The sequence below is a fragment of the Myripristis murdjan genome, chromosome 21, assembly GCF_902150065.1.
Source record: "Myripristis murdjan chromosome 21, fMyrMur1.1, whole genome shotgun sequence".
NCBI lineage: Eukaryota > Metazoa > Chordata > Actinopteri > Holocentriformes > Holocentridae > Myripristis > Myripristis murdjan.
In genome coordinates, this window is record NC_044000.1 from 18,180,173 (window position 1) to 18,237,067 (window position 56,895).

Genomic DNA, 56,895 nt, shown 5'->3' on the forward strand with positions numbered 1-56,895 from the left:
ATGTATTCATTTATTTTAATCTCACACAATTCCAGCACCTATTTGTCATGAATGGCCTTATGAAAACACAAATAATATTTAATGACATTAACATGAACTTACATAATCATTCATTCTTGCTCCAGGTGATTGACTGTGATTGACACCAACATGTTGTAACTGCTTACCTATGTTGTTTGACAATGCACAATTAATGAAATCTAAATTTACTTAATGATATTTTACAATGCATGCAACGCTCTTTTTATTCGATATAGGCTCTTATCGACTAGGTATAATTCCCTCTTATGTGTGTGAGCGCATTGTAGTAATCACTAATCTGCTTCCATTTATGTTTCTATTACATTTATGACATGTTTTGTAATTACTGGCACTGATCCCCGTCCATACATGAGCCCTTGTCTTCCTCCTCATAGGCCTACTCACTGAATAACCTGGCCACGCTTTTGCCTGCGAGCTGCCCTGTGCTGTAGTCTACCTGCTAGACACCCACCGTGCCTGTCAGTCACCGCGGGATCCTCCAATCGCGGGGCACAAGAGCCCGTGACTCCTCCCCAGTGTATAATTGAAGTTTCTTTAGTTTCTCCGGCGGAGTCCACACGCAGTGTAGCCCAGTCCGATCTGTGGAGGGATTAAATGCACAACCGTCGGACCATGTTTTCCAGGAGCCTAAACGTGTGTGTGACCCTGTGTCTATGGATTATAGCGCTAACAGCCCCGGGAAGTGTGTCTGCGAGGAAGCAGGACGACTCTTTCTTCACTGCCAGTATTTACCGAGCAAGATGCGCTTCGAGATGCCTCAGCCTGCACATCACTCGCATCTCTGCTTTTTTCAAGCACTCCCAGGTAGGAACATGTGGCCACCGTCCCGCAAACTTCTGCCTGTCTGCTCCTTTTGGATCCCAGCACAGCTGAGAAATCAACCTGCCGCTGTATTATTTAATCAATGAATATGTGCTCTGTTCAGGCGGTTCTTCTTATCATAATCAGTGTTTCCCTGGTGCCCACAGTGAACAGACAGCAGCAGGTCACTAATGGTGCTGAAATACTTTCTCACTTCTCTCTCCTCTCTGGTATTATTATTGACAGGGAGATTAGACCTTTCCCAGTGGAGAGTGTCACCAAGATAAAAAATGTTTTGCAGCAGATGTCCACACACATACACGATATATGATGGTTTGAGTTTCTTTCTATAAGTTCCCACACATTTTTACTGGCATGCCCTGAGTCAGCCTCCTTTATATGCAACAACAACAAAAGATTAACACATTGCAGTATTACTGAGACAGAGATGATGAGGGCATTTTATAGACTCCACCAGTGAGGATAATTTCAATTCATTTCTGCTGAGTGCCTGAAGATGGATTATTCTTTTCTGTGGGCATAAATATGATGGACTTCACCTCTCTTATGATGTTGTTTTGAAGTGAACCTTTCAGCTGCCCATTTGTTTTTGTGGCTGGCTTTACTCGGCTCACATTAAGTGGAGCCACTGCCTTTCAAATGCATGGCAAAACATTCTTCAGCAGTATTCCCACAGAGCGTGTTGTGATGCAGTCCATGTTTGAAGTTATTTGTTGAGGAATTAGCTTTGTCCTTTGGGTGATTTGGCATGTGGTGTCAGAAGTTGTTTTTCACCCTCCACTGGACACACTGTTCTCTCCCAGGACTCCAGAGAAAGGACTGGTCACTGATCCTTCTACCCTCTGCTCCTTTTCATCAGCTATCTATCTGCTGCCTGTCTCTTTACTCACTTCATTTGCATTTGCAAGGCTTTTCTTTCTCTGCAGTCACTAGGTGCATTAATGAATCCCTAATTGTCAGGATACATTGTAAAGTGATGTAAAACTGTAATTGCCTATAATGAATAAACAGTGCATTGTCTCCTACTTTGACATCTATTAACTTCACATTTGAGAGTGTTAATTAATTTAGTGCAGTGGTTCTCTATTCTGGTTCACAGGACCCAGACTCCTGCTGTTTTTTTTATTCTAGGCATCTAATAAGGACTTGATTTACACCTGGGCACATCCAGTTAAATAAAATTAACTACCTGATAGAATGGAAACCCAGCAGTACTCTGCATCTTGGGGATCAGAGTTTAGAGCCACTGATCTAGTTTTTCTTTTCTTTCTTTTTTCCTTTTTTTAGTACAACTTGGCAAGTCTTCTGGTATATTTCTCCAGGATTAGTTTCAAGAAAAATTCCAAGAGTATCTCCACTGCATTGGATTGCAAAATTGGGGCATGTAATCAGCCACCAGCTCACTGAGAAGTCAAAGGAGACGGAGAAGTAATTGATGAAGTCCCACCTCTAATGAGCAGCTAATAGTCTACTCTGGATAATTGACTGCAGAGCCACAATGTCTGACGCTGACCTCAGGTGTATTCGTTGAGGAGAAAATGAGAGGGAGGCATGTGTTTAAAGAGAGGGACGCTTTTTGGGGGGTTGCTTGAAGCAAGCTTGTGGGTCTAAGAATAGAAGGCAATTGTTGATACTCTGCAAGGACTGTCTTATGCACTGTGCTCTCAACAGGCCTTTCATGTGGAAATGCGGGGGTCTGGTCAGCTGCAAAAACACATGGCTCTCCTCCCCCCCTGCCCCCTGGCCCTGCCACCAAATGCCAGCATCACACCTCATAGACATGGAGAGCGCACACACTGAGCTACCGGGGCTGCTCCAGTGGGGTCACCTTCCTGCTAAATGCTGGGGCCCAATTGTGCTAAATGTGATAAGCTCTAATGTACTGTTGCCACAACACTGGAGCATGCTCAGTCAGCACAACCTACAGGTGGATCTGCTTCATCGGCCAGATCTTATTACAGCAACGGGCCAGCAGGCAGCTCAGTGCTCCACTCAAATGGTTGAGACGGCAGACCTCTTAATTCGACTCGGAAAGCATTCATCCTTAAGGGGTCATTTAATACTCGATAAGGAAACCAAGACATACAGCAGTTTCCATTTTAATAGAAATGAAAAGTCTCGGCTGTATGTCAAAGCGGGGACTTTGGCCTACTGTAGGCGATTTTCATTTAATATTTCCCTGTGTATATTTAATATCAAGTAATCTATACGGACTGTTACTTATTTGGATTGTGCTTCCAGAGCCAATTTGTCCTCCTAACACATTTTGCAGCTGGAATTTAAAAATCTGTTTTTCATATTGGCTTTTAATTTGATCACTCTCTGAATACTGGAATGATATTGAGAGAAGTTTAGCACTTGCAGCTGCTATGAACACCCACGTCTGTCCTTTTTATGTGGCTGCATCAGAGGACAAATCAGAGACTTTGTTTTAATTGTCGCAATTATGAATTAGTGTGAAATGGAAACAGACCATGGAGTTACAGAGTTGGAAAACCCACGGGTAGTCTATTGCTTGTCAGATTTATGGCAGCTTTAGATTTATTAATGTAATACTATTTCCAAATACAGATGTATTTATTGTCATTTTACTCCACTTTTGGGGAACTTGTCACCACAGTACAATAGACAGAGGGGAACACCCAGTCATAAATATTAGCCTTGGACACTTTAAAATATTAAGAGTGAACTGGGGGCTCTGTTCACTAATGCATTCTGAAAGCATCGGCCTTGTAGTGGATTATTTATGTGGGGACATGTGAAGCCAAAAACAAGGTGTGTCCATGAGGTCTTGTTATTACATTCTAGGTCATAAAATTTGACCATTTTAAATTCAGTCATTCATTTCTAATGTGCAGTGCAGTGAAGTGTAAGTGTGGTACTTGTGAGATTTGTGTTTTCAGCAAAGGGAAGAAAAAACATTGGAAAGTAGTTTTTCCGTGTCCCCTTGTTTTTGCCTTTGATATTGAATAACATGCGGTGGAATCAAACCGCAGCCAGTGCTCGTCTCATGTGTGGAGTTTTTCATTAGTGAAGACAGCGGATGAATAGGGGTCTATGTAGCTTGGCCTCACCTCCCTGTAAATGCTTTTTAACCATGACAGTCCTGTCTGTAAATCTCAGTGCTCTCAGTGCTGCTACACCCTGAACTACCTCCTCTGACAAATAGCCCTCATTCCTAACTGGAGACAACTTTACACCGTCGTTGTTTGAAATTGATAAAACACCCTTTCATGTTAACGTTGGATCTGAGCTGAGCACATTAGCTCACTTTCATTGCCCCTATCAAATAATTCATATCAAGTGAATAATTTATGAGCAGAATGATCACAGACCTCACACCCACTCTAGTCAGGGCCTAAATCTTGCGGGCCTTTATTTTAGTGCTAGATATTTGCCCTTGAGGATTAGTTATTTTGGTGTTGGCTGAGTACCCCTGAACTGCTGAAGGACACACAGGGACACCGCTTTGTGCTCTGAAGTCCTGTCTCTCAGCTTGGCCAGAAATGTACAAGGAGTCATAGGCCAACTCTATTTTCTCTACAGAAATGCTCAGAGTAGTCGTGTGCTAGGTATTTATTGGCACGACTGCATTCAGAAGCAGCTCATCAGAGCAAACCAAGGTTGGTGTATTCCCAATCAGTGGCCTTTAGGAATCAAAAGATTTCCTTTTTCAAAAGGAGGAATGCCGTCCTCAAAGGTAAAAGGGTTTGTCCATGCTCCTCTCAGATGTCTAGACAATACAACATGCCTCTGGCCACCTGCTCTAACTTCTCAGCTGACACAAGCCATAATATATCTCTGGGATGAATCTCCTGTTTGCGTGGCTCCACCAGTGTCACTCAAAAAGTGGTGAGCTTGTCTTAGTCACACGCAGTCAAAGTGTGCTGTCTGGGTCCTTCTCTGCAAAGGCAACCCAGGTTACAGAGGAGGATATCTGGAAAGCATTCATTCACTGGAGTCCTTGACAGTCCTCAGGACTGCATAATGTTCCGCCTGCTGAAGAATGTCCTGGTGAGTCAAAGGGATGAAGTCCTGACCTATAATTATTCCCCATTGGTCCCTGACATGGTGGGGTCAGGCCTGGACAGCTGGGGCAACATCCTACCGAGCATCTCTGCTGCAGGGATGCTGTCACACAGCAAAATTAGCTCCTCTGTGGATCTGAGCCTGTCGCAGCTGATGGATGGGTGAGGAAAGGTGTCAAAAACAAGACTGGTGATTTAGGACATGGGCTAGAGTTGTGACAATCTGTATAAATTATCCTGAAGGACTGGCTGCCAATGGAAATGTCAAGGCTTTATTTACTGGGTGTCACCAGTGTGGGGTGTGGCTTACTTTTGATTTATAATTTTTCATATGTAAGCGCACTTAACAGGCATTTTAATCATGTGATACAGTACAGCATTACCTTCAAAATAGCATTGATTATGTACTAGTGGGGGCAGTCATTCATGTTGTGATCAATATGCGTCAAATAGAGAACGTGCTCTTTTTTTCACACCCTCATAAAGGTATAAAACCTGCTGATGCACGCAACACTCAACTGTGCACCACAACTTCAGCCAAGTAACCACCCATAAATGGTTTCCTATAATAACAAACAGTTTTTACTTGTGTCAAGAGTAGTCAGACCTTATGTATTTTGCGTCATCATCTGCATCTTTTTGTGGGAGCCATTCTTCTGTATTAGACGTGATCATGCAATCATGAATTCCTTTGAAGCTGTCTGACCGTTATCCTTGACACCGAAAGCATAGCACTTACTGGTACTGGATGTCAAATTAAACTCTTTAATGATAAGTTCTCTCCTGAGGTCTCATGGGAAATTTCTTCTGGATTACATTGTTGGAAAAGGCTTTGAACTTGACATTGAATTTAAGCAGACTGCAGACTCCTAAAGTTTGGCCGTATTCTACCTACCTCATTGCTCCAATATGCTGCACCAAGAACATCTGAGGTTAAAGCTCAGATCCAGGGCTAACCCGGACTAGAATTACCGTTCAGTTCTTCTTGTACACGTTTGTTACTGGAATTTTCAACTCGGTGCCTCAGCTGAGAATCATTCATCTTTCTCTGCTCTTGGATTTTGCAGTTATTCACTGTTTCCTTGAAGAACGTCAACCCGAGACATGAAACAAGCACCTGACGTTGCTGCTTTGAAAGAAAAAGCACAATCTAGCATTTTGTTGCGTTTTATGTTGATCATGCGGTCAAATTGTCTGGAGCACTAGCCTTGCACTTGCCATCCAAGCTCCGTTTTGTTTTCAAAGAATGACAGAATAATTCTTTGCTCCATTAAAATTCAGGAAATGGCCACTTGCACGAGCCATTTACTCCCCTGGTCCTTCGCCCAATGACTCTTCATGTTTACACACAGACGTATTATAAATACGCAGCACAATTAGGACCAAATGTTTGCCTCGCTTGAACGCAGAAGGTGGCACTTCGACAGCAATTAGAGGAAATTGGTGGTATCTGCTGTCTACATAGGAGTGCTGACATAGGTTCCTGCTTCAGTGACCTCGGGGAAGTCTGTCGACAGATCAAACAGGTCCTCAGAAAAGCTGAGGTCACCATGCTCTGCTGAAACTGACCAGAGGTCTTCCCTGGCCCTGACGCTGTGACCCCACTTTCCTGCTTATGTTACACACCCTCTGCATACAAAACTGACTCAACGTCGCTCAGTGAAATTCATGAGGTGTCAGTGCTAAGATTATTTTTCATCATAATAGGCTAAGACTATCAGAAAGTGGTAGTTAGATGCATTGTGTTGGGAGAGATTGGATTTCACAATACATTCAATGGGAAAAATTGATTATTGTAAATGTAGTTTCAACAAAATGTCAAATAATGACTCACAATTTGTGACTCATGGCCCTTTTTTTCTTTTCTCCTACAGAATAATGGATCCTTGGTGTGGTGCCAGAATCACAAGCAGTGCTCCAAGGTAATGTAACTCCTTTTTTTTTTTTTTTTTCACGAACAAGACCCATGACACATGCATGTCTCATTACCAGAGGATAATACTGCACAAAGTAGACTAGTCACGACAGGACTAGTTTTATCACGCCTTTAAGTATCACCTCACTTGGAGAGCCGGGTGCATAGCCCATCAATAGACAGGCCCTCTTGATTTTCAGGTAGTTCCTCCTAGATTGTTTTCTGCTTCATCTGTGTGCGCCTCGCAAATGCCATACAGTTAGATAAGATATAAATAAGTTTACTGCCTGCTGATTTATAAAAACAAAGCGTGATTATTTCCAGTCCTGTCATTTGGAATTCTCAGTAGGATGCATTACGGAGCGCTTCCCGCAGGGCTTGTTTGTATTTCGTGCCCTGTCCCAAAGAAGGTTGATACAAAGCTGGTGTTGACAGCTCCTATGAAAAGATGGCGCTGACATATTCTATCAACTTCTTCTGGAGCTGTTGACAAGGCCCTCAGAGTTGTGCTGTGCCGACTGTAGACAGAGAACGCTATGGAGCTCAAACAGGAAGGATGACACCCTAGCTGATCTTCCAAGTCCTGGTCCAGAGCAAAAATCTGAACAATTCTCTGTGTAGCTGTCAGAGTCTCTCATCTTCTCATACGCAGACACACAAACTGGCCTGTGACGACTCAAAATAGGACAAGAAGTAAACAATAGTTATGTGTATGTTTACGGTTTTCCCTTTCATGACACCATGTCTCTGTTTGCTTTTCCTCTCTCCCGTGTTTTCCTTCACAGTATAAAAACTTGTCTGAATAATATACAGGAAGTGTGTTATTGCCACGGTGATGACAAATTGGCTCTAATTCCTGTCTGTATTTACTATAAGTTTTTTTTTTTTTTTTTTTTTTTCCAGTTGGCATGGTGTGCAGTTATAAAAACAAATAGTCTTGCGTGGATGTTTGTGTTTCTCACACTGTTTAATTGAGAGATGTAGCATCAATCATGCTCCTTGAAGTGTCTGAGGACTGTGGTTTACTCACAAGGAGTGCATGCTGAACATTTGGGCCAATCACGGAATTGCAAATGATGATTAATTAGAAATTCTGAAAAATTTGGAGTGGCTGTATTTTTTTTTTTTATGCTGATTTAACACGGCCTCGGATTTGTTCTACAGATTAATCACAATCAAAGTCTAGTGTTCACGGCCTCATGAAATTACTCTTTCTGTACTCTTTCTGTTTCTTTTTGATATTCAAGTAATTTCTGTAGCGGCTGTAATTAGAGGAACATGCCAGCGATACAGCAGAGCCATTGTGCTCCATTCTTCCTATTAAATTTTTGGAATAAATAGGTAATTTACTTTATCTTACCTTATGCATATTTTACAATGTGGTTTTCCCTGTCATGTCAGTGGATTTGTCTTAATCTGTATGTAAATTGTATGCCTGACCATTCCATTCCATTTTTAATGTGATTTGATTACTCATGGCTAAGGCATATGAAACAGCATGGGATAATTTATAAGAACCTCTTGGCAAAAGCACAATAAAGCTTCACAATGTTGCTTGTTAAATATGTAACAAAAGTGGAATTGTTTTTTTCTCAGTGGAAGAAGGTGACATTTTTTGAATTTCTTCGCCCATCTGTGGCCAGTTTGAATCTGGGTTTAAGGTCGATGTATAGGTATCTCCTTTGTTTGGAGCATAATGCAGTGCAACTTGTTTCGCTCCTTTCCACTGTGATGGCCAACATTGGTTCTTGGCACTAGTCGTTCCCCAGTCATTCATCAGAGTTTTATGTTTGAAAAGGCTTTTGCTGGCTGCAAGTCCAAGCACAGCATACTGTTTTCATAATCAACCGGCTAACATTGCTGAAACTCTGCGAATGTCAGATTTTTTTTAATAGACTTCTTGTTCTCTCTCCTCTAACAAGCATGTCAGTTTGCACTTCTTATCCTACTCGGAGGCTATGATTTAAATGAGGCTGGATTTGATGTAAACTCTTAAAAAGTAATAATGCGTTAATATTGCAGTGCTATGCTATTTTGCTGTTCCATATAGTTTCAAGAGGTCTCCCATGAATTTTATTGTAGCCAAGCTAATAACTTCTCATTCAGGATCTACACATGCTTTTAGGTCATGGCATGGCACTGAGGTTTAATCTGGGGCTGGATGTCAATGTTTCGGCAGCAAACATTATCACACTTCACATTCACATCATTGACTTGAGTGTGCACTTAGGGGCTGTGTGTTTGTCAAAACACTGCGCTATTGTGGCAGCTCTAACAATCGTACCAAATGGGCCCATGCTGTACAGTGGCTCCCAGTGAATGGCTCTACAGCCTCTGATTAGCCTCTTCACTTCATGAACAGCACACAGTCAAACAGAGAGACAAAGGCAGTGGCTCCTACAGAGTGTTGTCGGGTACACCCTGTGTGTGTCCTACCACTGTCCACCCAAGGCTCTGTTAAAGAGCCATAGAGAAGTCCCTGCCTGTGACGATAATATGGGGCTGCTTAATAATTTAGACAAAGATGCTGTGACCCCGTCAATCTGTCTGCATTTTGAGGAAATCAAAGCCTCCTGTTTCCATTTGAGATGAGGAAGTTATCGTGGCCATCTCGCATGCAGTGTCCAGAGTCGGCCCCGCTCTCAGTTTCCCCATTGTCATGGTAATTAACCTGCTTGCCCTCTCTCCAGAGCGGAGCGAGGTGGCGTTTGGAGAGAGTCATTATCATGCCATAGCATAGGACCAGCAGCCCAGCCACCCAGCAGACAAACTCCATTCAGCAGAGAGACGCCAGGAGAATAGGCAGCAGGCATTTCTATGAGCTATTGTCATTTTGCCTGTCTACTGTTAGAGCTTCCCACTTGAGGAGTTTGGATGTGTTCCCTGAAAGTTTAAAAACTACAGGGCGTTCTCTCTTTCTGCTGGTGCAAAGAAAATAGAGTTTGTGCCTGTGCATCAGAGAGCACGCCGAAGCAGCCAAGAGGCTTTAAACATTCAGAGCATGGCTGATATTAACAGGGTTGCCTTCCTCAAGGGTGTGATCCAGGCTCCAAATCAAATGCTAGGATTGACTTAAGGCAGCGTAAATGCCGGTCTGCAACAAAAGCAGCACACTTCCTTACTCAAACTGCTCTCAGAGATGGAGGAGAAGAAAGGACCTATGCATTATGCCTTGTTAAGTTGGCCTGTGGAGAGCAACTGTCACATGCCCATGATTCAGAATTGCTGAATGAGAAAGCTTAATTTATTTCTTATTGGCAGATAGAAGACCAAATATCCTCTTTAGTATGCAGCTTACCTTTCCTCCAATTAGACCAGTCTCTCAATGAATTCGAGAATGATGATCAACAAGCTGAAGAAAATCAAACCCACCAATCTCTGCTATAATATCTCTTAATGGTGGTTGACATGGTCTTATATTTCTGTGTTCCTGCCACATCCCTGTTCTTGGTTTATCAGGAGCTTCCCAGAGGACAACCTTTAGAAAGCAACATTGTCTGGTTGCTATTTGACGGCAATGAGTCGTGCACGTCTTTCACACATATCCCAGGTGCTTCTTTTGAGTCTTCCTTTTTTTCCCCCCCGTACCAATCACACCCTGAGTTACACATACCAGAATGAGATTAAGGAGTGTTTACTCTTTTGGAATACATGCGTCTTGGTCTTTACATGTAGGAAGCTTTAGGGAGGTTTGCCTGAATAACAATCATTGGAATGCTACTATGTCTCTCATTCAAAAGTGTCTTTCAAAGCCCGCTGTCAACCCCCCTCCCAACCCCCTCATTTTCTCACGCCAAAATAAAATGGTCAAACTTCCCCGACAGTAGTGTTTTTCTGGGTCAGTCAGTCCAATAAAATTAAATTGGTAGCGCTGGCGCAGTCTTGAATATGCATTCATCCTTATTCAAAAGACAGATAGCAACATATGCGAAGGGGGGAAAAAAATCACTCTCCTCATTGGCTATAAGCTGGAAGAGTTTACTAGGGCCTTTGTGTGGTCCTCTTTGTCTTTGACGGTGGGTAGTATATTTAGAGGCACGTTGAAAAGATCTGATAAAGTAGGTGCTGGTTGGAAGGTTTATGGCGGGGCATGGCTGGGATTGTTGTGCGCTTGGTCAGACTTCAAAGCGCCTTTTGGTCATGTTGAGGCCAGACGTTCGTCTCAACACCCTGCTCTTTCCTGACGGACGGCAGGCCACACCACCAGCTCCAATACCTCAAAGCACGCCGGAGTGGAAATCACTGTCAAGTCGGCACTGTCTGGTTTTGCTGTCAGTTTAACTGCTAAAGCAGACCGTACACAGCCAGTCCTATTTCAACATATATTCAGATTTCATTTGTTCCTGGTTTACTGGCGAAGTTACCACCCCAAGTTAGCTGTGCTCAGGTTCAAAAGATCAGCTAAAGATACACCGGCACAGTTCCTCTGAAGCTTGTGTTTATCTAGTTTGAGGCGATGCGTGTGTGTATATGTGTGTGTTTGTGTGTTGTTTGTGTGAATGTGTGTGGGTGGTGGAGGAGTGTGAATCGGGGCTGGTCAGTCCCAGCAGGAAGGACCTGATCTGGACATGGTTGTTAAGTTTCATTGGCTAAAGGAGGGGTCGCTTCATTGGCTGCTATCTGTGGAGCTCATTATTCACATGGTGGGTGGCACGGAGTGAAAACCCCCACAGCAAGACCAAAAGACCCAGGAGACGGGCCTGAAAAGCATAAGCGGTGGCAGTTCATATCTATAGCTGCTGTCCGTCCAACGTGCGATGTGGGCTATGGGCTGTGTTAAATCAGGCACGCATCAAGAAAAATGCGAGATATATAATCAGGTTCATCTATCACAGCTCTGATAGACAAGCATCATCAGCTGGTGTTTTTATTGATCCTACAACAGCACAGGCCCGTTTTGAATAGTGGCCATTTATTTTCCAAGACAATCAAGCTTTCACAGATAGCCTGATTTCACACCCTCTGCCTGTCAGATGGGATTTGCTTCTCATGAAGGATTATTGTAATCAAAGCTGCTGTAAAATCCCTTTTTTAATAATGACCAGTCACACAGACAATCTGCTCTCATCCAAGTGTTTATTCCCGTTCTCAGGATATACAGGCCGAATTGCTCAACTCCTAGCTTTAGTTCTCTCTTCATATTGTTGTCCTCTCCTAACCTGACGAGGCGTTCCTGCTCTTGCTTTGATAAACCACTGGTTCAAGCTGATCTGTGGCATTTATTGTGGTCTATGTTATTGTTTTATCACCGAACTGATCTTGCCAACAGCCTCATTGGACAAGGGAAGATTAGAATGTAAGAGTCCTAAAGCTGATGTCCTTAGCAGATGACAGCTTATCAATTTATTCCAGTTACACTCAAAGCTGCTGCATCTTGCAATTAAATCCCAAAGATTGTCTGTGACAGTGTTAGAGGGATGGATAACCAGAATGTGTGTCAATGATCGACAGCCCTCCTAACATTTGACCTGGAGGTCAGTATTTCAGCACAGTAATTTACAGTCAGGATTTTCTAAGACTGCACATATATGGAGAGAAAACTCTAGTCATTTGGTGTTTAGATCTGTTTTGATCCTTAATATCCACGCAAGTGTTAATCCAAAGCTCTGAGCCCTCACTTTGCCCTATGGCCCCGTTGTGAAGCCTATCTTTGTGCTACAGTAGAACCGAAACGCATACAGTGGTCATAAATCATCACTTTTTCAAAGTTGAAGTACATGTTATAATTGGGTTGTTTGTCTTTTCTCAAGCTAGAGATGTTACAATTCAAAGAGGGTCAGCAGACCACTGGTGTAACTGCTGGTGGGAACTGGAGAGGGTGAGTGGGATTAGTGGATTTGAAGTGTTCCTCAAACTCAAATAAACAAGAGCAGATAGTGGTGGAATGTGACTCTCTGCAGCATAGGATTAGGACAGCTTTCCTCCCCTCAAAGGCTTGTCATGTTCTACACGTTGTTGGCCTACATTGTGGCAGAAACCCCAGGTTTCAAATCGACCCCATTTTGCTTGAGACGAGGAGGGATTGAGACGGCTTGAGTGGCCACAGCAGGAACATGTCAGCCGAGCCTAAACCCCCTTAGCTTGTTTACTACCTCCTCAATCCTCAAAGGATGACATTGTCAAAACAGAAATGCATTTATCGTCTTCTTGTGTGGGAAAAAAAAAATATGAGCTTTAAATCATGTTGTATAGGAAGTTTAAATAAATGGCTTTGGCGCTGGGAAAGCATGTTATCATATGATCCCATTTTCAGCTCTGCTTTCACGCGTCTGTCATTATGACATTATGGCAGTTAATGTCATCGCTGATGGCGAGGCCATGTGGGAGTGAATACAGTAAATCAGAGATGTTGAGCAGAATGACACGGCTTTTAAGGGACAGCGGAGAGGGGCTTGGCTTTCCCAGGCCACGTCACAGAGAAAGGCCCACTGGCCCCCTTATCTCAAATCTGACCCCACATGATGGATACATCCTGTTGAGTCTAATTGTCATGAAATGTAAACTGAGCCCAGAAGAAGGTGATAACTGAGGCTCTTGTTACAGCCACTGTAATTTTGACTCTTGTTGCTTCATAACATAACCAGAGGAGATGGCAGGGGACCTGTAAGAGTAGGAGCCCTCAAAGAGGAGGGGGCAGCAGTGTGTAGGTGTCTGGGTGAAACTTCAGAGTCATTAAGTATTAAGTGAACTGCTATTGCATTCCACAGCAGACAAAGCTCAATTCTGGCAAAGCTGTGTGGGTTTTTTGCTCATAAATAAGGCAGGCACCTCTGATTGTGGGGTATATGTATAATTCATGGACTGCCCCTCCTGCTCCTCCCCTTTTCCTTCTCTCTTTCTGCCGAGCTATTCCTCTTCAGCTCTTTGTTGTCTGCGCCCTCAACTGCATTTAAATTAATAATTAAAGTGATACTCAAAGAATGTCTGTGACACCACCTGCTAGGTTACTCACCATCTCCTAGCCCAATTTGAAAAGCAAAATAGAAAGTCTTCAGCTGTCTACATTTCATTTCTGCCCATTAGAACTGTAATAGTACACTGTTTTAGTTGGTTGTAAACAAGAATTATGACAGTGGAAACATTCACAGCATACTCCCCCTCAAGGTTGTAAAGTATGCAGAGATTTGGAAAATATCATTATTTGTGTAAGAGAAATTGGAAGAAGTCAGTGTCAATCTCAGTTTGAATTAATTATTATAATTGTACCTTTTATTACCCTATTACTTATGTTATGCCCTATACTGACTGCAGTCATGAAGCAGACTTTCTGTTTTGACAGCTTGAACTTGACAGCAAACCGCAGAAACTGTCCTTATAAAAGATGTTGTTGATGGGTTGCTCAAATGGTATAAATAGAGCAAGTGTCTGTATCCTGTAGTAACTCGATTTCCAATTTTTACATTTTTTGACAGTAATTGCCAGCTGACATGGTCAAAATCACATGGAAAATTTGGGATTTTTTTCTTAGCCGTTACAGGATGCTGATGTTGAATTGCAATAGCAGACAGCTTGTCCCTCCTCAGGCAGGCTATGGCAGTAATAAACACAGATATACTGTATTTGTCTGTGTGTGTGCGTCTGTGTCTGTGTGTGTGTGTGTGTGTGTGTGTGTGTGTGTGTGTGTCTGTGAGAGAGAGAGAGAGAGAGAGAGAGAGAGAGAGAGAGAGAGAGAGAGAGGTTGGCATGTTGTGTTTCGTGCTATGAACCCATTCAACAGAGGATTTTCTGAGTCAGATGGCGATTAAATCGAGGGAGAGAAGGAGGGAAGAGGGCAGACGGTACCAGTTGCTACAGTCATGGATTATCTGCCACATGGGTGTCATGTACATCCAGTTAATCAGCACAGAGAGCAAACAAAGCCCAGAGACACTAACATGCTGTATCTGTCGTCTTCCTATCCCTTGGTGTAGTACATCCTCCTCTGACACAGTGAACCGTGTCAGTTTCCCAATATTTTGCAGACTCATATCAAAATATAAAAAAAAAAAACCCACAGTAACCACTTTAGTAGAAATTTGTTCATCTTCTGCTGCTCAGAGCAAGACCATGCCTAATACTTAGCAATACTTTCCAAAAATAAGTGTGCGTGTCTGTGTTTGCGCCCTGAATATAGAGTTGCAGACTCACATCACAAGTCAGCGCGCTGTTAATACGTCTTTTTGATCTACCTGATCCACCCCACTGTCCTCAACACACACCTGTGCTGGTTTACGGCAGGGCAGGAAGACAAAACATGATACACCGTGAACTTTAAACACCATAAGGTCGCATAAGGTTGATGAAATATTGACTCTACTTTACGGCAGCTCAGGAAGGAGTATCTTCTTGCTGATTTATTTGGTCCATTTTTATAGGACTGTGAAACTTAATGGCAAGTCAGAGACATATTGGAAAGCATTAATAGCATATGATTTTATACTTATTCAGATCACAGCTCCAGCAGTTGATGAAATATGTTTCAACTTTGGACATACTAAATTCAGCCTGTAATGATAGTCCCAGCGGGTATCAGTGGAGAAGCAACTATGAAGCAGAATATCCTCTTCTTTTTTTTGTAATTTCAGGCATGTCACGCAATTCCCTTTTTTTCTGTAAGATTTTAAGGACATGGTTGAAATAAAAGGCTTGACTTGAATATGGATTCGGATGGAAATCAAGCTGACTTTGAATTCTTTAATGCAGTTTGAAGTAGAGCCTGTGCTGTGAATGAGAATGAAGGAGAATGTGGGGGAAGACAGGAAAACCATCAAGACTAATGGTCCTCATAGTGGCTTTCCTTTGAGAACCGGGCTAGAGAAAGAGAAGGGGTGAGAGTGAAACGGAGGGAAAGTGAGGGTGAGACAGCATGAAAGTCCTAGAAAAAAGAAATGAGCGGAGAGAAGCAATAAGAAATGAGAAGAGACTGGGGAGTAGAGTGAGGAGACGACTGGGAAATAAAAGTGAAATAGAGTGAGAGAAGTGAGTGAATACACGGGGCAGATGGGAGTAAATGTGTGTCGCTGCGAAGGAGAGAGTAAGGCCTGGAGTCTAGCCCCTGGATGGGTCGATAGATATGAGCAGCAAGCTGAGAGCTACCGGAGTAATTGAGTTTGGTCATCGGGAGCGTGAAAAGCGCCAGGGCAGCAGAAAATAGTCATAACTCAATGAGATAGGAGGTGAGATTTACTGTGTGTGATCAACAACAGAGATTCCTCCATATCTGACTCTCCCAGAGTAGCAGGGTGCCCTCTTCTCCCTCCTAGGGGCAACAAAGGCATCTTGTAAATATCTACTGGCACCGTTGAACTTTTGGGGCCGGGATCAATAGGTTCACCACCCAGGATCATCAATTATATTCTGGAATGATGATAGAGAGAAAACTTTCCACGGGGCTCCCAGGTGACATTTGAGCAAAAGCTGTGGGTACAGCAAAAGCACAGATAGCCACAAGTAGTAACAGCCCATAATTTTGTGTTTTACAAATTTGAGCATCTGCAAAATAACAATATCAGTCATAGCTGTCACGCTAAAGTCACTCAGTGTACAGTCATCTGCCCATGACTGTACAAATATGCCTAAGCGATATGGGAAAATGTCATCTGTGTTAGTATGAATTATGCTCCATCTTTTATTATGTCTACATTGTGTATTGTCAAGCCTGGAGCAGTCTTGACTGGTAGCAGTTCATGCTTCATTAACTGAAACAAAACACTTCTGTGACATTTTATACATACACTTCTCTCATAGTTTATGTTGTTCCAGTGAGTCCCTTGGGGGAGTGAGAGTTTTTTACGATGGATGGAGATAACCATGCCTCAACTACAGAGGAAAAGAGAGAGTTGGGCGATGCACAGCCATCCCTTCCCGCTTCCTCTTGCTCCCTTGCCTCTCCTCCCCCACTTTGCCCCCCACCCACCTCCCCTCTGCTTCGTCCTAGCCGTGACAAAGTGAAGACGGGCTGTGGCATTGGCTGCCATTCAGCCTGACTCTCTCATCGGCCCCACAGAATGCCTTTCAGGGTCCCCCAGAGTAACAACTGCTGCGTTTTATTACAGCGTGAAATGTGGAGTGAAAGACCCCTACGGATGGTGCTTCTTAACCATGCAGAATGTGTCACTATTGGGGAGGACGATAAGAAGACAAAGGGCCGATCAGCGCTACAAATGCTTTTGTTGAACGACTGCTAACTAACAGCTCAAGTCCATAGAAACAGCCCATGCTCTTGTTTACATCTGAGAGCAAAACCATTTGACATCTTTTTGTTGAAATTTGTACAGAAATATGTTAACAACTCATAGGATAATGACATGCGTTGCTCTTACTAGTCAAACAGATGGTAGTTCTATTGCCAGCCTGAAAGATTCGCTTGAAGGACAACCATAGGCTGGCACCCAAGCTAAGCAGACACACTATGTCCAGCCCAATTATGTTCCATACTTGAGTTCCACATTGTTTTTTTTCCGAAGAGATCTCCTTGTCGAAACCCTGCTTTTGACAGAAGACTCCCAGCAGGTGATGTTTTTTTGGATTCAGCACCAAACTGTGTAAATAAGAATCGGGCCTGTGATTGATGAGAGCACCTTTGTAATTATATACAACCGTCGTATTTGCTTTGGCGAGACATCTGTCGTCGGACCTCCTTTTCCCTACTTAAATGTCAGGTTGTGGGTGTGGCTGGGGAGCAACGTTGACAGATTGTTAGCTATCAGCACACCTGCAAAGAGCTCGCACTGCCAATGATCATCTTTTTTTTTTTTTTTTTTTTTTTTTTTTTTTTTTGTGGTTTTTGAAATAATTACCTTTTATGGCCATTCCAGTCATTCAGCAAAAAGAACTATCCCACTCTGAACTCTTTAAGTTATCCCATTCGTTCTTCCTGTTCTTGTTAGCAGTCTGGCCATTTTTGTTATATGAAAACCTCTGCCCCTAAGAGTTAATAAAACAGACGGAGTGTGTCAGACATCACTAAAAACACAGCCAACATTCTAATCTGTGTTGCAATCTCCCCAGTACGCAGTGTGCTGTCTTAATTCATGCTGCTTGGCACGCAAACTTGAGCATCTCGGGGTAACTGTGATTCTATTTTCACTTTCCATATAGCTGTGATTGTGGTGAACCAGAAAAAGACCCATCCTTAAAGAAAAGCCATTGGAATGCATTCATCCCATGCACACAAGATCTTTCAATGAGGAAAATGAGCTTGATCCCCAGGCTTATGTGTGTATGTTCAGTGATTTGTAGAAGGGATTTGGGGGCTTTAGCATGTGCGTCTGCTGGAAGAATTTCCTTTAGACACTCTGGTGCAGCACAAGTCATTGCCTCAACACCTCATTGTTCCAGCCCGGTGCTTGTGAGAAGTTGGGTGCTGACGCTGTTGCTACTGCCCATTTACTGCCACAGGCGATACCTCAGCGGACTCAATTGAGACCAGAAGTAATGATATCATGAGGTTACAATATTATTAATAGCAGAGGACAATAAACTCCAAAGACCCTGTGGACTGTGAGACACTCTTTGGACTTTGCATTTTTGCTCGTATATCATCCCAGACCTCTTTAAAAGTGTTACAGTGGTTTTACCTGATCCACGCTGTAGAATCCGCACTCGTTTCTTTTGGATCTGTCGAATGTCATAACTCAGTGCTTTTCCTCCGAGGTGTCCAATGTTCACTCTGGCACCTCACTTTATATCTCTGGAGAGATGTATGTTCCTATGAAGTAATTAAGAAAATACCTCTCCTTCGGCAACAACATCACCCTTTCTGTACTGAAGAGCCGGCTGATTAACACTTAGGCATCCAGATAGTGCTCCTTCAGGAGCCGAAAGGAAGCAGAGCGCTGACAGGGAAACCGAGCAGAGTGTAATTGAGAGCTGGCAGGCGAGTGCATGGTACTGATTGCAGCATGCTCTTCCAGAAGCCAGGTTTATGTTTCATCATGTGCCCGTCCACCACACTCCATAAAATGCAAATAAACTTTTCACTGGCGATGGCATAATAACGACAGAGCTAGCTAATGAGCAAATTAAAGATTCATAAATAACGCTTTGGCTCCCAGGCTGCAATGTGAAATTTCTTACATCAACATTGCATTTAACACACTCTCTAGCCATCCTTACTCAACTGCTGAGATGTGGGTGCATTATGTACTAACAGTAGTGTGCCTTACATAACATTGCATTTCGCTGTGATATTCTACTCTCGGGAGATTGAGTCACTTTGTGGCCAGAAGTTTAGCTGAGAAACACTCCTGCTCTTATTGCTGCTCTGATGGCAGCTCTCCATATCTACTCTATCATAGATGCCCCCCCTCCCACTGACCAACATATTAGACTTTCCCAGATGAAAAATGTGGGGGAGTCTGTTGAAAGTTTACTGCTGTGCATTGCCTCCGCACTGTACTGTAGCTGGTGCAGGAGGCTGAATTGAATGGAGCTGAATGAGTGACTTTGGCAGGTCTCTGGTTGGTGTGGTTTGGGCCGCTCCCAGTGCAACACAGAAGCAGCCTAGTGGTGGTTTGACTGCGGGGGCTCACTCCTCTCCTTTCACACTGGCTCTCTTGGCGGCCAGCAGTGGGAGCACATAAGCCCATAGCTTCTCTTAGTCCCATCTAAACACATGCCCTTCACCGCGGTGACATCTGCCTGATTCCATTGGACATGCATGAACATTGGTGTTTTATTACATTCAGCTTTATTGAGTTTGATTTGTTGAGGGTGAGTTTTTTGTATTTACAGCAAGAAGACTTTGAGTAGATTGGTAAATTTTCATTTTCAATTTTATCATCCATTAGGTTGGGCAAAATGACTTTGAGGTGCACGAACTCCGAGGCTTTGCTTTCATCCTGTGCCTGTGCCAAACATGCAGTAAATAAGTTCCACGTGTTTGAAAAGGGAATCCCAAGAACATTAAACTGGGTGTATCATCTATTAAGCTCTCTCTCTGCTCAACGTGGTACAGCTGAAGGGGGTTTGGTGCCAGTGCCAGACTGTATAAGGTCCAGCTATGAGCTGAAAGAGGAGGAGGGGGAGACGCTGCAGCAGATTGGGTGCAGTGGGTATAGGGGGTATGTAGTGCTGAGGCACTGAGGGAGGAATCTGTCAGGGCAGCACCAGACAAATCCCAGCATCAGTAGATTTGTAGAGACAGGGCAATGGTGTGCTGGTTTCTGTACACAAGCGACAAACCCTTTAGCCCATGTCTACTTTTGTTGAGGACTGTTTATGTTCTTTGAAGGTATATGGGGCATCTGCAAGAAAGAGGTGTGAATGGTTATTGTAGTGAATGTACAGGGGAAATGGCTGAGTGAGGTGCCTGTCAGGCAGGCAGTGTTAGAGCACAGAGAGCACCATCTCCAGAGCGGCGGCTCTTTGATGTGGCTGCTTCTTTGAACAACTGACACCCTTCTCCTTTTCACAGTGCCTGGAGCCCTGCAAGGAATCCTGGGACCTGAAGGAAAATCAGTGCCAGGATTTATGCGAGGTATGTCACCACCACAAATACCATGGTTGCCTCAGAGTGCTCAAGTGTTTGAGCTCTTCATACTCAGTGGGAAAATTCAATAAGGGGAAACTATGAGAGGAGTGTGAAGTGACTCTTTTTTCTGTAGACTAATGGAACTCTCTGTAAGGTTGAATCAAAGCTGTGTAATTTACTCACCACTCCAAAGAGTCATGAGCTGAAATGTAAACAGGGCAATCCCTGTTAGCTCACCGAGCACCCTGGCAGGCTGAGAGTCAAAAGTAATCTGACATACATTTTTCCTCCCCTCCTCTTCTCCCTGCCCTTAGCCCCTCTTTCCCAAGAAGCACTACGAGTGTCTGACGAGCTGCGAGTTCCTCAAGTCGGTAGAGGGAGTGAAGCAGGGCGAATGCCCCGCCCCAGAGAAGGCCAGTGGCTTTGCAGCAGCCTGTGTGGAGAGCTGTGAGGAGGATGGAGAGTGTTCAGCTGTCAAAAAGTGCTGCTCCAATGGCTGTGGCCACACCTGCCAGCTACCCAAGAATCTCTATAAAGGTAATGCCACAGGCCTTGTTAGAATGACTAACAGTGAAATGGGAATGCCAAAATTTGTTTTTGCAATTCCTGCATTACTGTTGTAATGTAGAATGAGACTTCCATTAACATGCAGTTCTAATTAAATAATTACAATTTTATTAATACAGTCTTGTTAACATTAAGAACTACATGAATATGTAATAGTGAAGTTTGTAATTTCCAAATACAATATAATATAATTTGGCCTTATTCAAATTTTTAGTTTTAGGGAGTTTTAGGATGATTAAAATTGGGAGAAACATTGTTTTATGGAAGAGTATTATACTCAAACAACTGGAATTAGAGATGTTATCTTAAATGGTATTGCATAGATGGATTACAAGGTGTAATACTCTCTTACTGAGAAGAATCCAAACTTTGAAAATTAATCATTTTAAAAACATAACTTTTCATAGCTGACAAAGGTCCATTTGGATCAAAATGTGATGTTTTTCCCCATGATTACATTAGTGTTTCACTAAGAAACTATTGCACCTCGTAAGCCATTTCTGAGAAACATTAATCTGTAATATCAATGACACATCGTGTTGTTTTGTCGGAAATTTGGACAACAGCGCCTTATAAAGTCTCATGAATCTTCATTTCATCTCTCTTTGATGTCTCTTATTTCACCCACACATCCTTTATACTGCTTCTGCTCTAAATTGTAATACATCCTCAGTCTTAAATTATTCTGGATGAGCTGGAGGGTTTCACAGTCACAGATGTACCCAGGACTCTCCGCTCCAGTAAAACAGTTTAACAACAGTGCCCAAGGCGGCCTGATGTTCTGAGGGCGTCGAGCCATTGTGTGAGAGGACTTACAGCCTCTGCACTCGGAGATGGGAGCTGGAACTTCGCTGTATACAATATCAGCACAGCACAATTGCTGGCAGCCTTAGGCCATAACAAAGTTGGAGATGTTGAAGTGAGCTGAGTGGAAGATGAGAGTCTGAATTCAGCTTTGAACCACTGCAGTGACATGCTGTGAATGCTTTGAAGTGCCTATATGCATGTCTGTGTACTTACTGTATGTATGTTTGGGTGTGAGAGGCAAGAGCGAGTGAGTCAGAGCACGAACACCTTGATGAATATGTTTTTTTTGTAAGTATATATTTTTGGATGGGCGTAGAGTGAAGTAGAGTGTGTGGATTTCATGCTCAGGAGATGCACAGCAACAACAGAAAAAAAGATTAAAGGAGGCATATCCTAGAAATGTTCAATACAGCGATGTAGTCTTTGATGACCATTCACTGGACTGAGAGGCCTTCAGATCGAGCAGCTAAACATGCGAGGTAGACCAAAGCTTGTGGTATTGGTGATTGATCACTGTCAGTATTAGATTTACACATTATTCCCCTTTTGCAGTTTGGAAGTCCTGGTAGAATTCCTGTCATAGTCTGCAGTGTTAAAGGTCTAATTAGTTGCTCATGGTTTAAAGAGCATAATTGTTTCTATGTGTGCACAAGTGTGCATTCAATCTTTGGGATGATGATCCATAATGCTGGAAGCCATTAGCCAACACAAGCGAGGCGAAATGGAGCGTTTCCCCTGCTTAGATCGCTCTCAGATGTGTGTGTGTGTGTGTGTGTGTGTGTGTGTGTGTGTGTGTGTGTGTGTGTGTAGGTTAAGGTCCCCAGCCTAAGTGTATGTCCCTTGACAGAGCAGGATGAAGGGAAAAAAAAATAACCATCTTAGTGATCGTTGTGTCTTTTGAACATTGAGATACAACGGACCCCCACTAGTGTTTTGTTCGGCATGTACCGCAGCTCTTATTTTTATTGATTTATTTTTCACATTAGTAGATCTCAGTGCTATTACACATCATCCAGTGCTCACTAACTTCTTTCTAAAGATGTGTTTGCAGAGGTGTGACGTGGGTGCAGATGGATGGCTTTTTCAGATTTAAAATTAATGAGACCTTCCAGGGTGTGAGTCCAATTCTAAAGTTTTTATTAGTGTCACCTTACATTATGACTTCACATGTATATCATGTTTCTTTGTGCATTTTTATCTATGTGAAGAGACGGTTTATTAGGCTTCGGTGCTTCTTTCATTTTCATGTTCGCCTCTCTCATGTCTGTTGATCTTACAGACTACATTCCTCTCTGGAAGACGCAGCACTGCGTGTCATGGATCTCCACATGTAATGACTGTTTACTGATCAAAAGCACTGTGCTGCTATACTGTTCTGTGAAGATACAAGGAGTGTGGGGGCTGGGGAAGAGCAAAGTATGCGAGAAGTGTAAATGTCAGGATGAAATTACATATATTCCATCCTTTCATCTGTATTATATATGAAATTGAGCACAGTGATAATGAGATGGAGATTGGGGAATCCATACATTCGCACTGTCTGAACAAGTTAGTCAGTTTGTCAATCAGTGTACGGGAAGCCGTCATGCTGTATTCATGTGCAAGCAGTATTTGCAAATTTGAGTGTTTTCCCCAACCCCTGTAATTAGAGCAGTCATTATGATAGTATGTGCGTGAGTATTGAGAATTATAATCCTGGAGTGTAATTGTTGGAATGAGTAAGACATGAATGGACGGAGGTTGATCGAGGTTCAGCGGGAGTTACATCATGGTTTGGAGAGCATGGAGTAAGCGTGTGGCCATTGAAAAATGAATGTTGTATGATTCCTGGAAAAGCCCTGACCCAGTAGTTATCTTTGGAAAGAGCACGCTTGCAGAGAGTGTATGGGTTACCCTCCCACACATGGCGGAAGAAAGAAGTTTTCTGTGTGTGTGTGTGTGTGTGTGTGTGTGTGTGTGTGTGTGTGTGTGTGTGTGTGTGTGATTGGTATGCGTTATGCTTTGCAGAAGTATTTGTGTAACTTTGTGGGAAGATGAGTTAAGACAGAGGGGGAAGAGGAATGCTGTGGTAGGGTTCGTGTTAGTTACTGCACAGGAGATGTGACATACACACACACAGACACACACACAGACACACACACACTCTTTACACTGCACTGTGGAGCTGTGAAACCACAGCACAATGACCACCAGCTGTTGGTGTAGAGCGAGCTGTTATCTGTGGGACAAAGCAGAGTAGTGACTCCATATGCATGCGGTAAAGGGACCCTCCTCCATCTTCCAGGAGTTTATGAGCATCAATCAATCACTTTTACATGCCCTGTATAAAGAGTCAATAGGGATATAATAGATCAAACGCCCTGCATACAAAACACAGTCTTGATTATGTTGTTTACAGGCAGGCCTTGAGGTAGCCTTGAGCCTGCACACACGTTGTTTATAAATGCAGAGCAGCAGTGGGTTGCTCCGCAGTGACAGAGGTCCAGCATAATGGTCTGAAGTGCTAGGTGATTTATTGAGAACCGTGGGATGTATTCAGCCTTCTCCTGTACTTCCAAACTTGCTTTTCCAATCTCCATCTCATTATCACTGTGCCCGCCGCTCAATCAACAACTCACTACGTCTCAACTGTAATAAATCCAGCCGAGAGAGTCAATCTGTCCTGGCTGCACATTCGGTTCAGTCCTGCACTTAATAAATCTCTAATTTATTGCATATGGCCACATCAACTGAGTCTGAAGGGGCTGAATGTGAGGAGCAATGATGCAAATGAATTGTTCATGTAAACGTGTGTGTGTGCATGTGTGTACTTTTTTGTGTGTGTGTGTGTGTAGAAGAGAGACACTGAAAAGTTTTGAGCCGCATCTCACATACCTTGATGCTAACTATCTACATCATCGCTAAGAAGCGCAGCTACTAAAACACTCTGTCCCAAGCCAGAGAACTTCACAATCTGTCACAGTAGAACGGTGATTCTGTTGACCCACAGCATGTACTCCATCTAATGTGGTGATGTCATGTCTCACTGTCAAGTCTGCAACTGTCCAACTCTGATGGTGTCATTTATCTCTTCAAGCCATTTTCATCAACACATTGTTAGGAAAAATAATAATTTTCATGTTGGAGTTCACCTAAACTGTTCCACACAGTGCTGAGGTTACGATGATGTCTTCCTCACTTGTACTTTTAGGAGTCCCTCTGAAGCCCAGGAAGGAACTAGTGTTTTTGGAGCAGCCGTCAGGTCAGCTGGAAATCCGCTGGTCCTCCAAGTTCAACATCTCAGTGGAGCCTGTCCTCTATGTGGTCCAGCGCCGCTGGAACTATGGCATCCATCCCAGTGAGGATGACGCCACTGAGTGGCAGACTGTGGCACAGGTAGGGTGCTTTAGCCTACATACCACATACACACAACTCTGAAAAGATCATCCCTTTCAATGGAAAGTTTTGTGTCTAGATCTCATATTGTGCTGTGTGAGACGTTCGATCAGACAGTGGGTATTTCTATCACTGTATGAAATTTCAGCTTCACATGTCACAGCATGCCACATGCTGCAGCTGTGAAAGTGCTGTACTGCACTGACAGACTGTTGCACACGGTTGCACATTCCTCACAGTCACAATGTCTTTGAAAGTTTAGCAAAGAGAAACACACAGATGACTGATGTGGCAGCAAACTCACATGGGGCTGTGACCCGGCGTGAACCCTGACCCCTGTGGTTTGCTCTCTCCCCATCTGTCCCTCAGACTGCAGAGGAGCGCGTCCAACTGGCTGACATCAGAGCCAGCAGATGGTACCAGTTCAGAGTGGCTGCAGTCAATGTCCATGGGACCCGCGGCTTCACAGCCCCCAGCAAACACTTCCGCTCCTCCAGAGGTCTGTGCATGTGTGCATAACGCACGCTTGTGTGTGTGTGTGTGTGTGTGTGTGTGTGTGTGTGGCCTTGCTTTGGGTGTAAGTTCCTGTTTGACACCCAGTGCCCTCCATTTGTTATGGTTAAGACCTTGGAACAGGTGGAGCCTTTGGGAAAGACTTTTAAGACATGATTCGACTCAGTAACACTTATTATTTGCCCACTTATATGTCAGTTTACACAAACATCAACAATCATTGCAGCACATAATTTCTCTGTGTTTCAGCAGAGCACACATTTACTCCAATAGTATTTGTGTGTGTGTGTGTGTGTGTGTGTGTGTGTGTGTGCTGTTTAAATTTTGAATATTGTGGATGAAGCCAGATATGCATTTTTGACTTTGATTGTTACACACACTACTTAAAATGTCCTTTAAAAACTGTATTTGTTTGTTTGTTATTGCCATCTATAAACCTTTGAATTCTTTGTACTACCTCCTTAACCAAAACCCTAAATTAGATTTGTTTAAAAAAATTCCTTCGCCACAGTTTCTACACACTTGTCCAATGAGCTAAATGGAAATAGTAATTCATGCTGATGCCAAGCTAAATGCAAGTAATGAGAAAGGACAGGGTGTGCTGAACATTTCTTTTCTGTGTTGCAACCAGATCTTCATTTATGTCTTCAAAGAAGGGGTTTTCCCCTCTTTACAGTCGTATAAAATGTAATATGTCTGAATTAGTCAGGATATTGCAGGTTTCAAATGAATGCAAGTGTTGTCTAGCTTCCAGAGGGAATGAGGTAACGTAGGCACACTTCAGATCTTTGCCACAGATTAGTGAACAAGCTCTGATGGCAGCCTGTTTTGCTGCGCGACTCCCCTCCCCTGTGTGTTCGATGTTGAATGACACTAAATGGCTGGGTAGTGCTACAGATGGCATTTGTTAAAAGCATGGCCAATTGTTGTGTGCTTCCCAGGGATTACAGGTTCGCGAATGTAATATTGTGTCTAGATTTCATCGGATCCAGATCAGATAGTGTGTGTTTGTTTGACATGTAGAGGCAGAGCCATGTGCCCACCAGTTCTGCTGAATTGAAGTGAAACTGCACAGGATGCATCCTCAAGGTTTAGTGCTGCCTGAACTTTTATTGTACTCACAACACAGCAGGATTTTTTTTTTTATTTTTTTTTTTTCAAATAGTCCTTGTGTTGCAGGGATTGCTTTTATGTTAATTTACAACCTTGTCAACTGTTGAATGTGCATTTAACTTCAGCAGACATGAATAAACACATACCGTATTCGTATAGATAGATATAATTCATATCTGTTCGCTAGTGGAACATTGGCAAAGGTAATGAAGCGCTCACCATCCTGTGCCAAATGCCAAAACCTGTGCCAAGGACAAAAAGAAAAGAATTAACGTGTTTGGTGGTGTGTGTGTGTGTTGGCCTCTCCTGTCAATCTGTAGTCATACATGTGGTCCCCAGAGCATTCTGGATGACGGTCTTGACAGAACCAGACACACAGGTGGGAAAAGGATTCTGCTGCAGGGGTGGAAAATGATCCCCAATCAGGCCAATCAGTGCCAGAGTGGTGATAGATTGATGGGAGCTGTCACGAATTTGACATGCTCGTGGCCGTTCTGTCATGCCATTGTTATTTACACAGTGTTGCTGTATCATCTGATTGCAATTTTGCACTACCATAGTTTGTAAGAGCAATTTGTAAGAACTGACTGCTTATTTATCTTGCATGGCCAACATCAGCTGGTATAGTGAATCGATGCGTCCAATTGGGCTTTTGGGATTAAATGCGTTTCAGGTGGGAGAGGGCAGGAGAGAAGAGCTAACTGGGCTGTGGTGCGGATCATTTTCTTATTAAGGGGCTATTCCCTCTAGTCTGGCATCTGGCCCTGCCTCTCCTCCTACACCAGGCTGACATCAGCATTGTGCACAGCAGCCGGCAGCAGGCTGGGTCACAGCCCAGATGGATGGGTTCAGAACCAGCCGTACTTGGACACACACATACACACACACATACACACACACACACACACTCACACGCACACACACAATCAAGCACACATCCTACTTAGAGTACCGGGGAGAGATGGAATGTGAGTACGGAGCCCAAGTTAGCAGCATGTGTTTGTTAACCCCTGACCTACGCTCTCTGTCCTGCCAAACGCTGTCACAGACATGACATGACACCTGTCATAACATCTCATGACAGATTGTCAATGGAGGACTAATTACTTTACACACCATCATACTGCAGCCCCCCCCCTTCCCCGTCTCAGCTGCAATGTACAGCTCTCTTTTAGTGGTGAAAGGTGTCCTGGCTTGTAATACATTCAACCTCAAATTATACTTGCAAAAACAGCCTGCGCTGAATATTTGTCACATACTAGAGCCAGAGGCTTTCTCTGTCTTCAGTTCCAGTTACTGCTCCCTAAATGGCCACAGATGTATTAAAATCTGTCACGACTGACTGTGTTGTTGCTTGTTGTTGCTATGTCTTCAGATCCATCCGCCCCTCCGAGCGCAGCCAACCTACGTGTCACCAACATGACGCTGGGTGACGAAGGCCTGGTGACAGTCCGTCTCAACTGGACGCTGCCAGAGGAGCCTGATATTCCCATCCATCACTACAAAGTGTTCTGGAGCTGGACAGTGCCTGGCAAATCTATGGTGCCGTCCAAGAAGAAGAGGAGAAAGACCACCAACGGGGTAATCGTCTTGCCCTGGCTGTCTTAGTGATGTTTTCTCTCTCTTTTTCTCTGTTTCTTTCTCTTGGAAGACTACTGGGTTTCATCCAAGCTCATCTCACCATCCCCTCCTCCAGCTTCAGCACATCACTGTAAATAACAACCACAGACCCACAACGGAAAAAAGATAAACATGGAAAGGCACTTGCATTTGATTATGTACACTTGCAAGGGCTATCAATCACGCACAGATCAACACAATGCCCTATTCATTGTTTTATTTTCTCAGACTGGTGAAAATATCCTTTAAGGAACAGTTAAGCTTTGGAAGAAAACAGAGTATCTCATTTAAGGCCCATTTATAGTGCTAAATCATAATGTAAGAGATTTGTATTTCTTGGATATCTGGATTCATATTGTCAGAGTTATTATCGTTATTACTATTTAGAAAAGTTTCAGCTTTGTTTAGTATTTTGGAGGTTTTATTTTTCCTTTGCGCTGTTTTTGATTGTGTAAGGCTGCTGTTCCCAAACTGGTACATGGAAGGCTCCAGGGACTATGAGAGATTGGGTTTGCAGATCCGATTAGCTTCAAAGTTCCATCATTATGTAGTATGATTGTACACCCAATTTGTCTATTGTTGAAATATGCAGCAGGGTTTTTATTGAAAGAAATATTCTGGTACAACTCATTGTTCATGCCCTTGTAATTCTTAAGAAGAGTTCATTTTTCATAGTGGAACATAGACAACTATGTGTAGCCAGAAGTAGAGAGTTTTTATGGCACCCTGCCTGGGATGTCACGCAGATAAGGTCTCTCTCCAATCAACCAGAATGTAATGGCACACAAGCTACGAGTCTACAAAGACAGACAACACAGAAACTTTTTACAGACTTTTTACATTTTGAGAACAAGTTAGAGTTTTGGTCGCCTTGCTTGTAGATAAGAACCCTCCATGTTCCCTAGTATTGACTGGATTAACCTAGGCCTCTGGAACAACAGGTGATTGGAACAGTGCGTTCTTAAACCCCTTTAAACCGAAGAGGCCTGCAGATAAATCATATAAATAATAGCTGTAAATCACATGCTGTCTTACATGAAAGAAACATTTTGCTGGGCAAAACATCTCAGGTGGAAAAATATACCTCAAAAGGTATGCATAATGCATACAGTAATGTGTGAAATGATAACAGATACTTTGGTATTTATGTCGAGAATATTTCATTACAGATTCAAGCAGAAAGACGGATTGTCTAGACAGTCCACATGCACCTTTATAGATTCTTCTGCTGAATTAGTTTTTGAAATGCAGAGCAGATGTGGCAAGGAGGAGATAGAGGTGGGAGACACCAGACACCTATTGACACATGTACTACTGGTTTCCACTTTGGCACCTCGGGGCTTTGAAAGCAGCCTGCTGGTAGAGGAATGTCAAAACACGCACAGTCAATAACTAGAACTCATCAAGCTCACGCTGGTGGTGGAATGCTGCAAGTCAAACACACAGTGAGGAAGCCCTGGGAGGCTCTGATAACATGTCTCCTTCACAAGGCCCTGAAGGCCATCTCCTCACCATGATACCTTCCTCAGCCCCACATGTGTTCCCAATAACTGGGCTTTCCCACAGACCCGGGTTGAGCTGTGTTGGGCTGGGCTGAGCTGAGATTGGATTAATGGCTGGGACAGTGACAGGGCTTTGAAAGGAGGTTCAAGTGACAGAGTGTTGTCCCCATCACGCAATGCTGTCAGTAAGCATGTTTTCTGCTGTCACAGGCCCAGAGCTGGCTGGATCTGGAGGGCCTCCAAGCAAACAGCACTTACACTGTGGAGCTGCAGGCTGTCACCTACTGGGGGCAAGTGCGTCTGAAGAGCTCCAAGGCTTCTCTCCAGTTCAGTACCACCCAGAATAACGACTCAGGTAAAGATGGATGCTTTTGGCAATATTCACTTGCTCTTTATGATGCATAACTTGTAAACTGTTGTTATATTATCAACATCTGCCAATTGGTGGACATTTTTATTGCCACTTGTTTCGTGCTACACCCGGAAATGGACACCAGTGGGACTCAAGTTGTCAAAATGCTGGAATTGCAGCCAAAACAAACAGGCTTAGCTGTTGCAATGGAGAGTCGCACGTGACAAGGTGGCTGGCGCTGCTGTTACATAATGTGTCGCCATCCAGGATTGGCTGAACAAAGTGGAATCGTAACTACTGGCCGTCTGCGATGTTTTTATTTTTCTTGTCGAGAGCTGACATTTCTTCAGCGCCACTAAGACCCTGGAGTTTTTAGGTACGCTGTCATGAGAAACTCGAGACGCACGTGTGCCAAGGTATGTTGGCAGCACATCGACATTTGTACGGAGCTGCTGTGTATTTAGAAACCATGAACCAAACCTTACGAGTGTGTGCGCTTTGAGGATGGGTGCTTCCATAGGGAGCTGAACCGCTAATCTTGGCAGTGTTTTTGCCATACAAAACCACATGTTTATGCGTAAAGACCAAATAGTAACTACTGTGATTTTACAAAGAAATTGTGTGTTTCTGTTACCATGCTGAAGAGATTGCAACAACACAGTCATTGCTGTGTCTTAGCTACAACAGCAAACATTTCTCTTTTCTCTTCCCAGTAAAATCAGTGCTCAAGTCGAAGAAGGAGGAGATATCCCCTGTTAGTTCGACCTTGGCCAAACGCCCTTCTGGCCCTCTAGAGGTAGGCACACCCTTCTACCAGGACGGCCAGCTGCAGGTCCGTGTCTACTGGAAGAACCGGGGAGGTACGTACAATCTTGTAAGGGTTCCTAGCTCTAATTAGAATCCAATTACCACCCCATTTCTCCCATCAGTCACTTTGACTCATGTTCACCATAATAAAATCTGTGTTATGAGTGATTCTCAGTTACTCATACAGGGGAAGATTCATTTTTTAAAGCTGGTATCAGATGATGTAGATGAAATAAATGAAACAATGTGCCTTTGTGAGTGGTGGGTAATGTGAGTGCTGGGTGAACGGGTGTAAACCTGCACATGGGCTGGTAGAGCGGAGCCACTGTTTAGTAAAGAACAATAAACACAGGGAGCCAGAGCTGTGCGATGGGATTTATTGACAGCTGTATTTAATAGATCCTCGCCCTCGCATTAGCGTCAAAGCGGTCCATTTTGTTTTACAAGGCCTGACGTCATCGGGAACAGAAACAGTCGCGGGTAGCAGCACCATGAGGGGTTAAAGCCTCCAGGAATGCCTGTCCCAGCAGCATCCATTCTCCAGCCCCGCTGTTAATACCAGAGTGGAAATATGGAAACCTTGAAAGCCGTGCTCTCAGGGTAACCTGTCAAGTCCCATTCACTGGTCTATGTTATGTTACTAATATATGTCATCGCCCAAGCCAAGCTCCACATCTTGGAGTCAAGAATGCAAAGGCTGGCTGAAGGAGAGGCCTGGTGTAGGAACTGGAGAGACCTACTGCTGAATCACAGAGACCTCTGGGTTTTGGCCCAGATTTATAAGCAATTCTGGCCTGGTGTTGGAGAGTTAAGTGATGATGACGGGGTCAAGCATGGCTTCAGAACCACAGTGTTGTGGGGCAGTCAGTCAGTCCTGGTCCATCTCCTTTTTTCCCTGGCTTGTTAGTTGACTCGGCTGGCAGCGTGGCACTGCCGCTCATTGAGCTAAGGATGACCCTGCCTTTCACTCTGACAGCCTGGGTTACACTGCTGTAAGCATGCAGACATACAGATGGCCTGGAGAGATGGAGTCCTTAGATGTCTGGTTTCTGTGACAGAAAAAAGGGACAGGTTAACTGAACCACGATTAAGCTCTCGCTCATTGTCTCAGTGATCCAGAGCAGCCTGGCCCTCTGGGTTGTCTCCAGCAGACGTAAGAGAACTTTACTGTACAGCAGCTAAGATAATATATCTCTGTCTGCCCAACACATAGACAAAAGACAGCGGTCCGGCAGTGGCGGCTCTTCTAAGGCAAGCTTCCAGTCATGATTTATCAAACACTGCTGCGGCTCTGTTCTCTACCTGATTTCCATGTCCCTTTTCTTGTTTTACATACCACTTCCCCTCTCTGTCAGACCCAGCTAAGCATATCTTGTTTATTTTTTCCCAATTTCCCGCTTCCCTGTAATTCCTCTCTTCTGCTTCCAAAGAGCTCAGGGGCTCCGAGTGCCAGATCTGTGTCTAAGCCTTCAAAGGACCCTTTTTATCTCCCCACCACAACCCAGGCCCCTGCCGAGGGGCTAACATAGCATAACTCAATTATTAATCGGAGAAGTATTTCACATCCAAACGACACAGATGAATGAATAATAAATTCAATAAAATAAGATGAGGGTGATGGGAGGATAAACACTGCTGATTAGTCTGTGAGGTGCGACTATACAGTGAATGCTGCTGCTATAGACCGTGGCTGAAAGCTGGCGTCCCACCATGGGCGAGGCTGCTGCTCCATTGTTGAGATTGCAAAACCCCCAAATCATTGCAGAAATGTTTGGGTTCTGCAGTGGGCATTGAGTAAACAAAACCAAAACTTACGGGAACAGGAAAATCATAGTTTATAAGCTAATGCAAGAAGTAATAAGGAAGTGCTTCTGTTTTTCATGTTTGGAAAGAGATAAGTCAACCTCTGCCCAGAATGGAGATGGGATCAAAGTGATTAAATGTGCAGATTTCAGACAGCGGCCAGACAACAGATGTCAGCGAGAGTCATATTTGTGAGATATCATCATTTCAGTCAACGAGAGATTTGTATCTGTTTGTTTAAAGATTAATGTTCATTGGCTGCATTGTTGTATTTTGTGGCATATTTGAATGGCATTCTTTCTTCTCATCCTCCCTTTGCTCCAGACCCCATGGTGAGTCGCTACCATGTCCAGTGGATGCCAGAGTACTGCAGCCACAATGAGACTCGGGGACCAGAGAAATCAGTCACGCAGGTTAGTCTCTAGCAATCATTTCAGACTGTCTAGCACAGCCCACTGCAAAGAGCCACGGCTTGATCAGCAGCTCTGTGCTATGCAAAGCACGTGCCTAACCTTTTGTGTGATGCTTAGAAAAGACAGCTCCTCTAAAGAAAACATCTCCACTGAGTAAGTCCGAAGCCCTGTTGTGTTGGATTTGCACTGGGCAAATCACTGGCTGTTGTTTTGAATATTATGAGTCAGTCGTGTGGTCAGGCATGTGGTGTGTTGGCCAATAAAACGCATTTGCTTAAACAATGTTTCCCGGAATGGGGGACCATTCACCTCCAACAGCCTCAGCCGTGCTGCTGCATGGGGCTTCTTTTAGGGTGCAATAGAGTTTGGGTGGGGGTTGGGAGAGTTTCTGGGGGTAGGGAGTTGGCTGGTTGGGCTCAGGCTGATACAGGATGGCAGAGGCCTGGCAATCAATGCATTCTTTGGGGACCAGCTCTCTGGTTGCTAGGAAATATACATCCTTTCTCTATAGATCACAGGGAAGGATTCCAGCCTTGTGCTCTTAGACCCCTGTGTGTGAGCATGGCGCCTCATTCACTTTTAATCAGAGCTGTTTCATATCAGAGAGAATATACACACACCCTTTCTCTTGGGATTGCCTGTTAATGTAGAACTGCTTTATTACAAATGCAAGATCTAAATCCACCAGTCAGCAAGATTTTTTTTGTGTGTGTGTGTTTCCTCGAAAAGAGATGAGAAAGGCAATTTTTGTTAAGATCAATAGATGATTAAAGTCTGAAATGGGTGCAAAGTATTAGACCGCTGCACAGAATTCATTAACATGGATTTACATGCCATTCTCATTTAGAATTACACATGAACCCACTTTGGTTTGCTCATGGTTATTATTAATTTCTTCTTGTATTTGTGCTACATTTGGAAACCATAAAAAAGAATTCATTATTTGCCTTGCAGTTTGAATGGAGGAATAGTGCCTCAGCCATGTGAATGTTCAAAGTGGTCTTGTAATGTGGGGCATGTTCCTTGGGCTTGAGCGGGAATGTGATCCTCCCTGGCTCTGTGTATTTAATTATCTCTGAGGCTCCATGGGACCTGACCTGGGCGACATGTCAAAGTCATCAGGGCTGAATAATGTGTTTCTTGGCTCAGGAGAACTACATCAACCTCCCAGGCCTGCTGTTCTCCTGCAAGTACAAAGTGACTGTTCACATGCTCAAGTCCAAGAGACGTTCCAAGGACGAGAGCACCACCTTCCTCACCCCATCCTGCGCTACCATCCGGAGCAAGACTCACAAACACATCCCCTGCCCAGGGGAGGGAGGTGAGGATTAAGTCTTAGCATTCAGACATCATAGCCAACTTCAAATAAAGCTTATAGCTTTCGTTTCTGGCAGGATACAGAGTCATGCACTCCAGTTGTCAGATGACTCCCGCCACAGCTATCACAAAATCATTCACACAACAAGGCGGCCAATTTAAAGACCAATCCTCACTACACTCGCTCATGCTCACCCTATTGCTGCTGTAGACACCATGAACAAAATCAAATATCAAATAAAATCATAATATCTTTGACCAAATACCTCCATATCAGTATTATGACGATATGGTGGGGATGGTTGTTGATGCTTTCATAAGACATATACACACGAGATTATCAATAAACAGTCATTAGTGTGGATATGATGACCAAGCAGGTAGTGGCAAATAAGAGAACAGCTGCTGCAGTCTAATAACTTCAGAGAATTGCATCCCTCTATTAAAAGCAGGAGAAGACATACATTTATGACACATCACAAAATTAATATATCCGAAATCCCAGATGATATCAAGTGTCATGCCATAATATCAGTATAAAATAGATATATCACCCAGGTCTACCTTCTGTTTATTTATTTAGTTAGTTTATTACTTTTGCTTTTTTTAACATCCCATGCCACCACAGTTAGGCTGTGGTTCTGTACACAGCCAAGAGCATCTTATTAGATCAGAGTCTGTACACCACATTGAACTTAACAAATGTTGCAATAAATGGTTAAATCTAAAAACACCTTTGAATGCCTCAAACAGTTTGTTCTATATGAGGAATATATTTTCACTACAACTGAAGCCAAACTTTCTCATAACAGCTCCAGGGCTTCCGAAGGTGTTGGCCAAGCCGGAGAATCTGACCGCTTCCTTCTCCATCAATGAGGGGAACATCACTGGCAACTTCCTGTGGCGTGTGTCCAGGGTGGCTCCCCACCAGCGGATCACAGGTTTCCAGGTCACCTGGGCTGAAGTCACCACCGAGAGCCGGCAAAATAGCCTTCCCAACAGCATCATCTCCCAGTCCCAGATCCTGCCTCCTGTGAGTATATTTTTACTTAGGTTGGATTGCTTTATTCCTATTCCAACTCTTAAATGTCAGTGTATTCTTAAGACTATTTTGGCAGGCTGTAGCTTGTATACTTTTCCATATAGCACAGGCTCAGAAGCTCAGTCAGAGTATACATATGTATACACTCAGTGGACACTTTTAGGTACACCTGTAAAATCTAATGAAGTTCACTGCATCAGCTCTGCCATAAATTCTACCTTTTAAGAAAGTTTATAATGTTAAGTTTCCGTTGACATTGTGGAGAATGTGTACATTTAATTCCACATTTATTATTGAGGTTGTACTTTGCTTGTACTGTATTATATTATATTGAGAGGTGTTTCTAATTTTTTGTCCTGATTTATATACATGAGGGGGACAAAATATTAGAAACACCTCAGGCATCAGAAAAACTTTATGGCAGAACAGTTGTATTGGATTGTATTAGATTGTACAGGTGGACCTAATTAAGTGGCCACTGAGTGTATATATCCCATCCAACAAAATGCATTGCTTTGGAGGAAAAGAAGTGCTTCTTTCACCATCCATTGTACAGCGTCTGTCAGTGGTGAAGGTGTTTTAAGGATAGTGCTGTTGTGGCCTCTTTACACGAGTCTTGTGATAAGCTGTGGTGTGCAGACAGACACGGGGATAGATCTCAGCGAATGTTGTGCCCTGGTGGAAGTTCTCCTCCTCTACCTTTTCATCTACCTTCGCTCTTTCCTCTTTCATCCTCTGTGAGAGCTCTGAAAAACCCGCTATTCTACATAATCTGCTCTATCAACAACACGTTCCGCCTGTCTGCACCTCCCAGCCTGCCAAGCTCATCTATAAATAAAACCACCCACGACACGCTTTATCAGGCTGGCAGCAAAAAAGAGAAAACAGGTCTTATGAAAACAAAGACTTTGTTTTTGTCTGTGGCTTGTGCAGCAGCTGATACTCCCTAGGTTTAGCCAGCATCCCATTCAAATTCAAATCCAGTCAAATTCAAAAACATGTCCTGTTGTACTTAGGCTGATTGCATCTTTTCTGCTGTTCTCCTTTGCCCGACAGGACCATAACTTGCTTGTGGTTTCAAACCTGCGGCCAGCGACCTATTACAGATTGGAGGTGCAAGTCATAACAACTGGAGGGGAGGGTCCTGCTACCGTCAAGACCTTCCAGACCCCAAGTGTCTTACCAGTAGTTCAACACCGTAAGTACTAAATCACCATCAGCTATTTCCCTGTACACGGTTGCTGTGTCAGATATCTCTGGAAACATATAAAACAGTTGTTTCTGTTGGTGGTACGCTTTCTTTGTCTGTTCAGCCAAGGCAGCAATCATTGCTCCCTATTCTACCTCTATTTATCCCAAACAAACCGCTGTTGTTGCTGCCAGAAACATAAAAAGGCCTCACTTCCTGTGCAGCACGGGGAATTTTCCTGGGAAAGAGCTACTGCACACTGGGTGCTGAGATCAGCAATTGTAGTGCATGTAAAGGTTTTCATGACCTGGGTATCAGTCAAGGCACTATTATCTATTGGTGATAGAAAGTAGCATTTATATGGAAAGTCTACAGATTCTTGCTTTACAGGGACAGTAAACCCACTTTAAAATGGGGATTTTCCAGAATTAATATTATTCTTGAGTACTATCTTTATCATCCACTAAGATCTGCAATTTCCTAAAAGGCTATAACTGCAATAGTTTTAGTGTCTGCATTTTCTGTAGTAATACTAATTATTAATTAATTCCACAGGGACTGGGTGGGCTTTAATCCCCCTTGTGGGATAACAGTTTTCGTAAGACCAACCAACTGTCCAGCAAAGAGATAGTATGTGTGCTTGTAGGAACTGAAATAGTTGTGGGATTTAACAATACTGCAACAATATGTTAGCAAATGTTTTCATAGCTAACATTGCTTCAGGGCTCACTTGCTAAAAGCTTGCACTTTTGAGGCTTTTAGTAGTAGAACTGGAGTCCACTTCTAACACTATTGCTAAGTGAAGCTCCATGAGATTGAAGCACTTTTCCAGTGCGCTCCTCTTCTGATATAATGTTAGAATGGTCAAACAGTTCTCGGTAAAACGGTGGATTTATATGCAGGAACAGCACAAAATCGTCACGCCATGCTAATAAGATAACAGTTACTGTTACTGCCATCTGTTGAGCTGCACAGGGGGGGCGGGAGGAATATAAACTGAGGATGATCCTGATTGGATCGCTCCTCTCTTACCTGTGAAAATAACTTTTACCCCCAAGCAAAATTGCTGCTTTGACTCAGAAGAAATCAACCGATAGGTCTCTGTATAGAAAGGCCTTCAGATTCTCACTCTGTTTTCTACACCCAATGATGGCAATAAGAAAAATGTTATTGAAAAAAAAATATTTTAGTCTACCATCTGTTTTAATATGAATGTCTAAAGCTGTATCTGATCATGATGGGCCTCTGGTCATGTGTGTGTTGCAGGACCTCGACTTCGGCAGCACCACTCTCATCATCAGAAGCCGTCAGTAGAGAGACACTGAGTCACCAGACCAGGCAAACCCAATAGGGAGAAGTACCAGTGGCTCCCTGCTCCTGTGTATCAGGGAAGGAATGTGTGGAACCAAACAGAAACACAGCACACCAGACCATGAACTGACCCCCCTGCTCACGAAACACGGGTCCTTCTTCTCCAGGCTCCACAACACATACGTTTCCCTCTGAATGCCTCCCTTGACTGACACCACCAGATGGGCGCTGATCTGTACAGTCACATGTATACTGTAGGCCTCATTTTCCGCGCTGGTTAGTACGTAGTTCACCAGTTACACTAACAGTTCTGAATTTCCAGGAAAAAAAAAAAAAAACAACATACAGGCACCTTTTAAATTGTTGTAGTCCAACAATCAATATTCTACACAGCAACAGCAAACAAGCAGCTCCAGTTGGATTTGATCAGAGAATACTTGCAATTCCAGTTCGACTGATTGAGACATAAAATTTAGGTTGTGGTTTAAGAAAAAAAAAAAAAAAACATAGTGGCAACTTGATTGAAGACACTTGAACATGAAAGGAGGGAAATGCCATGCAATTGTAAAACAATCGTTTACTCATGAAGAAAGGAAAGTAGAAATCCATCTATTTATTTTGTTTTACCCATTAAAAAGGCGCTTAGGCATACAGTAAATACTGATGGATAATGTAACTAAAGTCATTGTTGTCTAACCCAGAATATTTCTCATAGTATGTTGCATGTAGTACATTTGATTTTTGAACTGTAAATGAATTACTTGCTTCAAATGAATGCTTGTAATGGTTTTGCATGACAAACATTAGCATTCTGTTGGCATGGAAAAATGTCTGTGTTACCTCTTTTAAATATGCTAGCAATATTTCATTAACAGATTAACAAAGAACTATATTGGGAGTAATATGTAATGTTTATTAATGAAATTATAACTTGTGTGGAAATGATGAATTGTATATGTTCTTGGCTGTAGAAATATTTGTCGTGAAACAGTCAGTGAATGTCTATATTTATTTATGTGTGTATTACAATGTTTGGTTTGGATGTGTGTGAATGTGTATGTTTTGTGTGTTTTAGTCTCGAATTTTTGAACCGGCAAAAAATCTTGTAAAGACATTTTGTAAAAATGGAATTGTAAATACAGTCTTATGTTACATGTTATTTTTCCATGGTAGAAACTGTACAAACTGCTAAGTAATAAAATAATCCTTAACCTATTCCCTTTGCTATTTGTTTAGTTGAAACTGCTGCGAGCAGTAAATAGACACACTTCTCCTCCCAGCTTTGGACTATTTGGCCGATGCTGTTGCTTATTTTGGCTGTAAAACCTATCATGCCAGACTCCCAATACAGCATATTCACTGATGGATCCAGGAGCCTGAGACATGCACTCCGCAAGTCCAAATAAACAGGTCATCCAGCTCACCAGCCAGAGTGAATTTACTATAGCTGGGGTCGGGCACCTCTCGACATAATGCTCTGCTTCTCAGAGAAGTTGTGTGTTCGAAAAGATTTAAATCCCTCCACTGTTCACCAGCCTTTCACCCTCATAAAATGAGATGTGGAAATGTTTATAAGAAAATAAAGCCTGCCGTGGTAAGAGTGACACCATAAAAGTTAAGTTTTTATGTATGGGGTATCTGATTTGTGAGTTTAAAATCTCAAGCTGGGTTTTCTGTGCATTTCAAACGATGCTTTCTTTGCAAATATAACTGTGAGGAGTGAATGCAGAACAGTGTTTGATAGCACATCAGTCTGCCGCGCACTCTCATACCGTCCACATAATTTAACACATACATCACCCAGCAAATTAACGTTCTTACAACGCTGGCTGACAGAAGCAGCTTCAGGTAGATGCTGGGTTATATAATCATACCTGAGAGCATTACTTCAGGCATGTAATGCACAACTGAGCATTTCTTCACTGGAGCAACTGGTGATTCAGGCCCTTGTTCATCGGGAATTCGATGCAAGCAATACTTTTTCACTTATCTCACCCAGTTCAATGAAGCATTCAAGCCCATGAGCCTCCAGTTACAAAGAATTTGTGGTATTCTGCCTGGATTGTGCTGGGTACCCAAACCTGGCATTTTCAACTAAAAAAGATGGCAACTTGTTGTAATGCCATACTGCTGTCTCAGGATTCAGTGTTAACCTCTTGAAACCTCTTATTTTCCCTTGAATTTCCCCACAAGTAGTTTCTTTTTCCATATCGTATGACAATGGTACAGACACATTGTGTATCTGCTCGTTTCAACTCTTCACTGCGGCTATATCACACTTAAATTGAGTGAAATGTTCAAACCCAGATGCCATTGTTTTCTGGCTGCACCACTTCATCAAATAGAAAACATCTAGATGTCTTGTGCATCCTTTTATACACATTTCCCTGTAATTCAGCAGGACATATTTAGTATCTTTAGAAACCTTGGGGTCTCCACTAGAATTTAAAATAAAGTGTTGTGGGTTTGAACAATGGCTGGCCACAGCATGCATTTGTAATGATGAACCCACCAATGAGACCGGCAGGGTTGAAGTTTTAACTTGTCCTGAAAAACTGGAACATAAATCCTTCCAATGTTGAACAGCAAAAGATTTAATTCTGCATTTTGCTCTTAGAGATCACTCGTTCTTAAACCATATCATAAATCAAACCATGTTAAAATGTAATCGAAGAAATCCTGCTGTACACTGCATGTGGAAGGGAATTGCGTGCTTCTATGTTTGTGTTTGTGTTTATAGGTATACTATATGTGTGTATGTATTGTATATATGTGAGGTAATACTGCCGTCTTCATCTGCGCCATTGCAGCCCTGCTGTTTGGCTGCTGTCTCTCTAAAGACGTCCAGATTTAGAGACGGAGTGTTTGAATGGTGAAGTCTCAACTTCACCATTTTACACAGTGCGCAACAAATTATTCTGAGCCCCGGTTTTCACACACTCGGCCTCTTCAGTCAGTCAGTGCTTCACCACTCACTTCTCAGGGATGTTGTTTATGTACAGTTCTATTATGTCACAGGAGATTAGTTCCTCTCAGTCTGTGCACGCTAATCCCCCTCTCTTTTCCAGGAGCCAGGCCAGTGTTTAGCCAAGCCTTCTTTCTCTGTGAGCCAGCCCAGCCCCTCTCCCTTTCAGGCTGTCACAGTCCCTCTCTACACACAGCAAATACCACGGCCCTCAAGTGTGAAAACCTCAAAACAAAGGGCCTCCAGCCTCCTTTGAGGCATGTTGCAAGACGTCCAACTCTTCGAGGACATAAAAGAAAAGAAAAAATGCAACAACTAAATAATAGGCCAGTCGTCGGTACAAAAGCTTTGTCTCCAATGGTACAAGCCCAGAGAGGGCTTATTCACTTCACATGACATTACATTCCTATTGTGAAAGACAGACAGAGGATATTGTTTTCAAATTTAAACAGATATTTTTGAAAACAATATTATTCATTTGGCTCTTTGAATAATCCCAGTCAGTCAAATATTTACCCTTTTTCTAGCTGACATTAGCCTTTTTTATTAGAACAGAGAATAAAACAACTGATTCCTTTCAGAGGAGAGCAACAAAGATAGCTTGTTTCTCTCGCACGTTTCCTGTGACCCTTTAGCACCCGTTCTGCAGATTAACTTTGCAATGAGCCGTGCATCGCTATTTATCAAATCTTGCGAGCCACTTTTGCGGATCACCCGACAATAGTTGAAAGAATAACTGTAACATTACCCTTTTAAAGGATGGGCGGACTTTAGGTTCTGATGATAGGTACAATCCTGGCTCAACTTTGATGTATGAGGCAAAAAATAAAATGGATGGACTTTACTCTCCCTTTCCTCTTCAGATGACATCGATTGTAACCTGAACAATTTGAAAGCTCCCAATTTTACTCTCATGTGAGTTTCAGGTCAGCGGGACTGTCAAGCAGAGCCAAACATTCTCTGCAGATTGCTACCACATGGATCGAGCCCATTTGCGCTGGTACTCTTTAGATATGATGAGATGGAATATATTGTCTGTGAGATTGATGAAAAATAACCAGAGTGTTTCCCCCCTCCATTAGGAAAGGCAATGTTGCTCTAATGCTGTGGTATGGTGAGAACTCTGACCTTGCCCTGGGCTGTGGCGTGTTTCTGGTTAGGCTCTGGTGAGTGGGACCAGGCAGGGGACACATGAAAGGCTCTTTCTGTCAGGCCGCAAGGATGTTCAATCTACGTCTAATGAAGACCAGAACACATGGGCAGACCTGAGAACACGCACCGCACACATTATATAAGTACTGGATCTACAAAACAGTGGACCAATGTCGGTATGCCGGTGTACTTGAGGGTGGTTTGAGTGGAAGGCTAGATAAATGAATGGTTGTGCCACAAAGTACACCAAGGACACTTAAGTAAAAACATCTCATTGTCCCTTGCCATTCATTTTATTCTTTGTCATTCCTTTTAGACACCATTCCCTTGGCCACCACAATGGCTCCACAGTGCACACGGTTTCCCAGTCTCTGCTTAGAAAACTTCCGTCTGGATTTATTTAGGATGAAAGGTTACTTGGGGCAGGGGTTCTCAAACTTTTACATGTCAAGGACCCCCAAAATAGACGCACAGTAGACGATGGACCTTCATTTTAGAGGATTTTGACTGAGGAATCTTCTCTGAGAAGACTTATGCTGTCACGTGGAGAAAAAATCATAATCCAAACAGTTGCACTTAAACATTCCTTTGTTATTCTTAATTTCAAATTAATACAAGTAAATTTAAGTTATTCTGCCTTTTTGCAAGGGAGCCCCTGTGACTCCCCGAGCACCCTTGGTGGTCAATAGACCCCAGTTTAGGAACCACAGATTTAGGGTATAAATCAGTTGCTGAGTATATGATGCTCCAAAAGCAGAATCTATTGTAAACCCATGTGCAATCGATCTAATGCTACCCAACACCATACCTCCAATAGCCCTTCTGTTCCTCCTCACAATCAGTTTACTTATGAAACACTCCCCATGCATTTTCCTCCATTGTGCTGAGCTGAAACAGACTCTATCAGGCTTGACTTGATGTTCTTTGGGGTTGGGTCAAAGGTAAACAAGAGGTCCACTGAGAACCCAGTTTGTGTTTGTGTTTATAAAGAAAGCGTCCTCAGAGGAATCATTATCCACATCCCTCTCTCCTAACCAAACATGCTTCCCCGCAGGCGTATAAAGTGAAGAGATCATGCAGAGAAGTACCATCCAGCTGGGTAATAGCTGCTTATAATCCCTTCTGATTAGTGTTAATCTCCTTAATGCTCCTTCCTGAGAAGAAACAAATGTTGACCTAAGCGACCGAGTCATAATTAATGAAGTTAGGAAGGGCCTCTGCTGCTATGGGGTCCAGTATGCTATGATTCATTGACTCTGTTCAAACTTGTACTATGTTATAGTGAAGTGCTCATTCTGAATGATACAATTTGATAAGCAGTCACTGAAAACACAGTAATCAATTTTTTCTTAACCTTTGTCCAGGTTGGGTGGTGTGAGTTTTTCACAAGGCCATACACCCCCAGGCAGACAAGAGGAGACTTTCCGTCTTGTGTTCTTTTTCTCCTGTGAAGTCGGTGCACAGGGTCATGGAGCTGGCGGTAGCCGAGCCTCAGAGGCGGGGCAAAGTTCAGAGGTCACCGTGCACCCAGGAGGATGGACTGCTGCAGGAGGGCAGGACCTGGGCTCAGGGACAAGGAAGGGGTCAGGGGTTGGGTTCAGATGGAATCCACACAGAGGATGTTGGAACAGATTGTGTCGAGGGAGAGCAGAACTTCCTCCGCTTTATCTCCCGGATGGCCTCTAAGGCACAGTTGTCATGGACACACTCTCTCTCTCTTTCTCTCTCTCTCTCTGCTTTGTCTCCGTGCAGCTACTGTTGTTCCCGCCAACCTGTTCTTCCACCTGTTACCTGCTTGCAGCTCTTCCTTATCAGCTCATTATCCAATCACTAGTCTGCCTGCCTGTTTTGTGACGCACGTGCCTGTCTCCTCATTACTCTCTCTCTGTATATATACCTGTTATCTCACCTCTGTTGTTCACCAGATCATCAAATGTGCATTTCCCAGTTTTCATATCCCATAGAGTTACTGTTCTACCTCTGGTCTGAGATTCTGTATTTAAGTCCTCCCTGGCCCGTGACAACAGTTACCACCATGTGCGTTAGCCTGTGTTCTTCAAGCACAAGACATCAGGATCAGATGTTGCTGACAGATCTCTGACTCAAAACACTAATTTAAAAGTGTTAATAAGTTGACGGATCTGCCATCGTACTTCGTGGTTAAAACGTGAAATGTAAACTCAGAATTTGGCGTGTAAAAATGATGCTTCAGCACCTTTTCTTGCAGGCTATGTGTGCATTTACAGTTGAGTGACAAAAAATACAAGTGCTGAAAAAGTGAGTTTGGACGATTGTTTAGAGATTAAAACACATGTACCTCAGTTCTTTCTTTATACAATAAGCCAAAAAATCTGATTCATGTAGCTGGCATGGCTCTTTGGCTAAAATGCAATTATACATTTTGATTTGCGGAGCATTTCTGTAAGGAAAATCTGCTCTGTCTCCGTCTTGATTGTTCCAGACTGGCAAAGACTATCTGTCAAATACACCAACCATATGTGCCTGTCTGCTGTATTATCCATAGGAAAGGCCTGCTGTGGATCACTCCACATCTGGTTCATACCCAAACTAATAAATGCACCTATTTGTTTATGTGTAGTATGATGGCATCACAAGCCATTATTAGTTACAAAAAGGCTTTCGGGCCTTTGTTTTATGTCTGTTAAATCCATTTGTTGTATTGGGAAAACTAAAACAAGGATTGTGCTGATAAAGGAGCATGAAATTGATTACACTGTAAAAGAACAGCTTAAATGTCCAAATATTGGCCCTAGAAGCCAAAACTATTACAAAACACGGAGGAGAAAAGAGTTAAGATTGATTGACTCCCTTAATAAATTAGCATCAGGATAATATGATGTTTTATGTATTGTATCAAGACGCTGATTCTAAATACATTACAAGCAAAGCCAACACATGGCTCAGCAAACCACAATGTTTATAAAATGAACATGCGGTATTACGTCTTGCCGCTGTGTGTGTGTGTGTGTGTGTCTGCATGCTCCAAGGCTAAGAGCTCATTTCCACTCTGATGATCACAGGCACCATTGATTGTAATACTGACGAGCAGGCTAGTACTGCCTGTGGCACACAAAAGAATCTGGACATGTTTAAAGCACTAACTTTTATGTTTTTTTTTTTTTTTTATGCTGGTATGAAGCTGAATTCTGATGTTGTGGGCAGCTGGCTCTCATTAAGAGAACATGATGTCAAACAGAGGGCCCCGCTGGTGAAAGTCAGCTACTCTCGCTCTGGTCCTTCGGTGTCTCTCTGTGAGACCTCTGTGTGTCGGCCACAGGCGATGAGAGCCCTTTAGGCCGGTGGACTTTGTGTTGTGGCTGTGGTCTGTAAAATCTCACAAAGAAAACATCTCAGTGATGGCCAGCTGTGAAAGATTTAACACATAATATTTACATAATATATAAATTAACAGCCCGCTGAATAGATTTTTTATGATTTCAGAGGGATTTGTCAAGTCTTGCTATTTTGGTCTCTGGAAAAATGCAGGGTACAAGCAGCATCCAATACTTTTCATGACTTCAATTTATGACATCAGTGATGGCAAAGTTGTGGAGCTGGAGGAGCATTTCCTGGGCCTCAGCATGCTCGCAGGCAGGGCTAGGTCTTGTTTGGCTGGCGAGGGACTGGAGAGCAGTGCAACCTGCTATAACTCACAGTGAGAGCAAATCCTCTGGACACATCGATGCGACTCTCACTCTCCACAACAACACTGCAGAAAAAAAAAAAATTCCATCTTAACGAGTCATTTGATCTCATATTCAGGGTTAAAATCTTGTTTTTTTCTTAAAACCAGTGAGATAATCCCATTTGTTCCCCCTTGAGGCTCATCGACTTTTTGCCAGAATTTTCTTGAATCAGGTGTTATTTTCTTGATACTTGTGGGCTGATCTGCCTTGTTACAACAAATTTATAGTTGTTCCCAGAAAAAAAAAATCGTCAACCAAGTTAAACAGTGTAGGAAACAAATGGTATTATTTCATCTCATGGGCGGATTTTTTCAAACCACAAGATTTTCAGATTAAATATCAACCAAAATGACTTGTTTAAATGGTGATTTTTTTTTTTTTGCAGTAGATCTCAACATCATCCACATCACAGCGAAAATACTCATTAACAACCCAAATCACCAAAACCACTGATTGTTGAGTTAATTACAAGGATGATATTGTATGATTGCAGCGGGTCTCACCAGATATAACGCATCAGGCATGAACATCTGGGGGAGGGTCCACAACCTGAAATCAGCAATACAACAGGGAGAGAATTAGCAGCTTAATCATAAATCCCCTTTTTGAAAATTTCTCTTAACATAAACAGTTCCGTTTGTGTTGAGGTGCTGAGTGCACCCAAGATTTAGTTGACCTGAGGGAGCCCTGTGATTTGGTGTCCGGACAGGCCACTGTGGCCACGCCGCCTGTAACACGTTTATGATGCTCAAGAGGAGCTAAACATATGGGATACATGTTAGGAGGGTTTACACAGCACAGCTAGAGGGGAAATGATCTTTCTTTTTTCCATGCTTTGATGATAGGTGACTGTTAACCACATCCCACCCCTGGGATTACTGACATTATCAACTACTTATCTTAAACTTTTTGAGGCTGCCTGTTTTTCATCACTTGTGACAGAAAATGGTGAAATACTATTTGTCAGGCTCAGTTCATTACCAAATCTGTTATACTGACATTTGATGATGGTAGCACCATATCAATGGGTTTTCAAAAAGAGGTTCTGCAAACTGGTCAATTCAATAATAAATGGTGGAAAATTCACACCATTCACTTCATAATGGAATCTTTTACATGTGTTTCTTCAGTTGCTGAGTGACTAGTTAACCAACACAAGAGTCACACCGCTCCATGAAGCCTTGAGTCATTTGCAAGCACAAGCCTCAATGACTGCAGGTTCTTTTGATGTGTACAGCTTATCTCAGTTTCACGCCTTAAGTCCCTAGACGCAAAGTCAAGATACACATGTGCAAAGCAAACAAACATTTTCCCCTTTCTGACTCAGAACTAATTTATAACTTCAGATTATGTGTGATGTGTGTTGCCAGTACTCCTTCTTTTCACATTTATTGGCTTATGACATTGTGATGATGTTGCCAATGATCCCCCCTCAACCCAGCTCATCTCCACGCTCATCTAAGCCTCCCATCCAGAGTCCTTTAAAGCAACGCTCCAAAGACAATGAAATATTGTGTGGTTTAAGCATCTGATTCAAAACAGCTCCTCTAATGTGAAACTAGAAATCTCTCAGACTTATGTCATTCCAGTTTTAAAATAGACTGTTTGAAATATCAGAGTAATTTGATTAAAATGGATTGACAGCCCAGTGAGTTACTGTCAGTGTGGCAGTGGGAAAAGAGTGTTTTTGATTTCTCCTGAGGAGAATCCTTCACCTCCCCAGCAGTTCTTTTAATATAAGGACAGTGCCTTTCATGTGCTCCTCCAAGAGAGTTGCTTAATGCATCGCAGACCCTTTGCAGCTCTGACAATATTTTACCATCATCACTCTTGTGGTTTTCTGGAATGGAGATCCAATTAATCTTGATGATACTTAAAAGCGAAGTCACTACACTTTGTTTCAAAAAGGTCGACCTCGATTTTGACCATTGATGCCATACATGCCATACAAATTAAAGTAATGTATTGACAAATTGCTGTATTTCAGATCACTGTGCCTGTAGCTTACATATAAAGCTGTGATCACATAATGCAATACAGCTGCAGTGGGTCATTACGACACTCATTTCAGCTATGTTAATATGTTAATGTATATGACCACAGCAAAGAGTAGATGTGTGTATTTATTTATTTATTTAATCATTAGGAACCCCATAACAACACATTAACAAATAAATTGTTGTTATTCTGTATCACAGCGGCCAAGAATTAAGTGCATTAGTGTGTTCAATATCCAGTGCCCACTCCTGCAGTTTTAGGTAGCCAGACAAATGAACCTTACCAAACAAAACTGGACTATTTAATTAAAGCAGCAGTTTTTGTCAGTGCTGTCATTGCTCATGTAAGCCCTTGCCGTGTCCTTAATCCCACTGTGGTTATGGTATTTCATAGGACTACGCACACCAAGCACTTTTTCTACACTGCAATCCATGGTGATTAACTTAATTAGTAAGACCAAATCAGGAACAGGAAGCCCTAATATGTAAAGATAATATGAAAACCAAACATTTTATTAACTAACCACTCAAGTGGTCGCTGTAAAATCCCCATGGTAGACGTCTGGTCTTGCTGTACGATCTGTCTTTCATAGACGACTGGTGCTGACTGCCAAGAATAGCACTCTGGCTGATGTGTCTGGCTCTTGTTAGCAAGGGATAGGTTTGTGTCAAGCACAGACATTCTCTGGGCCTCGCTCTGTGTTGTTGTGGTTAAAAAGACCGTGGCCTGTTGTGTGTGATCACTCACTGACAGAGATGTCAGGATTGCTAAATGACACACCTCTAATCAACTGATGCTCTGCCAGCGTGAGTCATACTGTTCTCATGGCGGAGGCCCCATAAAATGCCTTTGAACAGGTGTCAGAGACAATCATCCTCCCTTCTCATCCCTCTATCCTCATTGTCAGCCCTTTCCTTTGCACCGTTGTTGCCCATCTCACCCTCTTTTGGCTCTCTGTTTCAAATTGCCAAGTGGAGTGTCTGTAATTGACTCGTTTGCTATTTTCCTCTCTCTGCTTCTCTCTGAAATGCACACATATATGCACGCACATTCCCATACAAAAAATATAGCGTAAGCCTCTGGCATTTATCAAAGATGAAATCTGCTCAGATAGAGAGGGCCTTTGTATTTGAACCTACTAAACGTACTTTACAAGAAAACATTGAACTGAGTTAAGTTTTCACACTGGGTGTAGGTTTTTTCACAAGAAAAGGGATTATGTTTCTTTACTGGGATTTCTCTGCTGTATTCTGATCCTATTTCAGTGGTCTCGAAACTTGTTATGAATTTCTTCCAAGTCCGGTGTCATTGAATTTATATCCAGTGACTCTGCTCTCTTGAAGGTCTGCCAGCCATTTAGAGGCTGTTTTTAATTGTCTCATTGTCCACATGGTTAGAATATGCATTGGCTTTGCCACGGGCTGTATTTCCTCTCATCACAAGCTGCTGTTGGTTGAACATCTCAGATCTGAAGCCAGTAATTGAATAGATGGGGTTTTGATTGATGTTTCGAGGAAGTCCCTCTCCTATTTAAATATTCATGGGTCTGTAGCCTGCAGGGGTGAGACAAGAAGCCAAAGCAAACCTGTGGACAACAATAGCAACCCTGCGAGTTCCTCCTGTCTGCTTCTCATTACAGTAAGTACATTCTCAGAGCTACCATCCCTCTCTCATTCCTCTGGCTCCCCTCTCCCCATGGAGGATATTTGGCCTCTGAAGACCGGTCTCAATGTATGGAATGAAAAGAAAAGAAGGAAATTGCTCCTCATCACAGTGTTTTGGTAAACAACAGGTCACCAGAGACATGATTGACAGTGTGTCAATGCATGGCTAAGCATAAGCAGATTCATATTTTGTTGAATTTTGTTGGCCTCAGTTGTATTTCCTTGTACAGCACAGATTGAAAGTGACTGTAATGCCACGCCATTTGAAACATACAACTCATGTTACAGGTGTTGCCTTTGGCACCATGTCTCCACTCTTAATCCACTCATGGTCTTTCAAGCCCAACAAAATCCCACTTGAAATCTATCAATCACAACACCCCTGTCACTCCTCCAGCATAAGTTGCACCTCGTGGAGTTGAAGAGGAAGCATGCGCGTCCAAACCAAATCAGGCTCAGGTGCAGGATAACAGTTAAAATGCAAAGGAAAATATATCTGCACATTGAATTTAAGGTTCCCAGCAAGTTTAATGTGAAAACACGGCAACTGACAAGGTGTTCGTTAAGCAGCTGAACACCGCAAACATCACACACCATGAACTGCGTGCAAGCAGCTTAACGCATGATTTAATCTATAGCTGTTCACATTAGGAATGAACGCTCAAGATGATCATGATGGCAAGATGATGGATGGCTTACAAGTTCAGTGATAAGATAATAGCCAAAGCATGAGCAGACATTTGAAATTTCACCCTACCAGCTAAAGAAACTCAGGCTTACTAAAAAGTATAGAAAGGAATGACACTGACTCAAGGTGTACTGATGCATGAGTGGGATTTACAGTAGGTAACACTGTCCATTGAGTGTCTGTTCAATAAAAGGCAGGCAAAAGGTGCTCCATAAGCAAACATCTTACCTATTCATCCTTTGCAAACACAGTAAAAATTGCCAAAGGCATAATTACAAAGTTCACAGTGATACCCCAAAACAATGATCATGAGGACATGAATCATTAGAGGTGGTGAGAGCTGCCAACAAGCCAGGAATGCAGGATTTTCCAATGAAACACGTCCTAACCATAGTAGGAAGGCAGCCTCATTAGTGTCAAATAAATCCTCCTTATTATTGGGTAAGGAATCCTGGATGTCTAAATACTTTAATTGTTCTTATAAGACCTGGGCTTTGTTTGACTGTCAACTTACAGCAGTGGAATAATACCAAATGACCTTGCGAGGTTCTCAAAAAACACCCTGCTGGAAATAAATACACCTACATATAAGCCAACACACACACACGCAATCGCAACTGGAGCGAGAGCAGCACTCTTCATAGGAGCAAAGGGTCATGAATTGTCTGCAAAAATGTTTTCTGCACAGAATATCTCCTTTCTTTCCATAAACACGTTTTCAATTGAGGATTTAATTAAACGAGTTTGAGGGTTTGTTTGGGGAGGCTGGGAAGCAGCACAATAATAAAAGCTCTGTTAGACAGCCAGGGAGTCAAAACAGCATGCTGTTAAATACACAGCTCACATTTCTGTCCTTTAGCTTTTTGCCGTCATGCATAATTTGTCTACAAATCTTAATTTATAAGGTCTGTAGGTGTAGCCAGCGCATTCCTCCCAGATGTTAATGCAAAGTGATGCCAGTGATGGAGGTACACAGAAATATTCATTTTATTCAGTAGGGACACTTCTTGAGCACCTGGAATTTATGTAGACATTATTAGGTAACTGATAAGAAATGATGAACCAGTATTTACTGTGTCTGATTCTGCATCTAGTAGTTTGTTCCTGGGACAAGTATGCTCCCACTCTCTGAATGAAATATGTCAGTTTATTCCCAGAAAAACCTTTGAAGTGAGAAATGAAGTGGAATGAATACCCCCAGGGTCCCATTTAGCATTTGGGAAAATCAACACTTGCCAAGCCTGATCTTGTGTGACTGATTCCATGTACATATAGATCTGGGAAAAGAGCCAGTAATATTTCTACAGCATAATTAAAATGATAGGTATTCAGAGATGAGCTGGGCTGCGAGTGGTAGTGATGATTTCATAATTCTGTCTGGCTGGAGTGAAACTCGCAATGTTTTGCATGCTGTGTGTAGTATACAGTGTAGTACAATGGTACCGTGGCATGGAAAACGGAAAAAAAGGACAACATAAAACACAGGGCTAGATACTTACCAAATATTATGTCACAGTAAGCTTTTGTAATATTTTATCCTTCCCTGTACTATCCACGTTTTTCTTCTCTTTCATGAAGGGAAAATGGTGAGCCATTATCATGTTTAAAACAGGGGTTATTCGATGACCTGTTTTTTATTGCACAAACAGGTATAATGAACATGAGAGGCAGAGGTGGAGGACTGATCAGAAATAAGCCATCAAAGATGAGACAATTGTGCTATGTCGGCTAGCAAAACAGTTAGATCTTAGATCTCAGTTGAGGTGTCAAGGAAAAAATGAAAAACATGTGCTGAAATAGGGCATAATTAGATTTTCAGAATTTACTCATCAAAGCTCTTATCTGTGCCTTTTCAATAAAAACTTGCCCCTTGGCACTGTTTCAGAAAAGCCCTCCAAGAGAGGGAAAATAAAAATCTTTCTTTTGACTCAACACACATTTTTATCTTTTTCCAAAGCCCACACTTCAACCACTCGTAATATCCCTGCACAATGTCCTGATTTATTATATCTTCAAATTTCACAATCTGGGGACAAATTGGTCTCCTCAAAAATGCATGAACATAGCTTAGAAGCCCCATATTAGATGAAAATGAATTCCTGATGTTGCAACATGAGAGAATGTGGGCATGGCCGTGTCACTGTGGATTAAGCAGATGCCATGTTTTATGACCTGCAATACTGTTAATAATTTGGGGACACTTGATATGGCATATTTCATTAGAGAAACAAACACAGGAACCCACAGTGCAGTTTCTCTCAGCCCGGCCCCCATACTTTAGGTGCCTAACATGCACAGCTCACTGAGTGGTTGGGATCAGTGTTAATTTTGACAGGTTTTGAATTTTAGTCGTCACTTGACAAATATGTGTATATACACGTGTACACACAAACACACACACACACACTATTCTAAAACATACTGTTGCATTCTCTGAGATTTCTTGGCATATTGTTCTGGCCGGTCCCCTTGCTGGCATTAAGGTGTAGAGTTTGTTCTTCACTAATATTTAATAATAAATGAACATCTGTACTGACTTTAAACCTAAAATAATAAAGGAGAACCTTTATTTCGAGTAGGCCTATGCTGACATTGAAGCTTATAAATAAACACTACGACATGCTCTCTTCTTAACTAATATAACTGTTAGAGCTTCAACACATTATACTTAAGATTCATGACCAGACGAAAAACTATAGAAAATTGAATTTACACACTAGTGACACGAGACGAGACAGCTTGTCAGAAACGTCTCTTTTTACTTTACTTCAGTGTTCCTGCCAGCTTTCCATAGCTGGATCGTCTGTCGTGCAGTTCCATGCTGCCTTCACAGGAACGGGACATCAGAGTATCATCTTTAAAATTTTTAAAATTAAAAAAACACTGTGTTTACTGTGTCATTTCAGAAAAATGGATGCTCTCTCATTTGGTATTCCACATGGATGAAATTAAGAGTTTCTTCCTCTTGAATTTCTCTCGAGGTGAACACTGTGTCACTGCTGTGGTTGGGAATTAACAAGAGGGATATTATGCTGTAAGACGTCCCGTGAAAGCAGCTTAGTTGTCTGTTTGGTTGTCTGTCTCGATGGCGGAATGGGGTCAAATTTATGTTTACTTGTGCCTGTCTATTAGTCTACCTCTGATATTTTTGTGTCGTCAGTTTTTGTCAGGGGTAAGTAGTGTAGGCAAATATGTTTGTCCTAATTTTTTTTCACAAAGCAACTCATTAATGTCATCATTTCATCATCATCATCGATAACCCAGTGTCTCGAATTACGAGCAATTGCTACGAATCCTGTCTTGTTTGTCCTGAAAATACGACTTAATCTGAGTTTTGATTTGTTATAGCCTAATAAAATGTGACATAGGCCTACTGTTCGTTGTGAAACATTATTTTGGTGTTGCCCACAGACGGCCAGTGTTATGTATGTGGCCTATATGAATTATGGTTGTAGTAGCTGTTGTTGTTTTTTTAGCTGTATAATACATTTTAGTCTTGAGGTTTGACTTTCATGTGAATGTTATTTTTCGAAGAGGGACTTGCACACTGTTACATACAACACAGTCATTGTGTTTCTTTACCCTAATGATACTTAACGTTCAAAATAACATTTTAGTGTTGAGTCTTAATTGTCATGCGTTACTGTTTGTTGACAGTGAATGTAATGCTCTGGAGACCGCGCCCATCCACCCAGCTCGCCTTTGCCAAATTTCACCCATTCTCATCTTGTCACCCTAGTCATCAATGACTGGCCTATTTTTTTTTGTCCATAAATGTATTTATTTATTTTCCATAAAATTAACGCTCGACTTGGGATAAACATTTCCTCTAACTAAAGGAACAAAAGAAATGTGAGGCAAAGCAGGCCGCCATGCCAAAACACTCTTAAAGAGGCATGAACTGGCAAGTCCTCGATCCACATCTTGAGAAATAATCACTCCCTTCTGGATGTGTTTATGAGGGCAGAGGAGCCTGGGCTATGACGCCTGTACAATGTGCTGGGGAAGAGGCATACAGTGCAGCTGATCTGAGCCACCTTAAACTGAGTCACACAAAAAGGCATGCCTTGAATGTCACTGTGTCGTCGTCATCTACAAGTGACAGACAAATTGTTTTCTGTCGCAAACGGTTTACAGCATCACTGAGATGGAGCGTCTGAAACTTAATTCAAGAGTCACTTTGTCAAAATTAATATAATAAGTCACTCAAAAGGTGGAGCATGGCCTCGATAACAATCTTTTTAGAAAATGACTTTGTGGGGGGGAAAAAAGCATACATTGTTTCACTTTACAGCTCCAGCTTTATATTTTGTAGGTGTGCTCCATATGTGCTTCAGATCAAATCATAAAAGTCAGGCATAACTTTTGCTAGAAAAATCATTCATCCCAGCATGAGCTTATACAAGTTTTGCTGTAAAAGAGAATATTTGTCCCTTGGCACAAAGTGATTGTTTTGTCCAAGGAGAAAGAGAGAGCGAGAAAGGACAGCTGAATCCAGCACCTTTGTGAGCCGAACACTGTCCAGTTAAAAGCTCTTTCTGATTCAGATGACTGGAGCCAAGGAGAGAGTACACACAGCATGCAGTCACCTTTCAAAGCAGCCTTGGACACGTGGTTTCATAAGAGACTGCAGCAAGAAAGCAAAGGATATATAATAGGAAAACCTCAGTCTATTGATGTTTTTATGTGAATTTTATGGAGGTAGATTCTAAAACATTAAGAATGGAAGGATGTTGAAAAATAGTTCCATCAGTATGGGGTATATGTCATTTGAGCAGTAGGCTGTTTGTTTACAAGTTACTGCGGGATTAGGATAGGATGGATTTATGCCCCAGTTGACGTCCAAATAATTCCATGTCAAATCCAGGGATATGTGCATTTTGTCCACCCAGTCTAAAACAACCCTTTCAAGCTGATGGATATGGTGAGAGCAGATCACATGAGGAGGATTTGCTATTCCCTTTCATGATTTCTGTGGCATTGTTGATGTTTAAGCTTTGGGATCCTCTGAGGAGCTCTGGGGAAGCCGGGCATGTGTTTGTTTGTCAGAAGGCCATTTATAATGGATCCATATTTCAAAACAAAAGCAAACCATCATAGTGTTTATCTTAATTATTACAATCTAGTATAACGGTGTAACCTCTGCGAATTAGGTTACAATGAGCCAATGTGTTTCAAAACACTGAGGAATAATAGAAACCTCCAGCGACATTCTTGATAGAGAGGAGAAAGTTCACATCATGATGGGTCTATCAGGTTGTCTAAACCCACTTACTTTGCAGACACTGGTGATTACCTTCCAATTTATTTCTGATAAAAATCTTATTGGCTAATTTGCATTTGTGGAGAGTCCTTTGAGAACCTGGATTAATGAGCTGCATCAACCTTTCTCTCTAGATAGACAAAGAAGGCTTTATGCGCCTCTGCAAGCTTGTTAAAAAGCAAAGGAGAATGTCAAGGAAAGAAACACATGTGGATATACCATTCCCAGTGGAACGTCCTCGACTTTAAGAGACAAGTGTGCTCAAATGGCTTTGCCAAATTTTCATGAATGGCTGTTGCTATCAATATATTTCATTCAATATGAAAGAGTTCTATAACAACCAGTGCCAAAGATCTGAGATGCTGTAAAAAATTTTTCCTGGAACACAATTCGGAAGTACAATAAAAGTGTGTTTGTTATTGCTAGTTGGGAGACTTTGCTATTGTGCACAGTGCCATTGACTTTGGCATTAGTGAAAACTATCTTTGCACTGGAACCAAAGTTGAGGTGATGATTTATTTCTTACAAATTACCTTGGTGCTGTGTATTAAAAGGTCAACGGTTGGGTTTTGTTACAAATAGATCTTCCATTTTAGTCTCACCTACGCATGTAGAACAACAATGAAGTCCAGTTACAGTATAGAAGTTAAGGTAGGAGGCTGTGTAATGGAATCCAGGTTATGACCTATTTTTGTTTAGATTCACCTTCACTTGTGGCTCATGTCTAGAGCAGTTCCCGTGCTGACACTTACAAGGCCCATGATAAATGTGGATAGCTGCAGCAGGCTTCATCATCTCACATGGAAGGTGTCAGGGAGGGCATTATGTCGGCCTGTCTACTGTCTGCACCAGCCTCGACGCATCCTTACAGGCCCCTGTAGCAAGGCCTGGTGACAAGACACCTCTGCCTGTCAGGGGACCTCCAGCTCAAGCTGCCTTGTAGCACCACAGGACTTCCTCCTCAAATTAGTTTCCTCATTTATCAGTCAAGACCTTTGACTGCATAATGTTGAGCCACAGTTATCCTGAAACCAGGAACTCTGGCTCTGATATGGAAGTAACACAATTCATCACCCTCTCAACTTCCCATTGTACCAGGCAGCTCAAGTTGGGCACATGACATTGACTGTAATTGTGCGCTATGTGCAGGTGTTGCCATGTGTTATTTCTGATTTGACATTAATTTGGATCTAAAGGTGTGATCACAAACAGGCCAAGAATCAATAGCACATTGCACATGACTGTCTCTGGAACTAATTTCTCCTCGCATCTGAACCTCGCTGTGAGGTGTGGATGGGAAATGAGAGCCACCAGTGGAGTCGCTACAGACGAAAACAGATCTATCGCGTTGCCAACTGTCTTCTCTCTCTCCCTCTTCAGGCACGGATAAGAGCGGGAAGTGCCTTAACCTTGAAGGCAAAGCAGAGCCAAACATGTGCAAATAATTTGTATAGAATAAATAAAGGG

At 42.6% G+C, this 56,895-nt stretch overlaps 1 protein-coding gene across 1 annotated transcript; it reads left to right on the plus strand.

The window, feature by feature from the left end:
• The first annotated feature begins 591 nt into the window (after positions 1 to 591).
• anos1 (anosmin 1) lies at positions 592 to 38,561 on the plus strand. Its single transcript, XM_030081486.1, has 14 exons — positions 592 to 846; positions 6,767 to 6,814; positions 20,204 to 20,266; positions 20,575 to 20,797; positions 24,825 to 25,009; positions 25,379 to 25,508; positions 28,011 to 28,216; positions 29,968 to 30,112; positions 30,823 to 30,969; positions 33,044 to 33,132; positions 34,282 to 34,453; positions 35,262 to 35,482; positions 36,548 to 36,689; positions 37,947 to 38,561. Exons 1-14 carry the CDS (start codon positions 637 to 639, stop codon positions 38,003 to 38,005), a joined length of 2,040 nt encoding a protein of 679 aa, XP_029937346.1. The 5' UTR covers positions 592 to 636; the 3' UTR covers positions 38,006 to 38,561.
• The last annotated feature ends 18,334 nt before the right edge of the window (positions 38,562 to 56,895 follow it).

Excerpts from the sequence above, each read along its gene's own strand:
- anos1 (XM_030081486.1), top strand. The coding sequence starts at position 637 with ATGCACAACCGTCGGACCATGTTTTCCAGGAGCCTAAACGTGTGTGTG. Across the intron at positions 35,483-36,547 it reads AGTCCCAGATCCTGCCTCCT|GACCATAACTTGCTTGTGGT; the intron begins GTGAGTATATTT and ends TTTGCCCGACAG. Across the intron at positions 36,690-37,946 it reads CTTACCAGTAGTTCAACACC|GACCTCGACTTCGGCAGCAC; the intron begins GTAAGTACTAAA and ends TGTGTGTTGCAG.